The sequence below is a fragment of the Cupressus sempervirens genome, chromosome 3 (genome assembly GCF_028749045.1).
Source record: "Cupressus sempervirens isolate cs-2001-9-10 chromosome 3, ASM2874904v1, whole genome shotgun sequence".
Taxonomy (NCBI): domain Eukaryota; kingdom Viridiplantae; phylum Streptophyta; class Pinopsida; order Cupressales; family Cupressaceae; genus Cupressus; species Cupressus sempervirens.
The window spans coordinates 1,050,416,917-1,050,489,005 of NC_143120.1; the positions used below are offsets into that span (position 1 = coordinate 1,050,416,917).

The window sequence follows — 72,089 nt, forward strand, 5'->3', positions numbered from 1 at the left end:
GAGGAGCTGTCAAAGGAAATGAAAAAGTACGAGAGTCAACTGTCTTATTTTGAGTCGCGACTGTCTGATATCCACATGCTAAAGGAAAAACAATTTGAACTTGATAGGAAACACTGCTCCCTCAAGACTGAAATAGAACAATAGCTGAAATCTTCGGCATCTATTTGTAACAACCCCAACCCAATGTCCCTCTCTGGGGTGGAGAAGTTGGTCCAAACCAACATGGGTGATGAATGGAACAGGCGTGCTTGTGAGCTAAACTTGAGGGTCCATGGTCTCCATATTTCTTTTGAGCCTCTCGAAGTAGGCTACTCCTTCCTTAAAGACTAACTAGATATCACTAAAATTTCACTAGATTGTGCCTGGGTCGATCGGGTATGACAACACCCTCTTTATCTAGTTCCTCTCACTTGTTGACCGTCTTTGGGCTCTTAGGGAAAAGAGGAAGCTCTTCTCTCTCTCTTCCAAGATTTATCTTGATGAGGATCTTATTAGATCGCAAGTGATAGAACTTAAGCAGACTCAGGTTCTTGTTGTGGCTGCCCAGCGGGAGGGTAAATAGGCAGTGACCAAAAACCTCAAGGTGGTGATTCGAGACAATTTTCCTACTGATTGGGAGTCAAGGTTGACCTCTACGACCAACTCCAATAGGTCCTAAAGGCACCATTCCAAGACATGTCCTTGGTGGCAATTTTAAGCAAGGTCAGGTTCTTGTCATGGTTTCCTAACTGTTGAAACCTCATGGTAGTGATTTGAGACACTTTTCTTATAGTTTGGGACTGGAGGTCAGCCTCTAAGGCCTAATGATGTGCAAGTAGCTTTTCCATACTTTCACTATCATGACCTTCTTCTTTTTGCCCTTTTCCCTGGCTTGGGGTTTGATGCATCTCTAACATTGACCTCTCCAGCTCCAAGTGGCCCTTTAGTGCACCTCTTCACCAGTGACACTCCTCCTGATACAGTCGTTGACATCGCAGTGCCCCTAGTCACCCCCATTCATTTTGTGACCTTCTCTTTCTTTCTCTCTTCTTTGTAATAGGTTCCCTTCTCCTTATCGAGGTGGTTCTCGCCCTCTTCTTTGTCTTTTTCTTTTGCTCTTGTTCTTGTCCTAAGCCTTCCTTTTGTGTGTGACTTCTTTGTACCGAGTAAGGATTGTTGATCCTTCTCTCTCTTCTTTTCTTGCTTTCTTGTTTGGTGTGTTTTTGTTTCCCTGGACATCATTTGGTGCTCCTGTTGTTTTACTCTTCTCTGCACTGTTGTATCTTGCAATCCCATAGACCCTTGTTGGTCTCTTATTGGACAATAATATCATTATCTTATCTTATCACTCAAAAGGTGCTTAATGATGATTTCCACTTTTTAGTTTGACATGTGGCCGAAAATGGCTCATAATGTCTTAACGACTCTTTATTTACTTCATCTTCTCACTTTTATATATACCTTATTATGCCAAATTAACTCTGCAGGTTCTCTTAGTTCTCACAAGGCTCACTCACACTATTATACTCACACACTTGCTACCATACTCTCAAGATCTCATATCATTATCTCTTAACGCTCTTGATTTCCTTAAGCCTTTATGGTAATATATGTCTTGTATCTTTGAGCGTATTAGGATTTAACATATCTTGTACCTATTAAATCATTTATCATTATTTATTTATTTCTAATTGTTGTGAAAGTGGAAACACCAAAACAAAGACTTGATTGAGGCAAGTCCCCAAACATCTTTCCTCTATGTATGAAAATATTTTGAAGGAATAAAAATTTTGTTTTCTTAGTCATTGTTTACACCTTGATCTGATTTCTTTATATGTACAAAATATTTTGTTTCTAGGTTTTTAATGAATGCTAGTGTTAAGTTTTTTGCTATTTTCTATTGCACTTTTTATTTCAATTCCTATGAAATGATAATGTTGTGCACACATCCTTGCACATCACATGGGATCCTTGACCAAGATGCTCAAATTTGAGCCATAGTTACTCTACCTTCTATATTTTAAATTTCTATAATCATAAAGTCACTTTCATTATTTTACTTTATTCTTAACAAATTATATTCATTTGAACATTTCAATTAATTAATATAATCCAAGTGCATGCGATGGAATTAACTTTCAAAGAAATATTTTCCTTTGTCACATTTATTTTAAAAATATATACACAAATATATGTTTATATTTATAATTATACACATACACATTATGTATAGATGTAACATATGCATATGTTGTACATGTGATGTTTGTATTTGTATATGCGTACACATTTGTCCATGTATATTACATATGGCTATAGGTATTATACATGTGTGCTTATAAATTAGTTTACACGAATAAATATATATAAACTCTAACCTTATTGTCCCCACTAGTGTGTTGAATTTTGAAGCCATCAAGGGGCTCTACTCTAAAATTTGGTCTTCAAATAAAAAGATCCAAATCTTCTTTGTATGCAACTATTGTTAAATTTGATCTTGTTTAAAGATCGCAAATTAGGTATGACACGGGAAGATCCAACGGGATTAAAACATGAAACAAAGCACTCTTCTCTTGGAAAAGACACATATATTGCATAATGTCCTTTCATATAACTACATACAAGTGTAGCAGCCTATAAGTGTAGAATGTGTTTGTTTTTCATTAAATAATAGTTTTGATTTTATATTTATTAACAAGTATAATACTAACATCAAATAGTATTTTAAAATTTAAAAAACTATAGTCAAACCTTAAAATACTATAACTTTCTTAGACTTTCAAATGTCATGCCCAAAAATTTACAACCCAAAATACTAATATTTTTTTTTCCTTTTTAAAATAAAGTTGATGATATTAAATCTATTACAAAACAAAAAGTCTTTTACCCCTTCTTCTTTTTTTTAATTAGTTAATCAATCTAACTCCTTTGAAACTAAAATCAATGATATTTATAAATTTACATTTGACATTCACACAATTCACTCCAACAAAATTTTACAAATTAAAACACATTAATGAATAGGCTATATCCCTCCTTAGGGTTGACCTTGGCTTCACAAGGAATGGCACAACAAATGACCTAGCACAAGGTTCTCCTTAATATTCCATGGTTATACTTCATGCACACTCATGAAAATGTGAGTAGTTCAATACAAAATAAATATAAAATTAAATATGCATGGTAACAAAATCGTCATACTCGTAAATCACAATAACCATTATAACATAACTAACATGAAGAATCTGCAGATCAATATCACCCAATCAAATCATCGTCTCATCTACATGTCCATATTCATTGACATCCTTAAACCCATATTCCTAAACATAATGCAGCATGATCATTCTCATTTACTCCAAAAGTAAAATCAACTTATATATATTAATGCAGAAATCAAATGAAAAAGGAAGAATTAAATTCCTTTCTATTAATAACCATGTCATGCAAGTCATAAACAATGATTAACAACATCACATAAAATTACCACATAATCTGAATAATTAAAATATCACTTGTCCATAAGTACTCAATGTATCAAAGTAGTATAATCATGGAATCTAAGTCATAAGCTACATATGTAGGCATGTACTAGCATGATCAGTCACACCACATAAAATCATCACTTCAATTGAATAATACAATATAACCTAAAAAGTTCACACTAGAATCACACATAATGTTTTTTCCTTGTCATATTAGAATCCATATGTCTAGTGCATATTCTTCCCATCATACTACCCTTTTCAAGATAATCAACTATAAAACATCCCACTATTTTCTAGAGATAAGGCATAACCCAAAATTCACTTAAGCTAGCTAATCAAGATGCATTGCTAATTATGCCAACCTAAATTCAATGGTTAATCATAACACATAGCATAGATGAGAAGAACTTTACCAACATATCAAATTCACTTATTTACTTTAGTTAAACCCTAGTTTGATTTCATCATAATTAAATCATCTAACTCTATCAAGCATATATGGTTGTAGCCTCAACTACTATTTTCTTTTAATTAGCATTCCTACATAGTCATACCATAGTAAAGCTCTATAACATTTTGTCATGAGTATTCTTATGAAATAAAGCTATGGTTTTATTTAGTACATAAAAGGAGTCTTACATCCTCCTCGCCTTGGTTTTGACTTCCTCCTAGAAGTTGGTCACATTTATGTTTTGTGGGATCTCTAATTCTTATTGGTTATAATTCCATATAGGTCCCTACTCAATAAAGGCAAAGGTTCGAGAATTGGGCATTTCACAAGCTTTTGGGCTAGTTAAAAATGCAATGGAACAAGTTAACTCCAATAAATCTTAAGGTGATGTACTTTTTTATTATTATTTAAAACTAAACAACTATGCAAACTTGAAGTATAATGCTAGAAGTATAAAAGTCTGAATCAATGGTTATAATACTAAACTGGGTATTTAAGCTACCAAAATAAAAGTTTGTTTCTTTTATTTATTTAAGATAATGATTATATCTTGATTACTAACTCTGGTCTCTTAATCTATCTTGCAAATTACTCATAAAGATTAGCTACTAATGTCTTACAAATTTTCTTCTGAGAAGTATATGCTAACTTTCACATCTAAGTTATTCTCAACCATGTCTCTCGCTCCCATGTTTGCTTCTGTCTCTATCGATGACGCCCTTGTAGGGTTTCAACCCATGTCTTCTCCTGTCTGTTCTCTAGCAAACTATGGGGTCGGGGCCCGTTCTCTGGCCAAGGCAGTGAGTAGTCCCTCTGCAGCAGTTACAGGAGTGGCTTCTAATCCTATGGTTCCCGTTGGGGAGGTTCATCAATCCCTTGCTACTCTACCTCGAGGTGTTGTAGGAAGATCTGCTATATCTTATGTCGATGTGGCTGCCTATGAGGCAAGAATTGGGGGTCAAGTTGTGAAGTTGGGGCTCCGAGTTGTTGTGCTTGTTCTGTAAGTAACCCAATTCTGGTTAATCTAGAGTTTGAAATTGTTGATGAAATTTTCACATATGTAGCGAGCTTCTCCTCTACTGAGGCTATTTTTCATTTCAGGGGATTTTGGCCCTCTTCATCAGATCTGCATGCTTGGATATCCAAATATTGGAAACCTATCATCTCAAATTTAGTTCATATTTACCTTGTGGCAAGGGGTTTTTTTATTGTGAGATTTTCTATTGTTGAAGATAGAAATGTCATCTTGCGTCGTGGTTTCTTTTGGGAGGAAAAGTTCCCCTTGATGGCTAAACCTTAGTATAAGGATGTTGTTCTGTCGATTAAATCCTTTAATAAGATACCTTTTTGGGTAATGTTGTCGAATCTTCCCCTTCACTTATGGTTGGATTTAGTCCAGAAGGCTGTGGGGGAGGCCCTCAGGGACTTCTTGTTGGTTGATACCATGTCTTCCAATGTGTATCAAACGACATATGCTCGCATTTTTGTGGAGATTGATGTCTCCAAGGGGCTTCCTAAAATGATTAAGTTGGCCTCTCCAAATGGATCTTGGATTCAGCTTCTTGATTATGAGAGTATTCCCTTTAGATGCAGGAAATGCCATAAGACCAGCCATCTCGTTGCACGATGTTCCTCTAAAAAGGTTAGATCGAAGAAATCACCTTCTTGGTGGTTGGGGGTTTTGGATGATCACTACACAGTTCAAAAAGTTTCCACTATTGGGGATGGTTTGTTAAGCTCTTCTTAGGATTCTTTGGTGGAGGATTTTGTTGTTGTCTCTAATGTTTCAATTGATGTCCCTATGGCAATGACCAAGAATGTTGCAGTAGTCCCTTCTTCAAATGTTGTAATTGTTGATTCAATTGTTGCCCCTCTTGTGACTCTGTCTCTGAATGATGTTGTTGTCCCTTCTACTATTGTGGTCCAGACATTGCATGGTGGTGTTGTTTCTTCTCCTACCGTGAGGGTGTTAGAGGTTGGTTGTAGTGTTGATGACCTTGTGTGGCATAAGGTTGTTGGGAAGGTTGAGGACGGATGGACAACAATAAAAGAAAAAAAAGTCAAACCCTCCAATCCTTTGTTTGATATGTCTTTACGTTCTCAAAAGACAAGACCGAAATGTAAATCTTGAGGCTTGGTTTTGTACAAGGTTTCGAGACCTTTCAAAACATGTTGCTCACCTGTTCTTTTAGAGGTTATCCCTTTTTGTTTGGCTCTTCTAACATTGTTGGCTCATTGTTTCTTTGTAGTTTGTCATGATTCAAGACTTATTGTCTATTTCTTTTCTAACCATGGGGTTTCAAGTACCCTTTCAAAAGTTGTTTTGGTGGCATAAGTGTACTATGTTATCTACGAGGTCACCTTGATCACCTAATTTTGGTTGGTGACATGTTTCAGCCTTGGGATGTTGTATCTTTTATTCGGACTTCATTGAAAAATTTTTGACATGTAAAGGGTTTCAGGTACCCTTCAAAACCTATTTTCCTTAATCAAAAACTTTCACATCTAAGTTCAAATCCAACGAGAAAAAAAATGCATGCATCAATTTTTTCCCTATCTTTTGTTTCCTTCATTGTGTACTCAATTTAATTAGTCATTTGCATAGCCAGTTATTACAATTTAATATATTTGTGATAAAAAATTGGCAATTAGTCCCACCGTTGAATGAACTAACTACTTTCATATTCAATTGTTAAAATTTATTTGTCACGAAATTTGACAATTAATCATGGTATGGACTATAGTACAACTTTAAATATCAAAATTTGATCTATAGTACAAACTCGCGTGGTTTTAAACCTAGTTCGAAACCATTGATGTGATTTTAACATCCAATCCAATCTTTCAATTTCAAATTGAACTGACCCCTTCCAACCAGCTGTTACTGGTCGTTACTTTCCACTTGAACACACAACATTTCAAATTTAGACAGTAAGGAAAAAATCTTAATTCATTTGACATTTCAAGATCCATCTGATATACATAAAACCATCTGTTTACACATTATGCAATTAGAACATCAACTAACAATATTTACATAAATTAAAAATAGATTAGGTATCTTGTAAGAAATTAGTACTGCAAGTACACAAATGAACGAGTTCAAAGAACAGTTCATTAAAAATTCATCTTTTACAGTACAATCTCAAATCTAATAAAATAACACCATGTTATCACTTAACACAATCTACACCAAAATATCTTGAAATCACATTAGTTCTAAATATTAAAACCTTATTATAAATTTTGAAAAACATGTAAAGAGACTTTTAAAAAATGAAATTACATATATACCTGTATTCACGTCTGTAACTTTTATCCCAACCAGCTCCCAGTGTATCTTTGGGGGCTACCAGAAGTACACTAAGCATTAATAATATTAATACTTTCAAAGTACTCGTAACTCTAAGATTGTCTACACATTTGGTAAACAAATTGTAAAATTGGTAAAAGCGGTTTACAATTTATGTGATGATTGTAATGAAATTTAAATTTTTCTATTGGCTTCTTTGGAAGGGGTCCAACTAAACAAAAATGGTACAACAATTTTTTTATATGTAAGAAGAATGGAAAATGCAAATTGGATCATAACATGTACACTGGCCCTCAGTTGAGCATATTCATTTCGTGTGCCAATGTGTGAAATAAATATTACAGAACAAATTAGTATTATATAATAATATCTATACTACTACAATTTTGAGAAAAATGATACTATTTGAACATAAGGTCCTTTATTAAACCTCAATTCGAATCGACATAATGTGCTTGCAAGGTTTACATGTCAGAAATTTTGGCAAGTTCAAGGAAACAATATCAGGATCTTGTGCAGGAAAAGCTTAAAACAAGAGGCAACCTTATATAATATCCCTGCAGTTCATAAGGCAAAACCTGTACTTAATGCCAGTTTCATGTAATCTTTTTGTGAGCACATAAAAATATCAATCAAGACACGGAGATAAGCAAATATGATTTTTTCTGAGAACAATCTTGCTTGTCCAAGTTCTATTTTACAGATAAATTCTAATATCATGAAACTGCTTTTTCACTTCGAGGCATAAGAGCCACAGTTGTAATAGAAGGTACTATAAAACAGCGCTTCAAAATATGCACACCAATCGGACTAATATGCCTCATGCAATTTTCTAAGGAATACCTGCATGACACAAATTTGATGATTTTCCAGAAGAGAATACCTCCACCAATGATACAATAAAATACAAATTATAAGGTACAGAGTGTGAAAACTTTATCAGAGTAGAACGGATCTACAGCTGGGTTTAATTAATTGCTTTTAAAAAACGCAGAAGTCCAGAAGGTGTATTGGGCCATGGATTGATTGGTGTCCTATCTGCATCTTTGCAACTTCTTCACTGCTTGTGTAGGCATAATATACTAGATACTTTGCAACAAAAAAAACTATACAGAGTAAAAATGGCTTTTGGAGATGATTTGCAGTAAGTGGACAACTGAAATAATTTCATCAGAACGCCATAATTGTTTGATTGTGATCCTATGACTTGTGTTCTTGGTGCAACTTGGATCCCAGCATGAGACACCCGGTATCATGAATCACATGCTGGAATATACTACAAATAAGGAACTCCACCTTGTCCTCTCCTGTACAATACCTCTCCAAGCTGTTTGTACAAGCTTATCTGCTCCTCAATAGACAAGTTTCCTAGAATCTGAGCAGTATGAAAGTAAATATTTCATGAGTAGTAAGCATAGCCATCATAGAATATGCCATAAATTAACTACCAAAGTTGTCTGAACATACCTGCTCTAGAATATGCTCAACTGAGTTGTGCTGAGGAATAACAACGGATTGATAATATATATATGCAAAAACAGCCATCACCATCTACAAAAGAAACAAGGATAATCAAGTGTATTATTGCACAAGTAGTGACGCAAATGCCTATATTTCCTCCAAAACTCTACGGAAGATTATGCTTTATAAATTAGTTTTTAAAAAGAGAGCCATATGAATTAAAACTATTACAGAAGACCATTTATGCAATTTGGTGCTCTATATGCTCCCCTTAGAAACACAGAAACTGACTCCATCTATACTGATGGATATCTTGTTGACTAGTGCTAGATAATTTATGGATGGAATTTCCTCTGCAAATCACAAAAAGAGCTGAGATTCTTCTAGGGGTGCATGAGTGATGATCCAAGCAACAAATTTCAAGTGAAAACCCATAACACCAGGTTCTGCTGGAATCCCTCCCACCTCAATCCCCTGATCCCAACACTTTTGCTAAACAGCAAAAATAATGTTTTGAGTTGCAAAAGCTCGAAAAGCAGAGATTTTTCTTGGGGTTTTTCTTTATAAATACCTAATAGTTGAATTTCATTCAAAATTTAGGTTTTCTGAGTCCTTCCTATGATGCTATATTGATCTTTAAAAAAATTAATTTATCTTTAAACATTTATGCTTTGACAAGTGACATTGAATTATTAGGTATTTAGAACTTTGGTTTGCTGAGTCAGTCCTGATTCCAAGTAATGTTATATTGATATAAACCATTTTGATTCGTTTTTTAACATTTATGCTTTGACAAGTGATTTTACATTATTAATTATCAGCTCTGCTCTCGAATATACACATAGTTTTGAATGTTTTATGCAAATTATGGTTATAAATATGGCATGACTGAATACATCCACATCAAACGCAGGGATAGAAATCAGCAAATTGCCAAACCCAAATCTGAACAAGTAACATAGAAGTAACTCTTAGCATACATAAATGACAAGTAAAATCAAGAGGGATGCTGTAATTGACTTATTTCTGTACATAGATAGTTTATTATAATTCTCAAAGTTAAAGATCAAATGAAACTATGAATGCAAGGTTTGCTCAGTTTTTAGCTCAAATAAGTAACTTCAGCACAGGTGTTTACGTGCAAGGAAAAGTTCAAGCGGTTTAAAAACCCCACACACCGGGTGCGCGTACATCCCCAATGCAGGTACATCGTGCACCTGAGTACCCGCACCTGTCAGCGCACCCGAGTAGGACACAGGGACACAGGTGTGTCTGGAGTGCGAGGGTGCGTGCGGAGTGTGCCTAGGGTGTGGCCAACGGTTGCATGGAAAGTTTTTTTTTTTTTCTTAACTTTTTTGCTTCTGTTTTGTATTGTTATTTTAAGCATGGGAACTCTAATTGGGTGTGGGTGTTTTTTTATATGGCCGTGATGCATTATTTCATTTCATTGTTTCATGCTAGTTGGCTCATTGTCATCATGAGAATCTTTATGATATATGATATTCATATTTGATTAATGAATTTTGAACATTTCATCTTTATCATTTGATAAATTGATAGTCAATGGTTGACTTACATAGTACACCATACTATATGATTTATATTTTTCATTTATCATTATCATTGTTATGTTTACAGGTTTTAGTATTTATAATTTTACTAAAGTTCAATGGTCATTGGTAATAGTTATGAAGTTTCAAGTTTGAACTTTGAACTTATGGTTTGTGAATCACATTTCAATTTTCTATATTCAATTATATTTGGTATGTTATATTGAAGTATCATTTCATAATTAGAATTTTCAGTCATAAATGTGTACTATGCAACCTCCCTCCCACCTCACCCCGCCCCCGCCCCACCCCACCAACCCGCATCCCCGTTGTCCCCAAATTGAGGCCCTTTTTTTTCCCGCACCCCAAACTCATCCCGACGTCCCCCCATAGCCCTGCACTCGTGTAACATTAATTAAAAGTCTTTTATTTAGGTGCATAAGTGTAGTCTTTAGTGATTTAGACTTTATCTTCCAACTCATTCTTAGAAGTGCCAAGGATAATTTTGTAAGTATAGCTGATTTTTAGAAAATTAGGTTTTTAGCTGAATTACTATAAAGATAGAAGCAAGATAGAAGAATGTAAAGCTCCAAAAATAATTGACTAAGAAAGTAAAGTTGTAATGTACCAGAAAAACATGGTACAAGTTGATTTCCTAAGTTCTATCAGCTCTATGTAGCAGTTTTCATTATTGTAATTATGATCCTATGTTTCCCGGGGACACATCCCCCACAAAAAAGTCAGCATTTCAGGGACGGGGACGTCCCCGTCTCGGGTACTTCACTGGGGACTTGCATCTGTCCCCAATTTTTTAACACAATTTATTTTTTAAATAAACAAAGATGTCACTTTTGCCATCCCCGTCCCAGAAACTCAGGGGAACATAAATTATCTATGTCTGCTTCTGCATTTGCATTTTTCATTATTGTGTGTTCTATGCAATGTAAGACTGATTTAAAGGTGCAATCATCTATGTATTCTGCATTTACAGTTTTCATTATTGAAGTTATGTTGATGTTAAACCAATATGGTCAGTCCAGTTGCTCATTTCAGACCCATTATTATAATTTCAATTACAAAGCATTTCCATGCTAAAGTTTTCCATATAGGATTTCACCAGGGTAAAATATGGTGTCTATGTGATGGTTTGTTGTTGTCATCTATCTATAGCGACAATATATTGTTTTCATCCATTAGTAAAATATGCATTGAGGAATCAATCATTGGAATACCAAACACAATTACAAACATATTGGTATCAGAGCTTAGTTAAAATTTTGTGTTGAAGAATCACCTATTGGAATATGTAACACAATCACTCCTATCAGAGCTGTGTTTCTTGGGCTGAACCCAGATATATTTCTCTATGTTCGTGTGCTTATACTGCAAGGAAATGGTAAGGTTAAAGAAGAATTGCAGCATTTGCATCATGAGAAATCTATATGTGAAAAAAGAAATTAACAGCTTCAGCAACAAATGATTTCTGGGAAGAGTAACTTCAACACTACCAGAAGAATGGAGGGTTTGGCATGAAAAATGATCCTTGAGAGAGAGTCTGGTGCGGCAAAACATTCCCTATTTCGTGAGTAAGCTTGATGGATTTGATAGATTTGAATTGTAGATAACAGCTCAGAGCAGCAAGCTTAAACTTTCCTTTGAAACCCAAAACTAAATAATAAAATATTTGATGTTAAATTAATGGTCATTTAGGCATATTCAGTTTATTAGATAATTTCTGTTAGTGTAAGAATTTGCCTTAGGGCAAAATGACGCCAAGATCAAGAAGCTCAAAAACTAGCACAAAATAGACCAATAGAGTATGATCAGAATAACAATATGAAATTCAATTGATGTACAAGTACACTAGGAGTGACTGAATATAAAGGCCTCTAGAATGCTTCTAGAATGACTAGAAGTTAGCAAAATGATAAGCCTCACAACTAAGCACATGTCCACCAAGAGTGGATTATCCTCCATTGAGCACAGGAGTTAGTGCGATGATGAGAGGATAAGCCTACATAGGTGTGTCACGTAAAATTATGTTGTAGACACCATGTGCTTAATTAGAGTGCAAACAACTGTGTTGTCTACATGAGAACTCAGTTGATTATGCAAACTCCAGTGTTGTAGACACCATGTGCTAAAATAGAGTTGCTAACTCTTGTGTTGTCATCATAACAACTCATATAAGTACACATACTCCTAAGTGTCTAACCTAAAATAATAAAATAATGTATTTATCCTAAGTAAACTTAAGTGAATAATAATTATTTACACTCACACCCCCCCTTAAGAGCAACTTAGGGGAATGCACTTGAGCTCACAAAAGCTAATGATGAAATGCATAATGGGTCCCGGCTACCAGGCCATGTTAGGTACCCAAGTACAAATGCAATGCTATACATACAATGCAATGCAAAAAAATGCAATCTCTCTGAAAACTGAGAAAGAGGGAAAACCTCATGGGAAAAACCCTCCCCCAAAAAGAGAGATAAGTACAATATAGAAGAGAAGAGTCATGTGACCCCCCCTAGTGAAGAATCCCTCACCCCCAAGAGATCTCGCAAATGAAGATACTTGACCTCCGTGAAGGGCTTTGTGAAGATGTCGGCTATCTGCTGCTCTGTAGGACAATACTACAATGCAATGACCTACTCATGAATTAGCTTTTTGATGTACTACTGCATATGAACCTCAATGTGTTTGGTTCGCTGATGTTGGAGTGGATGTTTTGAGATTTCAATGGCACTTTGATTATCACAATGGATGACTGTGGCTCTAGGTAGATCAAAACTAAACTCCTTCAGAATCTGCTGCAACCAAATAGCTTTTGTTGTCGCATTCATAGCTCCTCGATACTCAGCCTTAGTCGATGAAAGAGCAATAGCGTTCTGCTTTTTACTCTGCCAACAAATGCCAAAACCAAGATGAAACATGTATCCTGAAGTAGACTTGCAAGAATCAAGATCTCCTGCATAGTCTGAGTCTATATAACCCATTAACTGTAGTCCAGTACCAGCTACATAACATATCCCATATGAATGTGTACCCTGGATACAGTGCAAGATTCATTGCTTCAGCCCAAAAGACTTGATCAAGAGACTTGTTTAGTAGCATGCAAGTGGTCATCTCCTTGAGGGTTCGGTTTTTCCTTTTAGCAACACCATTCTGCTACGGCGTGTATGGTACTGAATGCTGAAGGTCAATTCCCTCTTGAGTACAAAAATCTATTAGTCTTGAGTTCACATACTCCCCCCCATTATCTGTTCGAAGAACTTTGATGGCTTTTTCTGACTGCTTTTCCACTTGAGCCTTGAAGCTGAGAAATTTGTCAAACGCCTTCACTCTTATGAGCCATGAAGAAGACCCAAGTAAAGCGAGAGTAGTTATCTATGAAGGTGAGTGCATAACAAGACTTGCCAAATGATGGCATTAGAAATGGGCCTGCCACATCACTATAAACCAATTCAAGAACACATTGTGCTCTCCAAGACTTCCCCTTGTCATACATTTTTTCTGGATGTTTCCAAATGTGAGCAACCTGAACAAACACCTCCTGAAAACTAGACTTGAGGTAGACCATGAACCATTTTCTGCTGCTAAGCTACTAAAGATACCTATAGTTGAGATGTCCAAATCTCTCATGCCACAGTTTGCTTTCTGTATTTGAATGTAGTAACAAGGCTTGTAAATTTGATTTAGGCACAAAGGAAGAGAAAATGTAAAGCCTTGAATCATGATTGGCTTCTCCTATTGCAATCATTGAATCATCCTTGATGCTTCTCACTACCACTGAATCTGGAAGAAATTCAACCTTATTTCCACCTCCATGGTGAGTCATTTGGTAGATTGAAAGAAGGTTGGAGGTAAGATTAGGAACATATAGAACATCCTTGAATGATCCATTGTCCATCTCAACTTCACCTTTTCCTTCAACTTCCACTTTAGTATCATCTCCTACAAAGATGTGAGGTACCTTTGAATGTGTCATGGAAGAAAAATCTCTTTGATGCACCCATATGATGTGTGGCACCTGAGTCAATAATCCATTTTCCCTGACTAACAGTGTTTGTGAGTAAAGCATGCCCTTTGCCCTTAGAATCTGAAAATGAAGATCCTTTCTCTTTATAAGCATTAGGTAGTGGAACATTGTGTTTCTTCATGATGTTCTTCAACTCATCAATCTTCTTGTGATAACAATGTTCATCATGACCCATCTTCTTACAATAGGCACACTTCTTTTCCTAATTAGTGCCCCCTTTTTGTTGGTATTAGGAGAAGACTTGCCTTGTTGATTTGATGTTGGTGTTGTCTTTTCTGTATCCCCTTGTTTGTTGTCTTTCCACTTCTTCTTTTTGCCCTTTCCTTTGTTTGAATTTGACCAGCTGAATTTTTAGAATCCTCATTATTAGCCACCAATGCCTTAGACTTTGAAGACTTGAGAATCCCCATTGTTGTCAACTTAGCTTGTTCATCCTCTAACAGCTAAGCATAATCATCAAAAGTGATTTTCTTATAGGAAGCTCCTAAGGTAGTAGTGGTGTTGAAAGAAGAGACAAATGTGGAGTATTCAGATGGCAACTTATTGTGAATTAGATAAATCAAATTGTCATCTTTAATTGGACTACCACAATCATCAAGTTTTGTTCTCAACTCATTCACTTCAATGATAAAATCCTGAATAGAATCAAAGCTCCTAGGATCTAGCGAGACAAGCTCATCTTCAATCTTGTAGACATCCTCCTCGGTCACTTTACCATATAGGTTTTTAAGAGCATCCCAAGTTTCCTTGGATGTATCATACTTCATGATCTGATAGAGGATCTTGTCTTCAACCCCTAACCTAAGAGTACTTAGGGCTTTCCTATCTGCTCTTTCCCAAGTATCAATTTCACTTTTAGATACTTGATCACCTATTGGTTTAGGAAAGGAACCATCTACATTTTGAGAAACTTCTTCATGCATCAATTCACACCATTTTTTAACTGACCATGTGGCATAGTTATGTGGTGTTAATTTTGGAATCTTAAGATTTCCCATGATGCAAGAAATGAAAGATAACAGCAATAAAAGAGGAACACAACACCAAGAGACACCCCCATTTCACTCAATCAAGAACCCCCCCTCCCCCAATGAAAGATTGTGGCACTTAGTGCATTTACAATGGCCACTTGCCAATTTTGGTCTTAGTGGTCTTCTGATTTTGCTATTTACAACCTCCTTTGGGAATTCAAATCTGGTACAAAGCACTATAGCCTAGATGTACAACAATTTTGAAGTTTTATCCAAGCATTACAATGCAAAAAAGGACCTATTTCTGAAAGTGGTATTTTTGTCCAAACAAGCCTATAATCTGAATGCAGATCTAGAAAATAGATGAAAAATTATTCACTTTCAAAAAAAACGGAACCTAATTTGGAGTTCAGATGAGCTCGTACGGAGCATTTGAAGTTGCAAAATGCAAGATTAGACAAGTACAATCACCAAAAACTGAAATTTCTGACAAATCTGTGCACTAAAACTAGAAAATAATAGCACCACTGAAAAATTCAGGAAATTCTGGACAAAATTAAAAAATATTGCACCTGATTTGGAGTCTGGATGACTGAGATATGGCCTCTCGAAATCGGAGTGTCAAATCAAAACTGAATATGGTGAAGGGTATGATCAGCAAACTACAAGGTTAAATATGACGTCCAAACAGCCGTCACGACAATGCAATCTAGCTTGCTGATGATGGTCAAACGGTCATCAAATTTAATGTCATGAAAAGGTGACATCAGCAAAAAAAAAAAATGCCCTCCCTAGATGATGTGGCAGTGACGTCAGCGTACAGATATGTGCCGTCGCGACAATGCAATCTAGCTTGCTGATGATGGTCAAACGGTCATCAAATTTAATGTCATGAAAAGGTGACATCAGCAAAAAAAAAAATGCCCTCCCTAGATGATGTGGCAGTGACGTCAGCGTACAGATGTGTGACGTGGCACAATACGGACGAGTGGCATTGCAAGGTGACGTGTCCGGCTAAGCTGTCCAAGTACGGACTGACGTGAATCTGTTGTGGCGCTGAGTTGGCACAGAGACGACGTGTTGGAAGGTTCGCATGGCATTCGGAGGGCAAAGGTGTACCGTCAACTGGGTAGAGGTCTCTGCAAACGTGGATCTTGGAGCACGTGGAGCTCTACGTGGCAGGGCCGACACGTAGCGGGTCATTGTATGACCTCGTTGATGTGTTGGGTTGAGCCGTCGACATGGACTGAAGAGTCACCGATCATTGCAAAGGTCAGTGGGAGGGATGCCGGAGTGTGGACGCTAGCAAGAATCCAGTGGCCGGCGAGAAAGCCGTAGACGGAATTTGAATTGCTGGCTTTGGGATTTTTAATCCCACATGGGTGGTGCGAACGGTGTATATGGTGGTTAAAAACCACAACACACAAATGTCACAATAACGTGCAAGCTGCCAAGGTGATGCAAGGTCCGCCAAATTGGTAGCCTTGTCGCCAGTTGTCGGTTGTGGTTCGCCGAGTATATGTGTGGCAGAAAATAATGGAATATTCCGCTGTGCTATTCTGCGGGTGTCGGGATTTGACCACCCGGTTCCTGTAAAAAAATTTCTCTACAAGCCTGATGGCCTAAAAAATAATAGCACCACTGAAAAATTCAGGAAATTCTGGACAAAATTAAAAAATATTGCACCTGATTTGGAGTCTGGATGACTGAGATATGGCCTCTCGAAATCGGAGTGTCAAATCAAAACTGAATATGGTGAAGGGTATGATCAGCAAACTACAAGGTTAAATATGACGTCCAAATAGCCGTCGCGACAGTGCAATCTAGCTTGCTGATGATGGTCAAACGGTCATCAAATTTAATGTCATGAAAAGGTGACATCAGCAAAAAAAAAAATGCCCTCCCTAGATGATGTGGCAGTGACGTCAGCGTACAGATATGTGACGTGGCACAATACGGACAAGTGGCATTGCAAGGTGACGTGTCCGGCTAAGCTGTCCAAGTACGGACTGACGTGAATCTGTTGTGGCGTTGAGTTGGCACAAAGACGACGTGTTGGAAGGTTCGCATGGCATTCGAAGGGCAAAGGTGTACCGTCAACTGGGCAGAGGTCTCTGCAAACGTGGATCTTGGAGCACGTGGAGCTCTACGTGGCAGGGCCGACACGTAGCGGGTCATTGTATGACCTCGTTGATGTGTTGGGTTGAGCCGTCGACATGGACTGAAGAGTCACCGATCATTGCAAAGGTCGGTGGGAGGGATGCCGGAGTGTGGACGCTAGCAAGAATCCAGTGGCCGGCAAGAAAGCCGTAGACGGAATTTGAATTGCTAGCTTTGGGATTTTTAATCCCACATGGGTGGTGCGAACGGTGTATATGGTGGTTAAAAACCACAACACACAAATGTCACAATAACGTGCAAGCTGCCAAGGTGATGCAAGGTCCGCCAAATTGGTAGCCTTGTCGCCAGTTGTCGGTTGTGGTTCGCCGAGTATATGTGTGGCAAAAAATAATGGAATATTCCGCTGTGCTATTCTGCGCGTGTCGGGATTTGACCACCCGGTTCCTGTAAAAAAATTTCTCTACAAGCCTGATGGCCTAAAAAAAAATTTGAAAAATAATAGGAAAATTGCAAATCCGAAAATACAAAATATGCAAATCTGAAAATTCGAAAATATTGCAAAGAAAATAAATACAGATCTGAAAAAATAAATTTGCAGATCTAATAGATCATGCCAAATTCTGCAAATCAGGCCTTCGGGTGCCAATTTGCAAAAAAAATTTACCTCAATTTTGACTATTGCCCAACATAGGCAAATTTATAGTCAAAATTCACCGAATCAGCGCTTTGGATGCAATGGTGAGGTCCGCTTTGGCTCTAGATGCTCCAAATGACTGCAGATTCGCCGGATATGAATCGGTGGCCTTCCAAGAGGTGAAGCAAGAATGGTCTCCAATGGCTATGAAATGACAGTCCTATGGCTCTGATACCATGCAAGAATTTTCCTTAGGGTAAAATGACATCAAGATGAAGAAGCTCAAGAACTAGCACAAAATAAACCAATAGAGTATGATCAGAATAACAATATGAAATTCAATTTATGTACAAGTACACTAGGAGTGTCTGAATATAAAGGCCTCGAGAATGCTTCTACAATGACTAAGAGTTAGCAAAATGATAAGCCTCACAACTAAGCACATGTCCACCAAGAGTGGATTATCCTCCATTGAGCACAAGAGTTAGTGCGATGATGAGAGGATAAGCCTACATAGGTGTGTCATGTAAAATTATGATGTAGACACCATGTGCTAAAATAGAGTTGCTAACTCGTGTTGTCATTATGACAACTCATATGAGTACACATACTCCTTGGTGCCTAATCTAAAATAATAAAATAATGCATTTATCCTAAGCAAACTTAAGTGTAAATAATAATTATTTACACTAACAGTTAGGCTTTTAGAAAGTTTCTATTTTGTTCTCAATTATTCTCTACATATGGAGACGATGTCTCCATTTGTAATCACTGGTTAATGAATAATGAAATATTGTTGCCTGGTATCAGAGTGGACTGGCCGGCTTCTGTAAAATTTGGCGAATTTTTTAATAAAAAATCCAGCCCCTTTTTTCTGGAAGTTTTTGATCAATTTTTTAGTTAAAATATTATTGGAGCAATAAGAGTTTCTCTCTGCAATTTTGAGGGTTTTTGGGTGTCATTTTTTGGTGCATTCTCACCTTTGCAGAATCGTGGAAGTTAATGGGTCGGCAATTCTTAAGGAATTGCTTGCATCTGCAGTATTTTTCTCTGTTTGTCTAGCCGTGTTTCTTGCTGGACACCATTTGAAATCTCTTTTCTGTTTTAGATGGCCCTTGCGAAGGGTTTTTAGGAGTCGCTACAGTTTTTGGTCAATGCTGCATTTTAGAGATGTGTCAAAGTTTTCTTTACCTACAAGATAGCTTTTCTGACATCATTTTGTTTGGAATTGAAGGTTTCCCTTGTTCTTTCTTGCTCGCAACCTGCCATTACATGTTTTTAGACCCATGAAAACACTATGGTCATTTTGTTCTGATTTTTTTGCATGTTGCAATCGAAGGATCTTTTGTGAGCACCATTTTTTAGCCGCAGATTACCATTTCTACACCCGGTGACAGCTGCAGCAGGAGTTTTCATGGCATAGTTTGTGGTCACTCTTTTCGACCTAGGGTTTTAACTTTTATGTGAGCGGATTCAAAAAAATCTTGGTTTCATGGTTGTTTGCCATTAAGGATATTGGGTGGGTTTATAATTCTGTCCCTTAAAAAATTATTGGTTGGTTTTTAGTACTTTTTTCTCCTTCAAAGATTTACTGTTGGGCTTTTAATACTTTTTTCTCCTTCAAAACATTCTGATGGGTTTTATAATTTTTTCTCTTAAACCAATTCAAGGCAGGTCTTAATAATTTTTCCCTTGAAAAAAAAAATCAAGTTGTGTTTTAATAATTTTGTCCCTCTTAAAAATTCTGTTAGGAATTTTCTTTTAAAAAAACATCTGTTGGGGCTTTTCCTTAAAAAATTCTAGGATGGTTTTATAATTTTTTCCACAGAAATTATGTCAGGTGTTTGGATTTCGGAGTTTAAACTTTTTACCCATTTTTGCCAAAATCAGATGCTTTGTAAACTTAAATTTCAAGTTTGGCAGTTTTCTCACAAAAAATGATGGTTTCTTGCAATTTGTTTTCGGTTAAAACTGAACTTGCTGGGGCGAACATCTGCAGATGTTTTTTAGTGATTTTTGACAAAATTGTATCTTAAGTGTTTAGCATGAAAGATCTCCTCAAGATACAATCTAATGTGGCAAAACAACCCCTAATCCGTAAGCTTGATAGATTTGAATTGTAGGTACCCGCTCTGAGCAGCAAGGTTAAACTTCCCTTTGAAAACCAAGACTAAAAAATGAAATATTTAATGTGTTTAGCATGAAAGATCTCCTCAAGATACAATCTAATGTGGCAAAACAACCCCTAATCCGTAAGCTTGATAGATTTGAATTGTAGGTACCAGCTCTCAGCAGCAAGGTTAAACTTCCCTTTGAAAACCAAGACTAAAAAATGAAATATTTAATGTTATATTAATGGTCATTTAGGGATTTTTAGTTTATTAGGTAATTTCTAGATAACATAGAAACTTTCTTGTTAGCCTTTTAGTGTTGGCACAGCAACTATACCCCCAATGAGATCCCTCTCCCCCAGCAGTACATGCTTTTGGTGTAATGGCCAAATCTACATGGTACTAGAGTGCAGGTCATCGTTTTGAGTCCCTCAAGCCCGTAGACTCTTCATCTGCATAAGCTTGGCTAATCGACATGGTATGCAGTGGGTGTGAATCCCACATGGTACTTAGCTGTATCCAGCTTTATCGTGTTGGCGTAGCAACTATATCCCCGATGAGATCCCTCTCCACCACCAGTACGTGCTTTTAGTGTGATGGCAAAATCTACATTAAGAAAGTTTCTATTTTGTTCTGTGTCTTTCTCTATATAAGGAGAAGTTTTCATCTGTAATCACTTGTTTATGAATAATGAAATATTGTAACGCTAAATGGAAGGAAAAGAAAGAGCAGCCTAAGTGCGGACAAAAGAAGCCTCAAGATGCACAAGCAATGTCTATGAATTCTCATTAATGCAGTAAGTCTTCACAAATATGTTTGGTATTGACCATAATGATAGAGGTGTGTGCTAAACTTTGCAAAGGAAACTTTCCTTGTCATGCAAGAAAAATGGCAAGCCTAAAAACCGTGAAAAAGTATCATCATACAAAGAAAAAGAAAAACAATGTTATTTTGAACAATTAAGTGCCAACCATCACCTGACAGTCCATCCGATCAGTAATGCCACCATGACCAGGAATACTATCCCCAAAATCCTGTTAGACAAAGTATTTTAGTAGAACTCTCATGTGACGTGTCTAATGCATATTAGTATAACCAAAAAACACTCTTCCTCATCATGTATAAAGAGGTGTTGGCAGATTATAACTGCCTATTCACATAAGAGCGTAACCTTAATTTTGAATGCTCGTTTAAAACCACTGGCAAAGAAACCTCCAAATGGTGCGATACTTGAGGCAAACAAACCAAATACCAATGCATGCTTTTGTACTGGTAGAACCATCATTTCCTTCCATGGAAACTACATAAACCAAAAGTTTGAGTTATGCCAATGTACAATATCTGTCAGCATTACATAGTGAGCAAGATATAATCAACAATAAATGACTTGCATCTAAATACCTCAACACATCAATGAATGAAAATGTAAATTTCAACCCATGGAGATCACTAAGAATCATATCAACAAAGAAAAAAAGGTTATTTATTGCAGATCTTCAAAATGATATATATCCAAGTGATCATTCCGACTTATCAGCACATATTTTCATTGTTCATAAATCTTGTCTGCTAACCAGAAATCAATTTTGACCAAAAGATTGTTATACACTTCCCATTAACATGTTGATTATTATCTTTTCAAACAAACTATATTCAGACATGGAAAATCTAATCCTGTGTGGCCTTTGTTTAATTAAGTATTAAACAGTGACTCTGCCTTGATGTTGAGTAAATTCTAAGTAAAGAAGTCACTCTCTTATCATTTCAAGTCAAGAAGAAGTTTGTAATAGGGTTCAAACTAATATATATTCAAGGTCTTTGACATGAGCATAGTCTCACTGATCTTGAACGTGGCATTTCATTGCATGTTTTCTTGCAGCCTAAAACACCCATCTATGGAAGTTGTAGGTGACAAATTTGGAACAAATAGCATATTATCATCCCAACTTCAACTTTTTCTATCTATAAACTGAAACAACATAGAGATGAGCTGATTCCTGTATCAAACAAAAGTCTTAATTAGAAAATTCATAAAAGGGAGTAGTTTATATCACCGAGGCACTAGAAGACAAAGTTCAGATGTAGGGACTCATCTCATGAGTGGAAATGATATGATCACATTTGAAATTGATGGTAACAAATCTAAAATTGAATTGAAATGACTCTGAAAGAGTAATGTAAGATCTTGGCTGCCCTGGAATGCCAATTTATCTATTTTGTAAGCATATATAAAATAGGTAGCATTGAAACTTCACTGTCAAAGGCTCTATTGAAAATATACATGTTGCTTCAAAACAATTTAGAGGGCAGTAGCAACTCTACTACACCAAAAAGATCGACATCTTCATTTCGACAAGATGCATTGAAGATTGAAGAACTATGCAGGGATGCCTCCACAGCTTGAATGTGAACTTTCCATACAATACAATCTTGCAGGCCATATTAATAGTGTACAAAATAATGGAAAGAAAGAGAGACAAATGCAGCTCAAACGAGTACCATATACAATTTTCTTTTCCATAATGTGATTTAAAAACATATGAAGCAGAAATCCCTCAAATATATTGTGACATGTTCATCTAAAATATAGAGCCCAAACCAAGTAAGCAAAAAATTGAAGAAAGTCCCAAAAATCATGATTTTCTAAATAAATCAGTGCCCCAAACAATTTAAACCCAGAAAAAATTGTATATTTTTAAACTGGCATTGACCCCTTAAAATTGTTGAAAATCATAATTTTTTTGTGTTTAGATGACAATAAAATTGTTAAAAAATTGCAGAAAACACATCTGATGCTCTCCCACCAAAAATGACTTTAAAAGGTGATTTTCTTTATATATTGCAGTCATGCAACCTATTTCGACCGTGACTGATTTTTAGTACCATTATTAGGAGGTGAAAAGTGAACAGAGGAACATGAAAAAAAGGCATGATTAATGTATTAAACTATTAATGTACAGAATTGCTTGCTGTAAAATATATTGGTCTATGTTTCAAGTTCATTGCAATTGTGGTACCATGATCTTCTTTAATGTTGCAAATACTGGACTTTCATTTGTTTAAGTTTTTCTTCAACTTGATTATTATTTTCATTCCTAAAATCCCGGATGTCTTTTTCACCTTCTTTTTGCCAAACCCATGATTAACACATCAAATTTGTTCCTCTTCTATAGTCTCCAGTTCTTAATCAGTTGGTTGTGTTTCATGAGTCATATTCATAAAAGATACAAGTTTAAGAAAAACAAACTGGCTACACTACCTTCAAAGGGTATTTGAAATCATCTTGTCATATCGTGTACATGTACTAGGGGCACTTACTCACTCCATTGTGATGATTTTCAATTTCTTGACTCTCTATACATGAAGTGCAAATGACAAAATATCACAATTTGTTCCCTTGATGGTAGCTTGTTTCTCATGTTGGTTGTGGTCAAAATGCACACGTAAACAAGTCTCGACTCTTCTTACATCCTTGAAAAAGTAGATTATATCAAAACATCAAATATCATTTAATAATCGAGGAAAGAATCTGTGAAACATTTGTTACATTGGTAAAACTTTGGAAGATATTTTTGTTTGTTGTTGAAATCATTTGTCGTTGCACCAAAAGCTCAAACAGTCAATGCCTGATTCCAAAGTCAGATTTAACCTGACCCATGAGAGCAGGTTAAGCCATGTCACGAATCTCCAAGGAAGTGTTGACTAAGTCAACAATCTCCACCTTAGCACCAGCTGAGCCTTCAGCACCCACTTAAGGGAGACTCAAACCTGTGACCCAAGGCTCTGATAGGTTGGAATCATTTGTTGTTGCACTAAAAGCTTGAACTGTCAATGCCTGATACAAATGCCAGATTTAACCCAACCCTAGGGAGGCGGTTAAGCCATGTCACAAATCTCCAAGGAGGTTTTGACCACCAAGTCAACATGGAAACCATTTTTTCGGTTAGAGAATAACAAAGCAGATAAAATTAATTTATTAATGTCCAACAAAAGACCACCAAAAGGTCTATGGGACTGAAAGCGTACAACCAAAGAAACAGCAGGCTACAAGAACAACAAACGGTGTCCGGGAAAGAGCAAACAGAAAATAAAAGAAACAGAGGGGCTAACAATTGCAGCGGTCAAAATGTTGAAAGCTAAATGGACAATGAAGAGAGAATAAGCATACATAACTAAATCGGCTGCAAAAAATTACCACTATTTCTAAATAATATTATTGATGTGCTGGTTGGTTCATGTTCCCAAGTCCTTTGTACACAAATTTCATCAAAATTATTTGACAGTAAAATTACAACGGTCAAAATGTTGAATGCTAAATGGACAATGGGAGAGAATAAGCTTACATAACTAAATAGGCTGCAAAAATTACCACTATTTCTCAATAATATTATTGATCTGCTGGTTTGTTCATGTTCCCAAGTCCTTCGTAGGCAAATTTCATCAAAATTATTTGACAGTTGATAGTTTATTCCAGAAACCTAAACTTTTTTGCCAATTTAATATAAATGTTCTCCTAAATGTTATTAAAAAAAATATATTTTCTTAGGATTGACCTATTTTTAATATTATATGTACAAAATTTTGAGGAAGTGAAGTAAGTTTCTAATTTCTGTTATCTTTTTCCACCAGGCTTGCGATGGTTGACTTTAGCTGTAATATACAAAACTATCTACCTAACAAAGATGAACATTAAAAAATAAATAATTCAATGTCAAATATTAAAGAAAAGCACAGAAAACTTGGAGCCCTGAGCAACGAGTGGATATGTGAAATTTCAGGTGAGTGAGGAATGAATGGAATGTAGTTTTGCTTTTATCTTGTGCTGTAATTTTTTCAGGTCAGTACACAATATTAATAGAGAACAATAAAGCCTATGAAGAGACTTTCTGAATTACAATGTAAGCAACACCAGCTCTGTTACGCACTCCCAAGCTCTACCCAAAATCTAGTCAAATCAAGTACATCAGCCAAAGAATGATTCACTCAATATTGGATAAAAAATTAAGTTTCCACAAATTGTTGTGTAGCAAGGTTTACACTTCTTCTTCACCTACCGCCTCCAATATCTCATTAAGCAGAAAAAGTCTAGCCTCAGCTGCAACATGTGATAGATCTCCTTCATGTCTTCATGTATCTCAATAGCAACTACAAATCATGTAAGAATTTAAGAATATAATCTACTTCCAAGAGGACCACCACCTTGGAGTTCACCTGGCTTGAAACCTGCACAAAAAGAAACGAGAGACCTATAGCGTGAAGAAAATAAGAATAGCCCCTACTTACATCGCCTATGGCTTCTATGAGTGCTAAGCTTGTTTTAATGGCTTCTATGCCCTTCAAAACCTTCATTGACAAAACAATCAAGCTCAAAAGAGAAATTACTTTGGCAATAATCAATATCCATGAGCCTTTAATAGATTGTTGTCTTCTTGGTATCCTTCTATTTGAGAATGGATAATATCTCTATCACAGCACATTTATCAATGCATAATAAGTAGCCAATGGACTACCTTATATGATGCTTGTACCAATCTGATCTGCTTCCACTCACTTTCCACATGCTTAATACTGAAGAAGTGGCATTAGTCAATATGGTTTACAAGACTCCTTAATATGTGATCACGAATCAAGAGGTTCTACATCTGCAATGACTTGATGATAAATTGAAACACCCTAATGTAATACCTCTTCACTTAGTCGCCTTTTGCTAGCAAATAATCGTTATTTCTCAGCCACGTCAGTGTGACAAACTCAGCAATTGACATATCAAGTAATGTGTAGAGTATTCGTCATAGGTTGATGGAAGAAAATATGGCTCACAAGATTAAGATAAGATAAGTTTATTAATGTCCAACGAAAAACCATGAGGGTCTATGGAACTAAGAAACTTACAAGACAGAAGGCCACCCACTACAAGACACCAAATGGTGTCTGGGAAAGAAAGAAAACAAGAAAAGCCATAAATAAAAGAGATATAAGAAGCGAGAAGCAAACAAATGAGGCAAGGACTAAGAATCCTTCCTCAGTGAAAAGAAGCCAAGCACCGAAGGGTAAGGGCTACAGTGAGCAAGGGCCCAGCGCATCGCTAAGAAGTACTGGGAGGGTGTCGCTAATGAGTATAGCCATTGCAAGGCTTCACAGATCTGGAGTGATTGGTGGTGGTGTCACTGGGAGGCCGCTTAGTTACACGCATCGGAGACGAGGGGGAGAAGAAAGCGGTAATGGGATGAGTGGAAGCCACCCTTTGGGGAAACGGATCTGTAACGTATGGTCGCAAAACTACATAGTCTCTTTGAGGTACAAAGCAAGGCATCTCTAGTCCGTAAAGCTAAAGAAGGCCTCAAGGGAACTACACTCCCTGAATAAGCAATAGAATCGCCCATGAATCTCATAATAGGTGGGACAGTGAAAGATGAAATGGATCTCCATCTCGGCCATGCCCAAAGAACACAAATACACGTGCATTCCTCTCTATCAATGTGGTGATCTATCTAAATACATAGCCGGTGGGGGCCAACCCTAAAGGAGCCAAAAGAGATATGTAAACACCAATGCTGAGACAAGTAGGTAGGGGGCACAATAATACCATCCCAGATGACAAGGAAGTGCTCAGCATAGAAGGCCATCTTCGAGCGCAACCCACCAATAGTGTTACAACATGTTGTACTAATATACTGTCTGTAAATGTCAAGTATGATGTGCTTGTTCAACTCATGTCATAAGAGGAGGTAAGTAGGAGCATCTAGTGAGAACTAGAAGGGGGGGAGGTGGTCAATATTGATCCTAATCGAGCTCAGCAAAGAAGCCTGTGCAAACCAGCAACAGGCCTGAAAGGTCGGGTCAGAGGCCGCCACACTAACCGAAGAACAATAGGCCAAATAAGAGCATCTACGTCGGTCCTCCGCAGAGGCTGCAAAACCACGGAGACAGTGAAGAAACCAGATCAGATCGAAAATGGTGGCCATCCTAAACGGCTGTGCCCCAAACTCCGCCAGAATAATAATGTGGGGGGTGAGCCGATGACATCTGATAATACATCGGAGTAACAGGGTCTAGACACACTCGATGGAGGCCCAATCTGAGTCAAGAAGATAAGTCCCCTAAACCACCAAGCCATAGAGAATCGTCTGTCTAACCAAAGAGTCCAGGAGGGAGAGCTTGGACTGAGTGTTCTAGAAGTGGTGTCTGAAGCACTGTCTCTTGAGCATGGCAAGGGGACCCATACCCTTACTAACTCTTGACTGGATAGCGAGTCTCAAACTGAAGTGAGGTCCAGAGAAATTAAGCCCAAGATACACATAGGATGTGGTGATCTCGATCTTGTGACCCTAGAAGTAAAAGTGTAGATGAGAGGTCTTCAAACAATTGAAGATCATCACCCGAGTCTTACCCAGATTCATAGAGAGTTGTCGCAAGTCACAAAAGGAGGACAAACCATCAAGAAGCCTCTGAAGGTTCTCAGGAGAGGAAGCCAAAAGGATCACGTCAACAGCAAACAAGAGAATGGAAATTAGGACCTACTACAGGTAGCAACCATCTGTAGGGAGTGAGTGGACTCTGAGAAAGGTCTCCAACTCGTCAATGTAGACACCAAACAAGGTGGGGGAAAGAGGCCAACCCTGTTTCACTCCAATAGTTCTCTGAATCGGGGTTGAGAAACCATCTAGCGTCCCGAATCTACCAGTAACACTCGTATAACCTCATAATGGCTCTCAATAGAATCTCTGAAATCCCGATATCTCGTAATCTCTCGAAAAAGGCCGCCCGCAGGACAATATCAAAGGCATTACAAAAGTCCACGAAGCAACAATAGACTTTCGCATAGCAGTGACGAGCCTCCTCAATGATGGCCCATAGAGTCAAATGTGATCCATAGTCTAATTGTAAGCACAAAAACTATCCTGGCCCCTGGCTCTACAATCTCTCCTGTCAAGCTTCATGGAAAGAATAATGTTCAAACCTGTAGCATAGAGCTTGGCAAAGGTGTGCCTAATCATGATAGTTCTATAGTTACCAAGGTCCGACGTTGAGCCGGTCTTGAGGATCGAATAATGATGTGTCTCAACCAAGAATCAAGAAAACCGGCGCAAACAACTCTATTAAAGAGCGCAAGAATAAAGGAAACCAAGACCGAGGCACCGAGCTTAAGGAGCTCATCCAGAAAACCCTCCTCGTCGGCAACCATACTAGAACTCAAGAATCTGATGGCCTCACGAATGACGGACAGGTGAAGAGGTGGCAACTGGCAGGTGGGATGAGGAGAGGAGGTTGGCCGAGGATATCTTAGAGAGTGGAAGCATGGACGGTGAGGAAGTGGAGATCCAGAGTGGGGGGGCAGCGAGGGAACAAGGTATGCCAGAAGAGCTTAGGGTTGCGGGATAGGCTGTCACAAAGGGAGCAACACTGGGAAGAAATGAAAGAACGCTTCTTATAGCCAAGGAATTGACTATAGGAGCAGCGCAAGCTAGTGAAATCATCAAACTGTGACAACAAGGCCGAGCGCAGGTGGCGGTGGAAGTACTTGCAATCATCATCAAACCAGCAGTTCATAGGGCAAGTACTACAACATAACGCCTGGCGGCGGGGGTGATGAGGGATGTAGAGGAGAGCAGACTCCCAGATCGCAGTGGCCAAAAGGTCGAACATGGAGGAGACTTGGTTAGTCACGGAGAAACCACCAAGGGGGAGAAGTCGTCTAAGATGGATGAGGAAAAGGTCACCATCACTCTCGAGGAAGCGGAAGATGACGGGGGTGCGACCAACAGACTGCAGGGGGTAGAAGGAGGGAAGAAGCAAAGGCGGAGGCAGAGGCGAAAGCAGAAGGCAGGGGGAGAAGCGAAGCACGAGGCTGAGAAGAGCATGGTTGACTTAGGGAAGGCGGGTGATGGTGAAACTACAAATGAAGGGAATCAAGGAGGCGCAAGAAAGGGCGTAGTCCACAACACTAGCACCCCCACAATGGGGTCAGCAGGTGAACAACTCAGAACCGTGAAAGCAAGGGAGGCCATTCAGGATCACCAAGTTGGATGACTCACAGAGTTGGAGGAGGTGACAACCATAAATAGACAGTGGCCCCTGAAAGTCCTCTAAGGTGTGTTGAAGCCTCAAACTAGCGGGATCCATCTTAGGAGTACATGTCCAATTAGAAGGGCAGTCGTACATAGGAGTCTGTAGATCCCTGGTCCAGGCATTAAAATCCCCCAGTAGAATGATGTCACCTATGGCCGCGAACTTGGAGATGCACTCGTATAAATCCAAGTAAGGCTCACCGTCACCGGCATCGTGGATGACATACGGAGAGGAAGCAAGTGGAAAGTAACAAACCGCAATAAATATATCCCTCTGGTGCCAACTAGTAGGGCTGATGCAGATCCACAAGAACCTGGCATGGTCGTCAAAGTGGACCAACAAAGTAGCACTGAAGAGACCATCTCTAACTAAACAACCAACTCCACCTAAGCCACGAACACCACCCGAGGCACCAACCTCCTTTCTACAAATCGACAGCCACTGGTACCCAACAAAACCCGAGTGGGGACGTACAGGACTCTCATGTGTCTCAGTGACAACCAAGATATCCGCAAAACCAACAGCATCACAAAAGAGACTCGGTAGGGGACCACAACCAGTCATTATCATTCCAGCAATTGACAAGAAGGGAGTCTAAGTGGGGCCCACCCTTGTCAAACTGCTAGCGAGAACGTCATGAGGCCTTGGAGGCCTGTCTAGATACCCAACCGCTAGGAAGAGAGTCATGAATAACTGCCCTGAGGTTACGTATCACAGCCCACTTACCATAATGCCTAGCCTCAACCACGAGGCTTCTAGAATGTTTTAGCTCTGCCACCTGGGTTCTAGTGAGGTCCTTGTCTAAGTAAATCTTAGTGGGAAAAGGGAATAGTTTCCTCTTCGCCCTAAAGGCCTGCAACCTGTCAAAAAGGGAGAGAAATCGGATACAGAGGATGCCATTAGAACCAACCCAATGCCTATCAAGCGTGATATAAAAGATCCCAAATTGGCCCACAAGAAAAGAGCAACCAGCTGCAAATGGGTCAGCAATGAGGGGAGACCGCAGACACGTAGGTTCAGTTCGTGGGCCCACCTAGCACGCTTATTGTCCATCTTCACTTGGACATATAAACACTAAAGAAATCACTGCACACTCGAATGATGGACACATAAACACTAAAGAAATCACACATAAACAACAATCCACCTTCTATCCTACACTAATCCTAACCTACATAAGATTAACATTCAAAGCTATTTCATGTTCCTAATCCTTCTCTACTAGCATGTTCAATTTTAGAGAGCTAAACACAAATTATATTATTTTATTATTTGACATCAATGTTCGTTCAATACACTTGCATGTATAGGATTCGCATATCCTATTTAATGGGAGGCTTATTCCATCTCCTCTAACCAACCCTCTATTTTTGTGAGTTGCTAAAAACTTAAAACAGCTCAATACTAACAAATATTCATACAACCACCAAAACAAATTACTGTATGCAGCATATGAATGATGAAATATTCCTAACAAGTGCTACATCAGAAACACTTGGTGTGAACACATTGTACATCAGTTTTGGGTACAACGAAGATTAATGTAAATGGCATCCAAATGATATCACTAGCAGCGTTTATTGTTTCAAATGGCATTTGGGAAAGGATCCAAGAAATAACACCACTCCTTGTGCAACATGTCCTACAAATGTCACATATCAGGCAAAATAAGCTCTTCATGTAATTCTTGAAAGTAAGACAAAAAGAAAAGAACCAAGAATAAAATAGGTTTTAATTCTACATATACTAGGAGGAATCACTTGGATGAGGATGATGGTGCAAATGAGTTTTCCAAGGGATCTGAGTCAACACCTTCTACAACTTGTGGCCACACAAGTGGAGGAACATTATTGCTTTCTTTGCAACCTATATTACACAAGGATGATGGACCACTTTGGAGAGTCCATGGACAAGCAAAGAAGGCAATTGTAAACTTACACTACTTGCTAGGTCACCATACTAACAAGGTATAGTGGATGCAATTACAGATTGGAATCTTGGTTCCAAAGTATTACAATAATAGAAAAGCTTATTTTAATAGTTAATGGTTATCTATTTGTAATCTATTGTAAATATTAGAATGTTTCTAATATTTAGTTAGTTGTAGATAACTATTAGTTTTCTATTACAGCTAGAATAGAAAGTTTCTATTCTTTGCAATTGTTTCCTAAGGAAACATCGTCCCATTCATTTGTATATATTGACATCTTGATCTCTATTAATATCAAGCAAATATTTACCAATTACTTCGTAATATGGTATCAAAGCATGATTGCAATTTTTTCGAAAATAATAATTTATTAATTGAAATTTACAGATAATTATTTTCAAAATAAATTTTCCTCACATACCTACTTCACAATCCTATTTTTTGATTCAAGGTTTTTTAGAAGGCAGTTTTGTATATGCATACAGCTGTTGGGGCTTGTCTTACCTGTCAAAACGTGGCATCCATAGCCAAAATCATGGGTCGATTTTTCTTGCTAGCGACCAGCAAAAATCTCAATTTCCTATGGCTCACGTCTAATAATTTTTGCTGCCTTTCAGCGACCTCGTATCGTGTCTGATCTCATTGGCTTACCATTTGCTCACATCTATGATTTCTCTACCTAGTCTTTTAAATGTAAATCACACACCATTTTTGTGGTAATATTCAACTCGCATCGCGTGTTTTTTCTTTGACGTTTGGAGCAGCAAACGCCTACAAAACTTTCATTTTTTCTTCCCAATCCTATTGCGACCTCCACACAGTAGTTGTAGTCCTAAATCCACCTCATTCTTGGTCGGTTTCTACAAAAAATTTGCCCACATCCGCCACTATTTGGAGCTTGTTTTACAGTCAAGTAGGATTTTGCTCGAAACCCTAGTTTTTGAGCTCGAAAAAAAATTTTGATTACGGATTCTTAGTGGGCTTTTTGAGAACTCAACTAGGTTGTCAGATTTTTCTGGGTACCTCAATTTTTGTGCCACAATTTTTTAGCCAATAGATTCGGAAACCAACAACATATTCTTTTGGAGTTTTCAAAGCTCTCTTCTAAGTACCGCTTCAAAGGGTCTTCCATTTTTTTGCCTCCAAGAATGTGCCTTCACAAATTTTCATGCTCTTTCATTGAACAACGTGCTATGGCATCATTGACTAATCTTCTGCTCAAGAGCAATTCAAAATTCAATGGTCGAAATTATGGCACTTGGAAGTAGCAGATAATAGCAATTTTTGAATATCGGAATACCGATCAAATTGATCTGGGTGTTACACAATGTTCGACGGCCTTTGGTACTAATCAGGATACATGGGATTTGAATAATCAAGAGGCGGTGATGCTTTTCAAATTATCTGTAGCTAATGATCAACTCTCTCAAATTCCATCTGGCAAGACAACTGTCGAGATATGGGCACATCTCAAAAATCTTCATGAGACTTCTGACAAAAGCAGATCTTTCTTTTTGAAGAACTCTCTGTTTTCTATTATCATGGATGAGCGAACATTGCTCCAAATTCACCTAAATAGGATTCAGGAGATTCGTGATCAGTTGCTTGCCATTGGTCGCAAGATAGAGAAAGAGGACGCTGTAGTTATCACTCTCCGACGTTTAGCCAAATCCTACGAGCATTTTATCGAGACTCTCAACATCAGGTCTTCTAGTGTTGATCTGAAGTTCACTGATCTCTACACACTTTTGCTTCAGCAAGATCGGTGGAAACAACAATTTGGTAGTAGTTCCAGCTCCACCTCCACAAAGCAAGCCTTTGCTGCCTCAGCAAAAAGATAAAGGCAAGCCTCAGCAGAAGTCCTCTGCTCCAGCTTCAGAAGGCTCCCGAAAGAACATTCAATACAACTATTACCACAAGTTTGGTCACATAAAGGTTGTATGTCGAAATTGCATAGCTGCCCAATCTAAGCAATCAAGTTCACAACCCAAAGCAAACAGTGCAGAGCACACTAAGCAGACGGAATCTACCTTCTACACCTTCATGGCTAAAAGACCTGCATATCATGTGTAGTCGTTCTCGGTACATTGATTCAGATGCCTCTCATCAAAGACCTACGGATCATGTGAAGTCGTCTGCCTAGTAGATTGATTCAGATGCCTCTCGTCATTTCACCCACTGGTTTATTGACTACCAACCTTATTCAGATTTTGTTATTTTTGGTGGTGGAGAAGAGTACACCGTTGTCAACAAAGGCAACATTCAGATTCAATCTGCTGGGAGGAATCTCCTTTTCCTCGATGTGTACTATGTTCCAGGGATGGAACTAAATCTATTCTCAGTTAGTCAGTTACTGCGACATTCTCCACACTTGGATGTCACCTTAAGTTCACGAGTGTACCATCACTGATAGGGTGACTCAGTTTATTGCTACAGTGGGTCTTGAGGATCATGGTCTTTTATGCCTTACTGATTCTAGTGATTCTCAAAACTTGGCTATAGCTGCTCGGCGATCTTCTGTTAGCACACTTTGGCATTAACGATATGGGCACTTAAATGTGTATTCTCTCTCATCTTGCTCGAGAAGAGCTTGTCCTCAGTTTGCCAGAGATTCAAACTCAGTAGCTTGGAGTTTGTGACGCATGCCAGGCTAGGAAGCAACATCGCACACCTTTCACCAATGGAGATTCATGGTGAGCTTCTCAAGTGCTTCAGCTTGTTCATGTCAATATCTGCGGCCCTATGGCCACTCCTTTTGTTCTTGGGTCCAGGTATTTTCTATTGCTTCTTGATGATTTTAGTAGAAAAGTGTGGGTGTATTTTCTTAAAAAGAAATCAGATGCATTTCTTGTATTTCAGATGTTTAAACCTTTAGTTGAAAAAGAGTCTGGAAATTTTATTATTACTCTTAGGACAGACAATGGGGGGAATTTTGTTCTGATGAATTCTCTAGCTTCTTGGATACTCATGGCATCAAACGCCAATTAACCACACCCCACACACCACAAAAGAACAATATAGTTGAACATCAAAATAGAACAATCACCGAAGTGGCTTGATTCATGCTTGAATACAGACATGTTCCGAAGCAGTTCTAGGCAAAAGCAGTTAACACTACAGTTTATCCTTCGAACCGGTCACCCATAGTGGCCGGAAGAGGCTTGGTCTGGTCGCAAGCCTAGAATCAGTCACCTGAAGGTTTTGGGCTCCCTTGCTTTTGTTTGGATCCCTGATGTGTCACGCACCAAGTTAGATGCCAAGAGTCAAAAACTCACACTTGTTGGATATAGTAGTCTTCACAAAGCCTATCGCTTGATTGACAATGAGACATCTCATCTCTTGTACAGTCGTGATGTAGTCTTTGATGAGCAGCGAGGACCATTCATGTTTGTTTCTCTTGTTCCTGATCCAACAAACCAGCCTATGAAGGCTCATGATTTGGGAGTTAGGCTTCCATTAGGTCCACCTAATGAGAGGACTCTAGTAGCTCCTACAGCTCCAGTTATACATGTGATCCCTATATAGACACTTCCAGCTTCTCCTGTAGGATCACCTCAATTTGTAGATGCTTCACCTGAGTTTGATCCAGATTCTTCTGATGAGTAACCTGATCACCAAGCATCTCCTGATACTAATGTTGGTCGTTCTCCTCTCCTGACTAAATGGCAGGTTAAAACACTTGTTGATCTTTGATGATGAGCTCATTAATGGGAGAACTACTTGGAAAAAGAGCAAACCTATAGAGTGTTAATTTTACTCTTAACAAGTCATGGCATTTGAACACCAAAGCCTGTTGAAGAATAACACCTAGGTACTTTCTAATCTTCCACCAGGGAAAAAACTCATTGGCTGCAAATGGCCCCAAATGGGCTTACAAAATCAAATACAAATCTGATGGTACATTGGATTAGTACAAAGCTCGTTAACTTGCAAAGGGTTTTTCTCAGGGTTGGGGCATTGATTATGAGGAGACCTTTGCTCCTACTGCAAAGATGAGCACAATCAGATTAGTCCTAGCTATGGCAGCACAGTTTGGCTGGAAGGTCCATCAGATGGATGTCAAGAGTGCTTTCCTGAATGGTGATCTCCACAAAGAGGTCTATATGACACAAACTCTTGTTTTTAAGGTTGTCAGAAAAGCACATCAAGTTCTCAGATTAGTGAAAGCTCTCTATGGCTTGTAGCAGGCCCCTGAGGCATGGTACATGAAAATTGATAAGTACCTCAATGATCAAGGCTTCCAGCGGAGTTCTTCAAACTCAAATTTGTACATCAAGACTACTAACAATGACATCATCCTTCTGGTTATTTATGTGGATAATTTGATCATCACTAGCAGTTCAGCATCTTTGATTCAGTGAATCAAAGAAAATTTATGGCAATCTTTTGATATGACTGACCTTGGGCTCATGCATTATTGCCTAGGTGTTGAGATTTGGCAACAGTCTTCTAGTATATTCATCTCTCAGTCCAAATATGTCAGGGCTCTGTTAGAAAAATTTAGTACACAAGATTGCATGCCTACATCTACACCCATGGAGAAAGGTCTCAAGTTATCAACTAAATTTGATTCCCCTCTCATAGATGATACTACATACAAGCAACTAGTAGGCAACCTTATCTACCTCTCTGCCACTAGGTCTGATATCAACTTCGCAGTAAGTTATATCTCACGCTTCATGACAGCTTCCAAGGTCCATCATTGGATGCCAGCAGAGCGTATGCTTCGTTATGTGAAGGGCACTTTAGATTATGGACATCTTTACTCTCGAAGTTCTAATCCAAGACTCAATGGGTTCACAAATAAAAAGTCAACTTCTAGATGTGTTCAGTTTGGGATCAAATGTCGTCACATGGACCAGTAAGAAGCAACAAACAATTTCTCTCTCCTCTATAGAGGCTGAATACAGAGGCCCTATTAAGGCAGGATCTGAAGCTATTTGGCTTCATCTGATGCTTGGGGATATGCAGATGTCACTAGCACGACCAACCACTTTGTTTGTTGATAACAAAGGTGTTATCAAGTTAGCACAAAATCTAGTCTTCCATGAACGAACCAGGCATGTAGATGCTCACTATAACTACATACGACAGCTAGTTGAAGACAGGACAATAGATTTGCAGTATGTTCCTACCACAAATCAGACTGCAGACATTCTCACCAAGCCTCTTGGTCCTAATAAGTTTGTCAAATTCAGAGGACAGCTTGGTGTTGTGCATAGATTAACCATTAAGGGGGTATTACAATAACAGAAAAGCTTCTATTATTAGTTAATGGTTTTCTATTTGTAATCTATTGTAAATATTAGAATGTTTCTAAAATTTAGTTAGCTGTAGATAATTGTTAGTTTTCTATTAGCTAGAATAGAAAGTTAGTATTCTTTGTAATCATTTCCTAAGGAGACAACATCTCATTCTTTTGTATATATTGACCTCTTGGTCTCTGTTAATATCATACAAATATTTACCAATTACTTTGTAATACAAAGCCCCATCTTGTGAGACATTGACAGATAGTATGCTCAATTTTGCAGTACAAATTGTTAATGATATCGTTAATGAGCATCAACTAGAGAGGGTTAAGACTATTGGGAGGTTGGTGCCTCCGTCCCCTCTAGGTGAAGGTACCGTTTAACACAAATCGATGGATTTGTGACGTGCACTTAACCGCCTACCGTGGATCCTTGTCTCTGGCTGTTGTAACGTTAATTGACAGCTTAAGCTTTTGGTGTAAAGGCAACGATGATTCCAACAAGTGGTATCAGTCATGCTAAGGGGGGGATTGTTGGGAAGTTAGTGTCTCCGTCCCCTCTAGGCAAGGGTACCATTCAGCATAGACCAATGGATTTGTGACATGTGCTTAACCGCCTCCCATGGATCCTTGTCTCTGGCTATTGTGACGTTAATTGACAGCTCAAGCTTTTGATGTAACGGCAACAATGATTCCAACAAAGACTAGTTGCACAATAATGTCGGATCGAAAAAATAAAAGAAATTGAACCCTTGTCCACTTCCTTGTATCTTGTGATATTCGCACAATGTTTCCGAATTTTGAGAATGCATTAGAGACGATCAAATATGCAACTACTTTGTTCGAGATGTTTGAACTAGTGGCCAAAGATGTAAGAGGGTTAAAGCTAGTTGCACAATAATGTCAACTCGAAAAATAAACGAAATTGAACCCTCATCAACTTCCTTGTATCTTATGATATTGGCACTATGTTTCCAAATTTTGAGAATGCATTAGAGACGATCAAATATGCAACTAAATTGTCCAAGATGTTTGACCTAGTAGCCAAAGATGTAAGTTAAAAATGTCTTGGAATTCTTTAGAATAACTGAGAGGGGGTGAATCAGTTATCCAAGGTCCAGATATACAAATAAAACTTTTCACAATTTAGTGAACCCATATCCATAAATTGTTTTCATCATGCATGCATCCATTAGATCATACAATCACTTAAACTTTGTAGGTTACTTGTCAAATCAACTTTGCAAAAATGTAAGCATGAAATATAACAAATTCAATAACACATTTAACACGATGATTTAACATGGAAACCCAATTTGAGAAAAACCACCAATAACATGCTACTCGAAAAATAAACGAAATTGCACAATAATGTCAACTCGACAAATAAACGAAATTGAACCCTCATCAACTTCCTTGTATCTTATGATATTGGCACTATGTTTCCAATTTTTGAGAATGCATTAGAGACTATCAAATATGCAACTACATTGTCCAAGACGTTTGACCTAGTAGCCAAAGATGTAAGTTAAAAATGTCTTGGAATTCTTTAGAATAACTGAGAGGGGGTGAATCAGTTATCCAAGGTCCAGATATACAAATAAAACTTTTCACAATTTAGTGAACCCATATCCATAAATTGTTTTCATCATGCATGCATCCATTAGATCATACAATCACTTAAACTTTGTAGGTTACTTGTCAAATCAACTTTGCAAAAATGTAAGCATGAAATATAACAGATTCAATAACACATTTAACACGATGATTTAACATGGAAACCCAATTTGAGAAAAACCACCAATAACATGCTACTCGAAAAATAAACGAAATTGCACAATAATGTCAACTCGAAAAATAAACGAAATTGAACCCTCATCAACTTCCTTGTATCTTATGATATTGGCACTATGTTTCCAAATTTTGAGAATGCATTAGAGACGATCAAATATGCAACTACATTGTCCAAGATGTTTGACCTAGTAGCCAAAGATGTAAGTTAAAAATGTCTTGGAATTCTTTAGAATAACTGAGAGGGGGTGAATCAGTTATCCAAGGTCCAGATATACAAATAAAACTTTTCACAGTTTAGTGAACCCATATCCATAAATTGTTTTCATCATGCATGCATCCATTAGATCATACAATCACTTAAACTTTGTAGGTTACTTGTCAAATCAACTTTGCAAAAATGTAAGCATGAAATATAACAGATTCAATAACACATTTAACACGATGATTTAACATGGAAACCCAATTTGAGAAAAACCACCAATAACATGCTACTCATTCTCACTCTTCTGAAGTGATGCCCTATGAAAGGCCAACCATGTTAAAGGTTACAATGCACACTGTTAAATGTGACCTGGTTAGAGGATTTCAATCACCCTATTAGGAGTGAGCCTTGTTAGAGGACTTTAGATCATTCACTTGGAATGTCACTTGGTTAGAGGATCTACAAATGACTGTTAGGTCAACCTTAATCCAAAGGATTTACCCTTGAATGATACAATGATTAGAAAGTAACAGTAAGGCTTGACTTGAAGACAACTTACAACACACTTGCAGATTATAGATCTTTGTTTTAGTCCTCCATTCTACTTGGTTTTCACACACTTCAACTCTGATAGCTTGTTCACCCTTCACGCATCCATACCCTTAAGCCTTCTTGCTTTGCTTGCCAATAGCAATCTCTTCTCTTAAGTCACTGAATGAAGCAACACCCTAGACTCCTTGTCTTCCTTAGGTTCTCGCACATGACAACCTTTGCTTTCGACCAGCCATCTCTGTACATAGAAAATTAGGATCTTTTGTCATTCATCCTCCATCGTCCATTTTAGGGTAAGGTTGGATTAGATAGGATTCAATGAATCTACCCATCTTTTCATTTTATTCCCTTCTAGAAACTTCTCTTTCAATCCTCTTTGAATTCGCCTCAAAATGGCTCATCTTGAATTCTGTACCACTAGCTCATCAAGCTTATCTTCCACATGGTTCACACAATCCAAGAAATCAAACTTGTCGACTCAGATTCATCGAATTCACGATCTTTCTCATAATGTTGACACTCAACATTAACTTGCTTCTGATGCTTGGCACATATTGCATTGCTCAGCATCCACGATCAAATCACTCAGCACAAACTAAAGTTTACTGGTCCTCGGCATTAACTAAACTTTATTCGACATACACTATATCACTCGACATACACTGGAATTTGACTTTGCTCGGCTCCAACTAACTTTGCTCGGTACCTATTGTCCACTCGATCAAGCCTGGTAAACTCAATTCTTCTCTCTTGTTCTTCTAGACTTAATCAGTGTATCCAACCTTTGCAATCTTAAGTAGATTACCAATGCACTATAATATCACTGTCTTAATTGATCCTTGTACTCCTTTTCCATATCATAACTCAACCTTTCCTCTAGGTGCTATTGTTACCTCATTTAATCAAATCCTCTTCATCAATCAAACAAATGATAGTACTCAAATCATCTAAGCAATTGTCTTACCAACAAGTAACAAATTTGACATCAATGACAAAACAATTATTGAAACACATATTCATACTTGTATCAATCTGTTTTCAACAATGTAGTTCAATTTAATCGTAGACAACATTGTCGAGTGTATTGTTTGGAAACTACTGATGGACAAATAACCCTCTGCAATTTTTTACCCGATGTGTAGCACATTGCCTTTGATCTAACCTAGAAGACATTGGTTAAAGAAGCCTTACAAAATTCATCTATAAGCACATGATGGTTTCGTACATGATGTGTTCTTTCACAAAGAGCAATAAGCTAGATCGACTAGTGGTGCCTAATACAATAATCGATTGATATTCAATGTTAAACATAGGAAAGGACTACTCAAATAAGCATCTATGAGAAGATATGCCCATAAAGGAAAAGATTAAGAACTAAAGATAGAATAGAAAGTTACTCAGCTAATTAAACAACTTAAAGAGCATAATAATGTTACTAAAAATTGACATACTTCAAATAAAGTTACATCACCATTATATTAATATTATAATATTACTTTAATACCTTCCCTTAATGATCATTCTACTAACTTGTAATGTCCCCATTTTCTAACCATTGTTTTCAAATGCATTGTTAGCCCTATTCGACATGATCCTGTGGGCTAACCAGGATAGTACAGGGGTCAATGTGAGATTTGGCCAAGGGATTTCCATTTTTGGGCCAGTTGGAGATCAAATTGTTTTAACAAAGTGACTTTTAATAAAAAGGGGAAATTAATAGTCACTTATCTTTGTAAGGTTATATTATTCTCTTATGTGGGAAAAAGGACAAGAAAAAAGGGAAAAGAGAATTAAAATGAAGAGACGGACAAGGGAATATGAAGAGTCAACGGGTTGTGCTTAAAAGGGAAAGAGGGAGCTCATTTGTAACGTGCTTGGTTAGTGATTTTGGATTTCTTCTCTCTTGGAGAGCTTTTGGAAAGCTACAGCTTTCAGTAGGTGAGAGGAAGGAAACCCTCAAACTTGGACAGTGGACAGAAACCCATTGTCAATTGGAGACATCGTGCAAGTGTTTCACATTGTATTCCAAATCTTTTTTGTTGTCCAATCTTGTTGTAGTTACTGTATCTACAATTCGATTTTATTCTGATTTTGCTCAAGATTAGTGTAATATTCATTGTAGAAAACTATATTTTCTACTGTCAATCTGTATTACTGTTGGTTAATTGAAAGAGATTTACATGCAAATCTGTCATTTCAATTTTGGTGTTTCATTTTTGGATAAATTGGGGAAAATATCTGATCTGGGATATTACTATGGTATCAAAGCAGTGTATCCTGCCAGCTTAAAGGGTTAGAATTTGCAGAAATAAAAAATATTTACAGATTTAGTTTTGGGTTTGAATGCTACCTATGAACAGAGAATAAATTTACAGTCAACATATTGCTAAGGATTATTCATGTCGAGAAAGACTATGTGCCACAATATTTCTGCAGATGAAAATGGTTTAAGATTATTGGATCAATTAAAAAAATTGCAACTGAGATCAAGTCCACACATTTCAATACTGGCAGAAGCTTGAAAAAAACTAATAAATATGATTCATCTGAATTATGAAGAATGATAAAGAGGGCCAAATATATTCTTAATATTGCCGTAAATGCTAAATATATAGTTTCCACCAAACTATAGTCGGAGAGATATTTTGTCAGGCCTTATTAAATAAATTGACTATCATAACATAGTTTTAATCATTTAAAAATATTCTAAGTCAGATAAAAGTGGAAGTTACAGATGCTATACTGGAGCAATTAAAATAAAATTTCCAGACCTTTAGAAGAGCATATGAAGATATGAATATCACACATTAATTGAAAAAGACCATCGTTCTACAATAAAAGGTTAAATTGAAAACCTATATCTTGATGCTGTTCAAGTATGAATTTATGAGTTGATAATAGAAGTATATCTTGCATTTATGTATTACCTAATTTACCTCTGTAATCCAAAAATCAAGATTCATACAATCTTAAACATAAACCCCTTCAAACAAGTAATCTTCATTCTTAAAGCAAGCATAACTGTTTGATTTTGGGGGAAGATCCAGTAATAAACTTCACAGCATTTTCAACCATTTGCACTAGGTAAACCCAACAAAGATTTACATTAATAGTTTATTCTGTCTGAATGTGAAGTACCCAAAGAAACGTGAAAATTGTAAGTTGCAAGCATATATTGTTCATAGTAAACTAATTTTAATTTTAAAGGGAGCTTCTTCTTCTAATCTGAAGAGCAATTGTACTGCACATCTTTTCCTACTTTCGTTCACTGGGAGGTGCAAATTAAAACCCTGACATGTAAAAGACCATCTTTCTCTATGGAAAGGCAGACTTGTCTTATTTCTTTGATCACCCAGATGCTATAACCATCCCTATCTATGTTAGACTAAAAAAACATTTAGAGCTATTAACTTCATTAGTGACATGAAAACTTGGAATTGTCAGCTAATATATTCCCTCTCAATTTAGAAGTCAATTGTACCTCTACCTGTCTATTTATACTCTATTTAGCAAGTAGAAAAGCTTCAAGAAAGAAATGATGGGCATGGATGAAGACAAATAGCCAGTAAACCAACAACTCACACAAATTGAGTGATCTTTATGTTGTATGAAACTCATTTGGAAGATAATTACCCCATATACTCTATCATAATAGAAGTAGAACAATATGAAGAATACATGAGAAAAGGAGATGGCACATGACAAAGCATTACCCAAGATGGTAACCAACTTTCAAAAGAGTAGAGCTTTGGCTTGAACATGGGACCAGGATCACATGATAACCATCCAGTCGACAAATCCTGTGTTTTTTCATGAGGGAATTTTTAGGCATTCCATATCATTATACCAGATAGAAAATATAAAAACTTTTACTTTGCAAGAGATGCATGATAGATGAATATTTCAATGCATTAAGGTGACATCACCTTGCGTGGGCATGTCAACCACGGAAAACGTCCCAGTATATTTGCCAGCTAAACAGTACAGTTCAAAGTTAAGCTTACATTAGAGATAAATGAACTTGAATCTCTATTTAAGAAAATTGATAATGTCCTTGATTTAATAAGAACTCTTATCAGGTAAGGCCCTCAAATTCTTATCTCAAAAAATAAAATGCTTGCTTTAGAATTGAGGAGGAGAATAAGTAAAAACTGTAAGGATCATTATCAAGCCATCTACGTGAATCATAAGAAATTTTTTTTAAAAAGCTATCTAAGATCTTTAGCATACGCGGGAGGTATCAGACAAAATATATGTAACATAATAGCGAGGATTGTAGTGACCACCAGAAAAGCAGAAATTATAGTTGTCACAGATGCTCCAATGAATCCCTCCCAAGTCTTCTTTGGAGAAAGTTTAATTAAAGGTGTTCGTCCAAAGAAAAATCCAAAAAAATAAGCAGCAATGTCATTGATGACAATCAATGAAGCTGGCAATAGAAACCTGCAACCAAATAGAATGAGAAGTTAAGAATAAGATCACATCCAATCAGACAATATTGTGTAAAATTTAAATATATATATAGCTAGACACAAACACACAAATCCAGCCAAAAATGGGGCACAATTGCTATAACTGTTGTGGAACACCAATAATAAAGTGTCCCGCATGCTTCTTGCATCAGCAAGGATAGAAAATATGTAATTTTTCATCAATAGGGAGCAAGTGCTAGAAGGTCAGGCACATGCTGCTGTTCCAAACTAAGGACACTTCAGAAGAAAGAAAGAATGAAATTATATCACTGTTGCGATTGATTAAATAAGTCAAAAAGTAAATTTAATATAACCTTAACAGGTATTCCATCTAGCAAAAGTATTGCAGGAGTTTACACGGGAATGTTGTTATAGGAGAAGGAGAACCCTTGAAAAACACAAAAATAGAAGCAAGAATTTGTCCATTCAAAATTATAACATAAGAAGAGCTTCTGTTCAAATAGAGAAACAACAATATGTAATATAGACAGTAAACCAGAAAAGCAATTCCCAATCAGTACATACTGCAATGCTATCAATAAGCAATTCCCAATCAGTACATACTGCAATGCTATCAATCCCTAACTGGTCACCCCTAACTGACTGTCATCTGGAAGATGGCTGAGGTCAAGAGAGAAGAAGGCATCAATGTGCTGTTAATCATAGAGTGAAATTTTACTAAAATCCAAGGGCAAAGAACTATAAGAAGTGGAGAGGTACTAATGCAGTACCGAGTCAAGGACTGAAAGAAGGATAAGCAGCAGACAACTCATGCCAAAGCATTGGACCTCATACAATAATCCAACAGAGAACAACCATGGTAGCAGGACACTGTCAAACCAGTCTATATAGTAATATACACTCATAACCTAGTAGATAAGGCAACTGTCCCCAGGAAGAGTGCGGTCTTCAAGATACCCAAAACCTCGCCGATGTATATCCCAAAGAGGATAGGCAACAAGGTGCAGCCTAGTTTAACCCTGATAGTGCTCCTGATAAAGTCTGAAAACCCGGATAGTGGTCCTGATAAAGTCTGAAAACCCGGAAGGGGTCTTAAAATGGCCCAAAACCACAGGAGGAGAATCTGAACACTAACAGCCCAATAAGAACCCAGTAAAGATTGACACCACACAATCGAACCATAGAGGACAGTAGGCCTAATAAGTGTATCCATGAGTGTCATCTTGGACAGTTTGTCCAGAAAATTACATCAAAAGCATTGCTGTTCGAGGAGAGCCAATGTACCATACCCCTTATTCATCAGACGATGAAGGGCAGGTCTCATGGTAAAGCAGGGCCCAGAAAACTTAATGCTCAGATATGTGCAAGAGGACGTGTATCATCTTAAATTGGAAGCACTTCAATTTAATGAAGGTTTAGCACTCATTTAATGTGATTTCATCATAAATTGCATTAAATTTGCACTCTCCCCCTTCTTCCTATCTGTTTTTATTCCTCCTAGGTGGAATTGGGGTAGGATCTAATGGATCCTCTTTGGTATTCCTATTCCATGGTGCAAAGCTCGAGGTAGGACCTATCCTATTGGTGTCCTTTTTCATCTTCATCTCTTTTCCGCATCGAAACAGGGTTTCCCTCGAGATTTGCGTGGAATTTCCCAAAACCAAAGCCTGTTTTAAGACCCCGGGGGAATCCCAAAGCTTTCGGGGTCATAAGGTCAAGGACGCAGTGCACCATTCATGACACAATGCATCCTTTCCCAAAGACCTATTTTGGGTCCCCTTCTCAGCCCCTGTGCCAAGGTTGACCCGAGGCATTGTTTTGATTACCCAGTCAGCCAGCAAGAGAAAGTTCATCCTGAATCATTTATAAGCGCCTCACTTGCTCCATTTTGAAGCTGGGTGAGGGGTCAGAATCAAGGGATGAAGAGGAGGAAATTGTTAAGAAGAAAGGTAAAAAATAAAACACCTAAGAAGACCCCTACCAAGATTGTAGGGAAGAAAAGAAAAACAAATAAGGGGGATGAGTCAACTAATGAAGAGTATAATGAGGATGGTAAAGAGATGGACACAGATGGGGAGTATCCTAAGACACAGAGCAAGAAGAAAAATATGGCTCCCACTCATAAAATGTCAAAACAGAAGGACAAAATAGAGAGGGCATCATCCCCTCCTAGTCATATTACCCCTACTTCTGAAAACTTTGGTCTGAAAGGGATGATCTTAAAGCTGATTTTGTTCACGAGACAGGGTATAGGAGGACTGTGAGTTTGGAGGATTTAAGAATAAGGGTCTCGCGTCAGAAAATTAATTGGGTGGTTAAAGGAAAGGATGTGAATTTGGATCAAGTTATTAACTAGGTTGATTCTCAGTGATGCTAGCAGGGAGAGCTGAGATGCCAAATTTGGCTGGTATTGCTAAGGACCTAGTTGATGAGGTTAATTTGTCAGATAGTAAAAAGGGCGGTGTTGGAGAGATGGAGTTGGTCACTTCAGGTCTCAAAGCTTTAGAGGATAGGATGTTGGCCTTAGAAGGAAGGACTGATAGAATTGAAGCCATCTTAAAGAGCATTGCAGACCAAAACTTCAAGATTCTCAAAGCTTCAAATGAACAATCAAAATTCTTCTGAGTGGGATGAATAACTCCTCCTTGAATAAGGCTATTTTGCATGTTGCTGATGAAAAAGATTCCCCCACAGATTCGCAGGTTGGACCCGGCGAGAGAACCAAAGTGCATACCAGGAAGGAGTCCCCCACCCCCATCAAATGATGTTAAAGAGCTATAGAAGGCTACTGGGGAAATGGAGAAGCTGGAACTTGAGGCAGTTGAGCTGCAAGTGTCTAAATAGTGTTGTTGTGTTCTCTCGTCTTTTGGTTTTTTGGTTTGTGGGTCTAGTTGGTTGTCTCTGTGTTGTCCACTGTCTAGCTGGCTTTTGTCTTTGCCATGCATGTTCCATGTTTGTTGCTGGTTTTGTATATGGACTATAATGGTTTTTATCTCATGCTTTAAGATGTAAAGTGTTTCAAGGGCCCTTCAAAACCTATTTTCATCTAATCATAAACAAAAATCCTTTCACGTAACTCCCTACCCTACTCTAAGACCTTGTTGTGAAAAAATATAAAACACAAAAGATTATTCTATTTGATTCAATAATCAATTACATTGGCCAACACCTTGTTATATTGAGTCCAGAGTGATGACAAAAGCAATACAAGATAAATAATCTAAAGTCATAAACTAATAATTAAAAACAACTACATAGTTTTCTCATGAGAGATGGGTTCTTGTGAACCACTACTCATGAAACATAGTAAATGAGTTTGACTCAAAAACTACATAATTGAGATTCTTGACAGCAATATCACACTTATAAACTAATCCAAATTAAGTTACTAAAGTAATTTCTTACAAAAGTACTCCTTATCATAATAATTGAATATTATCATAGTAAAAGAAGCCACACAAATTGATGAGGCAAAGGAGAGAACGGTTGGAGTTCCATTGAATGAGATACTCCCTCACATTGGCAATAATGTTGATTCAAAATCTAATTTTGATTTAGCCTTAAGCATATATGAGACAAAGGCATAACAACAAAAGATCTAATTGTCTACATTTTGTCATTTTGGTATTGTAGCCTTTCAACCATTTCATTTTGTTCTATGTCCACATTGATAACAAAAACTCTAAAGAGTAGACATTTGAAATGATATTGGAATATCATCTCAAATGAATTGTCAATTCAAGTTTAATATTTTATAATAGATTTAAATAATAAATATGTGAAATCTCTTATGTTTAAATTTTCCCTACATCTTTTCATTGTCAGCCCATGTTGTCCCCAACAAAATGGCCTCCAAAAAAAGTAGTCTGGAAAACATATCCTTGTATCCCCACCATCCTCATTCCCAAAAGTTAATGAAACATAGGTCCAAGCCCTAAACCTTAATATCTTTTGGTTCACGAATGTCTTTTTAATTTACCAACTTTGAGACAATTAGGGAGCTCTTTGTAAACTTTTTTCACTAAGATTAAGCTTTATAATTTTTATTTTTTGAAATAATTCTAATGCCTGATTTTTGCTTTAGTTTGTAAATTTTGGGAAATTATGTGGTAGAAAGCAATTTTACATGGGACCTATGGCAAAGCTGTTTTTCATTTAAACAAAGTCAAATACAATTTTTATGGCCTTGAATGCTTTGGGGGCATTTGTCACTTCAAATGTACAAGACATGCAACCAATGTCGTACAAATCTCACCCATCAAGCTTTGATGGCTTTTGACTGTTATGCACAAAATTAAACAAATAAGGATCACAACAACATGTTTTAGATTCATCTACACCTTGTACAAAGACATAAACAAGCATTAGCAACATAATGCCTTCTTTGAACCTCATACAACACCTAAAACACATACATTTTTAGAGAGTATAGGATGAAAGAAAAATGTTCATGAGTAGGTCAAAAAGGCCCTCTATTCAAGCCTCCCATTTAATCTTGCTACATCTACTAATCAAGAATGCTAGATGTAATTACAATTGCAGCTAATGAAGTCAAAGGTGCCTCATACAAAGTCACCGGGAGACAGGGAGACTTTGAGGTCTCCGGTACTGGTACTGGTACTGGTACCGGTACGGCAATTTTTCAAATAGGAGACGGGGGTACCTGGAGACGGCAATTTTTTTTTTATAATTTTTTTTTAATGTTTAAAGAGTCTAATACTAAAAGTAAATACAAAATTTGAAAATAGTAATACTGCAAGACTAAAGTAAATAATAATAGTAATGTCACATTAAAAATTAAAATAGACTCATAGAGTCAAAGATTTCAAAACTCACATGATCACAATATTGTATCTCATAGAAATATTTGTTTTTCGAATATTGCATATGATCACCATCATATCAAATTGATAATCGCTGAGATTATCATTACATATTCAAATTTTAAATTCAAAAAAGTATAGTTTGATGCTGAATTGCCGATATGCAAACAAAAATGAACACTTTGTACAATAAACAAAAAACAGAAATATATCTAGTATTAGTATGTTGATGGTACTATCATCTACTCCACAAGGTTGTGATCATCCATCTCAAGGTCTTCAGCTATCATGCTCTCCAAAAAATCATCTCTCCAAAAATATTTTAAATGATTTAATCATTTAAATTGTCGGTGGTCTTAATTTTTGTATTAAAAACATTAAAATGAGAGCTAAAATATATAAAATTATTTAATATTATATTTTACATTTATATTTTACTAGGAGACTTTGGGGAGACTTCACTTTTTGGATTAGGAGACGGGGAGACTTCAGGAGACTTCGTCATGAAGTCTCCAACCTTTTTTGAGGTCTCCGGAGACGCGAAAAGTCTCTGAGACACGTCTCGATCTCCAAGACACGACTTTTAGGGGGGAGACGGGTCTCCCGGTAACCATGCCCTCATATAAGACTCTGAGGAATGAAAAGTTGATGGATGCAATTCAACATTTAAGAAAAATCTGTCTTGAGAATCACAAAGACTCGACTAAGGCAAGGAATATTATCAAGTCAAATGGGTGGACAAATAGAAAAATTACTCTCATCAAATAGGTTGATTCAATAGAGGCTATTTTCATTCTTCAATAAGACGTTTGTTGAGGTAGGGCCATAATATGTCATACAATTTATCACAAGGAAGTGTTGCTAGTTGTGGGGTCATTGTAAGACTTTCGATAGAAGGAATACCAATTTATTTTGGAGCCCACACACAATGCACTATCTCAATTTAACACTAGAAGACATTCACAAATTTTCATAAGTTACAATTGTAGATGTGAGGAGTCAATCCATTGTCAACTTTATCTATAATTCCATAAAAGTGTTCAATATGTTGCATACTTTCATTAATGGTAAGGAGCTTCTTCACCTAAAGGTGACAAGATTTGCTAATAATTTCATCGCATTGTAGTCCTTTTATGCACAAGACATAAACATGAAATGAATATTCATTGCTAATCATGAAAGATGAAAGTTCATATGCTAGTTTTTCAAGTAAAATTAGTGGCTCGCTTTCAACTTCTTCACTCTATTTTTTGAATTATTAAAGATTTTTTATTTTCTGATCAAAAAATTAAAAACCACTTTATATTTTTAGTTTGCCAAGTTAAACCTGAGAAAGCATTTTGCCAATGTGGTATGAACTTTTTGTTCTCACATAACAATTTTGGTAAATCTTCATTGGTTTATTTATACTTGTTTTATTTTATAGTCCTCCAATTGACACTTCATACAATGTTTTTTCATTCAAAAATGTCATCTTGGTGGCTTCTTATTTTTGTGCTTTGTCTCTTTTTCGTTCAGATGTCCTAAAGTAAGTTTTTCTCTATTCAAATTGTTTCAAGAATTTTCACGTACTCTTGTTTAGCATGACCATTGGCATTAAGAAGACGGCCTCGAGAAGGTGCGATGGTTGCCCATAGATACAGATCTATCGATGTACGGGGTTGAAAGAATCAAGAAATTTAAGTATTTATATCTTCTCAACAGTTTTGAATTTCATTTTGCACCAAAAAGATCCCCATGTACCTGTTTGCCTATGTTATCTGTTAGCCACAGACTTCTAGGATTTCTTTTTGGAGTTAATTTACTACAAATACATGCAAACTCCCATTAACGAATGATTCCTTTCAGGTATAGAACCAATAATGGATGCTCATCATCATCAGCCATCTTGACCAAAATAACTATAACTAATCTTAAACTTGGTGCAGTATTTCTTCATTTCTCATTGTCATGTCCAAAAAAATGTTGTTTATGGCCCATAGATAAAGATGGAAACGAAGTAGGATTTAGTTCTCTTCTTTACTATGTAATGTGTTTGTTTCCTATTCATTTCAATGCTTGAGCTTGTGTTGGCATGTGCCAAACCATATCACTGGTGTTGGACCTCTTGGCGGCTAAATTTGTATGTCTTGATTTTTTATAATTGCTTCACACAATTTGGATAAATAAAGTTTCAGATTTTCATTGATTGTTCCTTGTCACAGTGCTAAGTAGGAGGAAAGGGTTGATTTCTAGACATTCGTTATTCGTATCGTTTCATGTCATTGGATAAGTTTATAATACTAAACAGTATAATATTTGAAAGTAAATGTTCATTAAAAAGACAAACCTACTAAGACTAGTAGTGATATCTTTAATAAAACAATCTAAAAAAATGTCAAGAGATATCAATTATAAAATACTTCAGAATTAATTTACTACATCCAATTATTATTACATTTTATTCTATCTGTATTTTTTTTGGGGCACTCACTCAAGCGATTGATTTTATTTTCTAAATTATTTATATCACCAAAACTTATAACTTTAATAAATCATATCTTTATTTTTATGTGGTGTTTATTAAATTATTTTTATAATTATTATTGAAATTTTAACATGTGGATGGTTGTCAAATATAAGCTAAAAAGGTAATTGTTAGCATTAACACACTCACACCATCACACTCCACCCTTTCTGCCATTGTAGAATGCCTCTCAGCATTAATTAATATGAATATTACCAACTTCAAACTACAAAAGGCCCCCACTATCTTCACATTCGTACCTGTCTTGTCAGAGATTGAACTCACTAATTTAGGGATCCAATCAAATCAGTCTATTTGACTATAAGTTATAATTTATATTGCTTCAGTATTCAAGATCAAATTTCTAAATATAAGATTCTTTTTGGTTGTGGGGTTGCAACAACCTAACACATAGACTTGCTCAATCTAATTTATAACTCACCTCCATTTATTCCTCCAAGATGATATCAATCTGACATATAACACTTACAGCCTCAATATGTGGACTTATAAAAGAGCATATTATCATCAATTCTCAAAGCATGGCCTCCACTAAAAAAAATGTCTTATTAAGATGTTTGCGGGATTACACATGAGCCAACATATATGATTTTGGCCTTGATCCTGGGGACAGCCTCAAGCAGGACACATGGAAATCTAGTGGCATTCACATTCAGGTTTCCCATTAGCTGGAACAACATGAGATGATCCAATATTGTTTTATTGATAGTACCAATTTTCCTTTTGATAATATGGATCTCTTCGAGATAGAGGTCCTTTCTTGCCTCTTTATCTAAAAACTGGTGTTAGTTCAAGCCTTATAGGGAACACAAGTATGCATCATACAAATTTATCACCTTTGGAATCTTAGAAGTCTATGAATAAAACTCCCTCTTCCAGTAACCTAAATTTCATTAGTAACCACGACAAAGAAACATGCACACCAAACAACTTCTGCAGTAGATTACAAAAACTTGCATAGAATGCGACAAAAGTTTTACAAGCAACTGACAAAAGGTATGCACTTGATGTTGGTCGGTTAACCTTTAGCTTAGGTCCAATGTGAGATGCAACATAATCAGATCTCATGATATCCTTCTTGATTGTATAACATAAGACACATAATAAATATGCCCATAAGACCTACTGGGCAAGCAAGACTGTAAATCTTTATTTAGGGTTGCACATTCAATGACCTGCACAACATTAGAGTGGTCAAAATCCTGCATCTTCTCATGCAGTACTTCTGATTGAATGATGCTATATATCACTAACTGTGAAATTTAAAAACCTTGAAAAGTGGCAGCCCAAAAGGCCAAGTAACACTAATGCTCAACATAGATCTGTTTCAAGGATCACTTTGTCCACCATTGTAGAGGAGATTCCATGTCCTGATGAATCATAAATCATATCAGCTCAAGCCTCAAGGTTTGTCAACTATAGGATTTATAATCATTTATTCTTATCCACAATAAAGAAATAAATTTCCTCTGCATAAGGGAAGGGCAATAGCATAACCTATTTTATTGCTATTTTTGCCATCAAAATATAATGGTAATTGTGGGAATAACACCTCTCTGAACAGTGCATTTTTGCAACAGACACACATGGATGAAAAATAGCGATACAACTTATACATATACATTGCCCATATCATAAGATTGGGAAGTAATAGCTTAATTTCAATTTCAGTTTGACCGCAGCTGTCATCTTTGAAAAGAGATTCCTTTTTTAATTTTTTCACTCATCCTGGAAAAACAGGGTTTTTAGATAACCTCCAGGCAAGAAATCTCTCCACACTAAACCACAAACACCTAGGGCTTTTTCCAATAGTCCTAGATGATGATTGGTGGGCATAAGGGGATTATGTTGAGCCTATCAGGAGTATGATCAGGTCTGCCAGTACAAATCAGTAATACATGACAAACATATGACATCAAATAGATTTATCTTGTCTATTTAAAATACCCCACACATGACACCATATAGATTTATCTTGTCAGTTTTAGTAGTATACCGTGCAATTTTAATGCTATAATGCATGCCTTTCAAATAAAAAAGGCTACAAAAGATCTTCCCAAGGAAACATTCATAGCTTTTGTCTTGAAAGAGCAGTGAGGTCCTCTCTTGCCTTGATAATTAACAAATAATTAAAGGACTAGAACAGCATTTTGATTAGGTTAAGAGCATTTTTTTCTCTTGCTTTTAACAGATAGGTTTATTATAATCAGCATTAAATTTTATTAGGTTGGGGTGTTATTTATTCATCCTATATATTATTTTTCTTAGTTCATTGCACCAAACATCTCTGAAACAGGGAAAAGGTGTCCTAGCTTTGAGGTATGTTTTTAGTGTACAATATGGCTTCAGGTAGATCTCCAACAGTAACCTGCATACCAAATATGGGCCATAATTTTTCAGGCCATTTTCAGCGACCAGTTACATGCATCCAAGTAATTCTCACCAATTTAAAATGGAGGCTATGAATCAGTATAGCTTAGCCACAGACCATGTGATCTATGGCACCACATTGCAAAGTCCAAACAACTAATTCTAAGGTTTCAAATGCAAAGAACACAAATAGTCACTTTCCAGATAAGACATTACTCTCATTTTACTCTGAAGAATATCTAGTTCAGTTAATATGTACCCTCAAATGTTATGTAATGTAATGTTGCTTCTTGTTAGTGACTTGCAGAAGACTGACCCACTGACAGAAAGAAAAAAGGGTGGCACAGAAACTTACCAGAAAATGCCTTCATAGATATTTGCTACAGTAAAAGATGACTGGGCAAAGACCACAAAGAGAATCATGTGTGTCCATGCATATTGCCCAAACTGATACTTGTACATTTTGCTCTTCAAGGTTAAAATAAACCACACAAAACCTGTAGAGAGCAAAAAAGCAGTTAGCCTGTTGATTTTATGAAAAGAAGCATTCAGTCTTGTCGACCTGATATTTGGGCAATGCTTCATTTCCAGGTAAAAACATACCAAACAAAATAAATACAACAAACACAAAAAGTTATTAGCCTATCACTATACTTAAAACGCAGCTACCAATCATACTATGCACTTGTGCCTAAGTCAAAAAAAATCATAATTTGACAAGCCCTAAACAATCATCAACTTAATCCTTTTAACATGTTAGTTATTTATTATGAATCATTCCAAAATTGTAAAGGAGCTTTTAGGAAAATTTGTATTTTCATGGCCATTCAGGTCATGTAACAACCAAAATGTCCATACTGTTAATAAGTCACTCTCGTTTGATTGTTTTCAGAACGTCTGAGAATGCTCCTAAAGAAAAGAAACCAATCATCTCAGATTATTTAGGAAACCTATTTGTTTATAAAGATGTTTGCATTTAGAAAATCAATATCGATCTTGGAAGTGTTGTTTTTGGTCCAAAAACATGTTTACAGTTATCTAAAGTCTTTTAACATTTTTCCCTAAATAATTTACACCACCAGAAGTGATAAAATCATGAAATTCAGGATTATATAAACTTTACACGTGCTATAGGTACTAATGTGATAAAAACTGATAAAACTTATAAGTTCCACTTGGAAAGATTTTTGCCAAAGTGTATGCAAATGCATATTCAATAATTTGTTCAGGAAAATTTATTTATAGACAAAAGGAAATAAGGTATGAGTCTCTATTGCATTGGCAACAACACATCTATAATTAACCACATGACCAATCCTACTCTATGGCACCAGACTATCATGCATCTTTTATTTTACACCTTGACAAAGCAGGATTGACAAAAGAGTTTACAAATTTACCTGCTATGTACATGAAATAGCATGTGAGCATGTGATACTTGATAAGGTTACTGAAAATTTGTGAGAGAAATTTATCTGAAGATACACTGTTGACAAGTTGCCTGCTGAGAAACCGTCCATACACATAAACCATTGCCGTGAAAAAAAAGTGCCTAAACATAAACAGCCAAACATTTTTGTCAGGACTCGCCAAAAAATCATTGTTAATATTTATCCCAAATTTTAAATAAGTGCAATTGCATATGGCAAATTCACAAATTGTGGCCTTTTACCTTACACCTGTGAAATGCATTCAGAAGTCAAAGACGAGGAAAATAAATTGTCTAATTCTAACAAATTCAATGGAGAATTTCAAAACTGTAATTTGAACTTTCACCAGAGAAGGTTAATTGAAGAGATATTGGCAATTTACCAGTTCAGCAGTCTAAAGCCTGGAAGATCTCGCTCCTCATGAGTAGTCCTGAGCAAATTAAAAAGCTCCTTTGCCATAACAATTTGAATAACAACAATCATTGCCCAGATGTATAAATGGCCCATATAGAGAATAAAAATAAATCCTCCAATCATCCAGACTGAAGACCAGATACGAGTTCGCATAGATTTGTACTTGTTCCGATCATCCACCAGCAAATGGGTTCCATTTGCTTTGGGTGATTCTGCTACCTGTCACAGAGATTCTTAAAACAGTGAGAAAGGCAAGCTCTCTAATATGCAAATCAAATAAATAACATTGACAAGCAAATTAACGATAAACATATTTTAACACAGTTTTGAGGTCTTCCAGTGATACATCTATTCAAGGGCTAATTATCAATAGTTGACAGTATTTCATAGCATCAAAATTAACTTAAATTAAAAATTTGGTCTATGAGCCTTTCTAATACTACATTTCATATATATAGCTGCTGATAGTGTAGCAAGAAAAAGAAAACGGGTATTTATAATCTAAGAAAAAGGAGTCTCAATAATTAATTAAATAACTTCATGAGCATAGATAGATTCAATATGCAGAAGAAATTTAGGGTTTACTCCTATAGACAACTGATAAATCAGAAATAGCTATAAACAACATGAAAGGGTAACAGACATTGCAGAAACCATTAATGCAATCCTCCATGGAAACAGGTGAAATCAAATGTGACTTTATCTTAGAAACAATGGAAATGTTCCCAAGGACAGAGAAATGAATAATACCCAAACTCGTAGATATGGTTTCCACCATTCGCAATCTTGGGCTATCCGTAATTCACACACAAGAATAGTAAATACTCTTTTGCATTTTTATCAAAAGAAATATAATTATCAATAGTTTATGTTTGTTATAAGTAGGATTTTACATTATTATTCTGCACGGCAAGGATTCATTAGTTTGTTTTTCTGAAAGATAAAAATCTTTTCCCCAAATTTTGCTACCATGGAGAATGCTACAGTTGCTTCAGAAACCCATACAACAGCCCAGATTGTGAATACTTAACATTTATCTTACTATATGGCAGCCTTGGTGATTGTCAGTAATTTTTCTGGTAACGATTGTTAGCATTTTTTTATCAACATTTCAGATCACACTCTGTGATCCATCATCAGGATACAGAAAGCTCAAGAAAAGCTCAAGTCTTGGTGGTATATTTGACATGGATATCAGGCTGTATCTCATTTTGGGAAACTCTAACATTGATGAGGGTTGCCTTGTTATGTAGTCAAATATCACTCCGTGGAGTTTGACAATCATACGCATAAATAGCAACAACTAAAAGTGTCCAGCAACACACATATCCATGTTTTAACTTATAATTTATAAGGCAAGTTGATGCAGATGCACCTTTGATTTTAAGTTAGAGCTTAATGGGCAGAAAAATGTGTGTCTTTGTTTGAAATTTTGGTTTCCTTTATGTTCAGAAGCCAAACGGGTAGAAGTGTCTAATGTGCAGGTGCCTAAGAAATTGTTTAAAATGCAAATTCCCTGGAAGAAACTGTTCAAAATGTGGGGTTCTATTATATAAGAAAAAGTAATGTGGGTTGAAAATATTTGAGATGTGGTTGTCCTTATTCTTATTATAGTTCTTCTACCGCCCCACAGAATAAATAAATGCATCCATCTGCTAAAAGAGTTGCAAAGATAGTCTCCACCTACATATGGCAGACATGTCAACATCACTGTGAAAATTTTTAATTAAGGAATCCAATAGAATCCATTGAAATGTGTCATATATCCGAGAAGATTTCAAAGGAGGCGTAATGGGGCATTAAATAACCAACTGAATTCGGCAAAACGGACAAAATATGTGTGAATGTGTGTACCCTAAATCTTCCTGGAGGTCCTCCACAAAAACAGGAGCACTAAGTAAAGTGGAGTCGAAAAAATGTGTTTAAGACATGGCTGCTCTAAATTTCACCAGAATGAATATGAAGGACTATGAGAAGACCAAACGTGTTTGGAATACGGACGCCCTTATTCTGCATCCAAATGCCTCCAACAAGGGGTTCGTGGACCTGTGAACGGTAGACAGCATTCAATAAATAACTGAATCCAGCAAAATGGTGTTTGAAGTCCAAATACCCCCATGCCACGACTTTCAATGGAGTAAATGTGTAAAGAAGTTTGAGGATCCAAATTTTGTGAAGCAACAGTAACGAAGAGTGTTCAAAGCCATAAATTTCAATTAGAGAAAACGTGCACAAACAGTGTGAAACATAATACCCATACTACCAATAGAGCAATCTTGACCGAAAGAAATTAAGATGTGCGTGCCGTTATTCACAATAAGACCAAAACGTGTGTTAAACAAAGCACCTGTTGGTGTTCATCTTCCATTAGGGCAGAAAACACCAAATGCCTTAGATTCATAAACAAGGTTTTAACGGTTGAATAAAGAACGTAAAGACAATAGATATGACAGAAGGACAAATAAAATGAAACATTAAGAACCAACCTCACTCCCTCGCTGTCGTCTATGCCGAGACCGAGCCGAAGGAGAAGATACAGGAACCGCACTGCCATCCCTGTCCTTTTGCATTTTAAATCCCAATAAAATCTTCTCCAAAATTTATCGTTCACGGCAACGAACACAAATACAAAACCCCTCAACAATTCACAATATAACAGTTTCTCCTTCTCACGGATCTAAATACTACAAAATTTGCAGTAAAAAATATCAGAAGAATAGAAATATTGAATGTGCCAATAAAGCCCATTGTTTCTTTGTCACTAAGACAGCATAATAATCCAACGCAAATCCCTCGACATTGCTCAGTAAAATTCCCTGCAAACTTTAATTTTTCACATAAAGAGATTTCAGCAGCATGTACCGAAAGTATTTGCAGAATCTAATATCTGATTTCAAACCAGTTCCCGTCGAATTTTATTTGGAGCCCAAATCAACTTCAAATCTCCCTTAAAACAATTAGGTACTCCAATAATCTTGTCAAGACGACAAACCAAAAGGCGGCTTCCTCGATAAATTTTAAGCAAATGTTTAAGCTTACATCACTGACAAATTAATGTGTCTATCCCGCATATATGCGATTCTATGAATATACCTTCTTGTGATTGCACGTGGATCCTAGCCTGGCATTTTTCAGTTACCATATAAAAATAAACAAACAAAAATAAAGCAAAGCATATGACAGTAAATTTGAAGGAATCGATTCTAAAAAATAAACATGAATAAAACGAAAAGAATAAACTATCTAAATTTAGAAATTTATATTTTATTTTTTCCATTCCCCTCTCATAACCTAGACTGCTTACCAAATTGCTGGATAAATTTAGAATTTTATATTTTATTTTTCCATTCCACTCTAATAACCTAGCTTGGTTACCAAGTTGCTTGATGGTAAAGATATATAGTGGATATCTTTTTTTGACTCTTATGTTATATCATATGATTTAGAAGCATGAGCTTTAGATAGAGATTTTTTGGATTGTTTAATATCAAACTATGAGTTAGAGGTTAAAATTCCTTAGACTATTCATTATGATATCATTATTAGATTATTCAAGATGCTTCTTTGATTTAGAAAACTATTTAGTTGAATCCTAACAGCAATATCACTATTTTTTAGATTATTCAATATGAGACACAAGCTTTAGATTAAAATTTTCTTGAACCATTCAATATGAGTGTACTAACTTTAAGCTTTTAAAAAATCGACTATTTGACATTGGATCACGAGTTTTAGACTTTAAAGTTCCTGAATTGAGGGATGTTATTTCTACTAAAGTTGTCAAGAACATAATATGATCTTATTCTATAAGGTGACAAAAACTTGATCTCTATTTAGGTGAAGGAAAAGGTATATGCAACTAAAAGTTCTTAGTAGTTTTTTTATGTTTTGGCTTTGCTTATCTAGCATATGAAGTATTATTTTTACTTTAAAGTTGATAGGCTTTGTCTGAAAATAACATTTGTTTTCGAAAAAGTTGTAAGACTATTTTTTGATAACTATATTTTTTGGTGATTTTTAAACATAGTAACTAATCATCATTTCTAAAATAAAGAAATAAAAGCAATGTCATGACATCTATCCAAATCTAAATTTTGACAATCTTTTAAAATTATATGGAAACTTTCTTAATATATAACTTTGCATATTATTATATGCTTCCATTAATTTGTTGGAAATGTAAAGGAGTAACTTAGAGGGGAGGGGTGAATCAGTTACCACAAAAACAAATCCAAGTCCCTTAAGATGTCAAAACAAATACTTGTTGTAACTCGGTTAACATTAGAAATATTATTGTCAGTCAACTAACACTGAAAATATTATTGTCACTCGATTAACACTAAAAATATTATTGTCACTCGGTTAACACTAAAGATATTACTGTCACATGATTAACACTAAAAATATTATTGTCTCTTGGTTAACGCTGAAAATATTACTATCACTCGGTTAACACTGAAAATATTACTGTCACTCAGTTAACACTAAACATGCAGATCTTAAGATATTAAATGTGATTATCTTAATTATCTTAGTTGTAAAAACATAAAGGAAATAACATGAACACGTGAGACATCAAGATTTAACATGGAAACCCAATTTGGGAAAACCACCAATTGCAACTAGTTATTGTTTTTCACTCTTCTGAAGTGAGCCATGTTAGGAACCAACCCTATTAAAGGTTACAAAGCACACTGTTAGGTGTGACCCTATTAAAGGATTTAGTTCACCCTGTTAGGAGTGGCCTTATTAGAGGTTTTTAGACACTTCAATTTAGGCCTTGCTCTCTCATCCTAATGATGGATCACGTAGTGTGATTCGAGACGTTGATGGTAAAAATCTCAACACAATCTAATCGAGAAGCTAAGCACCATAATGTCACCTTGTTAGAGGATTTGGCATATAGTTGTTAAGCTAACTCTGTTAGGAGATTTTATTCACTGCTACAATTATTAGAGAGTAACAATGACTTGACCTGATTGTTGATGCAACTGACTTTGTTGATTTTAGATCTCTATTTTGGCTTGATTACTTGATCCTCCTTGATTAGAATGTTTCTTGCAGCTCGGTCAACTCGGATACTTTGTTCTCTTGTAGATATCATTCTAATTCATTTCCTTAAATCATCTTCTTCAATTCCACATGTTCACACACTTCAATCCTCAACTTTACCTTATATGATTTGCCTTGTCAAGTCGACTTAAATACACCTATAATCAAATGATTATCATCCCTCAAGTCGTCTAGCATTAACCAAACTTAATATGTTGTCAATCAGCTAATACATAATTGAGTACTCGGTCAACTTAGAGAAATTCTTTGTTAATTGACCCAACTCGGTCAATACTAACTCTGAACTAACTATCCTTTGATAACTAAGTGAACTTGGTTGACATAGGATCCATGCTAACTTTCCTTTGGTAATCAAGTAAATTCAGTTAACACATGATCTACCTTCAATGCCCAAGTGAGCTCGGTTGATATTGATTGCTTGGTAAGGCTTGACATTTTGTGTAACATCAAAGACAACATACAATTGAATAATTGTTTTCAACATAATTAACTTTGATTATCCAAATTTATATGTACTATTGTTATTTCCTTATGTCTGTTATTTTCTTCTGTGAAGCAGATGGTCGAGCTTGTCATTTGAATATGAACATGAATTGATGGACTTCTTATAGCCATACTCATATCCACTTATGTAAAATGATATACCATGTAAAGCAATATTCAAAGTACCAATGCGAAAGTCATGTGACTATGGAGTAGAAGTGTGAAAAATCTCGAGAACTCTGCTCATACCAACCTAAAGACTTTTTATTTCATCTCTGTTAAAGGAATTAGGGTGGAGACGATTTTGGCAAAAATTCTAGCCAGAACATTATATATTGAGAAGGACGAAGTGTTGAAATAATCCTAGCTACCATTGTCATGTATTTTGTCTTAAAAGCCCCCTTCTACATTTTATATTTGATAGCTACCATTTCCCAGACATCTCAAGCAAAGGCAAAGATCATTTTTGGATTTGACTGGCATTTCAATCTTGGTTTGTTTAATGTAAATAAGCAATCTCATTCATCTTGTGGTTAGAATCAAAAATATTACTATATGTAAGAGCTCTTTAGAAACAAATTTTATTTTAGAGCAATGGAAAACCATATATATTTTTATAGCAAGATATTTTTATTTTAAATGTTCAAGCCTTTTGACATGACTTTATTTAGGTTTGAAGCTTTTACTTTTGCAGGTGTTTGCAATCAAATGGAAAGACATAAACATGTTCTCCAATAATGAATTGGGATTTCAAATTAAAGGGAGGAAGATAGTTTTTGTGTAATGGGGTTAAAAGATGGTTCATCATTCCTTCTCAATCTGGAGTCATTGACTTTTCATCTGTGCATATTATAGTGTTTCTCTCTCGCCCTTTTCTATCTTTACTATTGGTAGCATATTTAATGTATTATTTTTCTTCTAACAATAAGAGTTCATGTAAAATTTGAGAAAATGGAAACTCGAGAATAAAGTCATGATTTTTTTTTATTAATATAAACTATTGTAAAAGCTTTGAAAAGTAATAGTAATTGTATCTCTCTATTATGTTGAATTATCAAGTTTATAAAGAATTCTTCTACAAAATAAAATTTCAAAACCAAATTATGTTTATTTTTTATCATTTTTTTTATTATAGAACATTATTTTTAAAAACATGTCTAATTATGTTAATCAAGATTTTTGATGAAGAAATAAAAACATAAATCAATCTAGATATGTTCAACTCTAACAAATCTAATGGTTTATGTTTCCTATGGGCTCATTGTTGCATGCACAAAAGTATGTGACTGCTAGTTTAATTTATTGTGTATTTTAGTATCATGATATGGTGCACATGGACGCAGGTGCAGGTGCAGGGGCAATTCCAAGTGCAATTGCAGTTCTAGGTGAGAAAGTACAAACAAGAGATGGTACCTGCAAAGGTTCAGATGCAGTTAGAGTTTGTATAGATTCAGTTTTAGGCATGCAAGTAGGTCTAGCCCCTCATTCAGGATTTAAAGATCTAAACCAACCTAGGGTTTCATATTTGGATGCCCTCTCCAGCATTTTCTCTTTGAATCCTGTTGTACAACCGGCTACAAAGGATCACGATTTTTTGCAGTTTCAACATTGCCATTTCCAGCAAACCCATTTGTTCTCAGGTGAAAAATCAATATTTCGAGGGAAAGTGATGGTCCAGCCAGCTAAACCTTTTTTCGTGAATCCTCGATTTCATGATGCCCGTCACCAGGAACCAGGGGATAAACTGCAATTTGGGCATGGTTCGAGATTTGAAAGAGGAGAATCTTCAATGCAGGCCTCACAACAACTCAAGAAACATTCAATGCTAGATGGCTCCAACAACAAGCAGGCCTTAAAATGAATCCAAAAACAATCGGCTCAAAACAAACCCAAGACCAAGCCTTCAAAGTAGGCCACAAATCGTGTTCAGTTCCAGTTGTCACAACACGGCCACAAGGACAAGAAGAAGCAATCAAAGGAAAACCAAACCAATGGATCTAATCGCAAACAATCAATTTTTGACATTTGTCAGGGGTTTCCCTCAGAACCAACACTTCATGCACTGGCTTCTACTTAGGATAAGGATTCGAGTCAGGAACCTCTTCTAGACGGATCTCGTGGTATTGATGGGATCCATAAAGAAATGCAGGATCCCCCTAGGGCCCCCTTCATACCAACCAAGAAACAACAAATATGGAGAAAGAAGCAAGTGGTGGCCGAACCCATTGCAAAAGACATACATGTTGACGTTAGGTTGATGATCACACTTCCTAGTCATATGTTACAAAACTCTATTGGGCTGCTTTGACAAACTGCTTTAATTGATAATTTTTCATCTAACTCTCTACCTTTTTTTACTATTAAAAATTGGGCACTTACGATTTGGCCAGAGTTAAGGGATATCTTCTATATTGACTCAGAATCAAAATGTTTCATAGCTATTTTTGAATCAAAAGCTTCTAGAGATTTGGTGCATAAACAAAAAGGTTGGTTTTGTTGTGGTTCTAGTTTATATACATTGATTTGGATCCCAAATTTCATAATGCAATCTCTCCAAATTCCTTTTCTGCCACATTGGATATCCTTCCCCTCTTAACCTCTTGAGTATAAGGATCCCTAGATTATTGAAATTCTTGCAAACAAATTGGAAATTTTTTTACTACATGATCTTATTCCATATGATCGCCCACATTTGGATGTTAGAGTTTGTTTGTTGCTAGATATATGATAGCCTCTTCCCTCACATTTGATTATAAAATCTCAATGGGGTTCATGGGACCAGCTAATCATAATTCAAAATGAGCAAACAGTTCAAAAGATTCAAGATAAATTAGGTCATTTCAATACTCAATGTCAAGATTCAACCAATGAGGTTCAAGAAGTATGTCCAGACTTCAGCATTGATCCTAATTTATGTGCCCATAATGCCAATATGGGCCACTACAATACTCAATGTCAAGATTCAACCAATGAGGTGTTAGGATAAACCATGGACAGAAATAAAAAACTACATGCAAATATAACCAATAACAGAAAAATAATAGATCACGCAAAAATGAACACAAGGCACCAAGATTTAATGTGGTTCACCCAATCCCTGGGCTATGTCCACCAAATAGCAAGTTTGATCTTATTACAATCTAGTGATTACAACCTGATTACAGTCTGTAATCCCTTACAGCTCAATACTACCACAAGAAGCAATTTTGCATCACAACATAATGAAAAATACCTAACCCTAAACCCTTTTATACAAGTATTTTATCCGTTTTAGGGTTACAACATGTCGGCCATATGTCAGCCATAATATGTCGGCTACAACGTCGACCACGATGATCAATCACCATAATCTAACATGAGGTTCATGAAGATAATGCTCCTTCAGGTCTAATACTTGATAAGGTTCTTATGGCTTCTTCTCAGTGTGCTCACACTCTAGTTGGCAACCAGTGCATGGCTTTTTCTACTGCATCCAAACTATCTAGTTTTCTGCAATTGGTCTTGCCATATATACAAGTATTGCTTGCGAAAAAGAAAAAAATTCATGATCTACTGGCATTAAAGTCTTCTAAGCACGATCCGGATCTGGATAACTCGAGCCACCTACTCTCAGATTTTCCAGGAGTCTATTTCAATGCTAAGGAGCCCTTCAAAAAGTATTATGATGATTTGAAAACTCTTCAAATTATAGATCAAATTGCTTCTACAATTGATAATAATATAGTATTTGGTATTGCTGAGGAAGAAGGATTTAATATTGGAAACCAGGAAAATAGTGACCTAGATGTATTACTCAAAGAATTTCAGTAGTGGAACAGCCAAATCGACCAGCGAATTGCGCCCAACTGCATGATTGTTGAAGATATCGAAACTTCAAAACAAGGGGACAAAATGGATTTAATATTGGATTCAAGCTTTGATTTGGATCCACTAGGCATTGAAAAGAGCATCTTTCAACATGTGGCAAACAATTTAGATTTTCATTTTGAAGAGAAAAGTTTGAGGGAATCTGAGATTGACAAGGATCAAATTGAACATAACTCTCAAAACTCCCCAAACAATATGGAGGATTCTAACTTCTCACAAGTTGCTGATCAGTCGAAGTTTCACTCTCAAGAGATCGCTTTGCAAGAACTTGAGGTTTGCAAGGACCAACCTGAATCTGGTCTTCAAAAAAACTTGTTAGAATTTGATATTCAACACACTTTCTCCATTGTTTAGTCCCCTTCGCTTCATTCTCAAACCTCTAAGACATCCAAATCTAGAGGGCGCCCAAAGGGTTCAAAGACCAGGAATGAGATTGCCTTAGGTATTCATACCACACTAGATGACAACTTTGTTAACAAGAGAATGACGAGGAGAATAGCCTATTAACCTTGTCAACAATGACAATTGTATCATGGAATGTTAGAGGCATAAATGCCTTTGACAAAAGAGGTAGGATTCATAAGTTCTCAAAATCCTCAAAAGTAGACATTGTTTTGTTACAAGAGACAAAATTATCACAAGAAACATTTTAGAAATCAATGGCCAAATGGCCAAGGTGGTCCTTAGTGCACTCTCCTAGCATTGGTGCCTTGGGGGACCTTGCGAAACCCATTAACAATTCAGGGTCACCTTATTCAACAACAAACTGGCAAATGCTACAGGTGCTTGATTTTGATACTTCTTTCACTTTGTTCAATGTTTATGGTTCTACTTCCATCCAAGACAAATTGAAAACATGGGATCAATTAGCAATGTTAATTCAATCTCAAGAATCCCACCAAGTCATCCTTGGGGGTGATTTTAATGCGATCTTGAATCAAAATGATAAAATTGGTGGTATTTTCCCACTCATTAAAACCATTCAAGATTTCGTTCAATTTGTTGAGAATAATGATTTAATGGATATTTGACCATCTAATGGCAAGTTTACATGGACAAATAGGAGATCTGGTTTTGCACAAATTGTAGTCAAATTGGACAGATTTTTACTTTCTCATGACTAGAAATTAGGTAATTTTTGCTTTCAATCAGAGATTCTATTTGCACCAGAATCTGACCATTTTCCAATATCCATAAACATTGATCAATCTGCATCTATAGATGATAATCAACATAAGTTATCATTTAAATTTGCAAGCATGTGGTTGCACCACCCACATTTTCTTTCACTTTTAAAACAATGGTGGATCAGTGCTCCTTTTGCTCCAGGATCTAGAATGCATCAATTTGCTAGTAAATTGAAACATGTCAAGGAGCAAATAAAAATTTGGAACATACAAGTTTTCAAGAACATCTTCAAATAGAAAGAGATTGTTAAGCTACAATTGGAGGAGATCCATTGCTCCATTATCAAGATTGGGATGGAGAGTGATACTTATGTTAAGCAAAAGGAGCTTCAGAATGAATGGGAGGAATTGTATAACAAGGAGGAAGACTATTGGAGACAAAAGTCTAGGGAAGTTTGATTACAACAAGGAGACAAAAACACAAAATTATTTCATGCTTCTACTCAGCAGAAAAGGGCAGCTAAATCAATTTTTCAAATTTCAGAGGTAGATACAGGCAATACTCTAACCAATGCTTTACAGATCAAAGATGAAGGTGTAAAGTTCTTTAAAAATCTTCTTGCATCAACAGAGCACCCTTCACCCTCACCTTCACAAGTTGAGGATTTCATTCAGCATGTCCCCACATTGATCTCCCCCATAAAGAACTCCAAGCTCTTAGCCCCTTTTACCATTCAAGAAATTTGGGAGGTAGTATTCTCCTTCCCCCCAAACAAAGCTCTGAGTCTAGATGGCTTCATGACATTATTCTTTCAGAGTTGTTGGGATTTTATTGGGTGGGACCTTCTAGCAGCTATGGAGGAATCTAGAAAGTTAAAATCTATGTTAAAATACTTCAATTCTACAAATATAGCAATCATTCCTAAAACTAAGGAGCCCAAAACTTTTGTAGATTTTCGCCCAATTTCACTTGGTAATTTGATATACAAAATCATTACCAAAGCCATATATATGAGACTTCAAAAAATTCTTCCATCCATTATTTCCATTGAACAAGGTGGTTTTGTTCCTGGTAGAGAAACAATGGAGGGGGTAATGGTAGCTCATGAAGTTCTTCACTCCATTAATAGTAATCAGTCTGCCAATTTTGTTATTAAGCTAGATATGCAAAAGGCTTATGACAGAGTGTGTTGGAACTTCCTCCTTCAAGTCCTTAAAAAAATGGGTTTTGATAAGAAATGGTGTAAGTGGATTAAAGCTTGCATTTCGGGGGCTTGGTTCTCAATCATTATTAATGGGTTAGCATTTGGTTTCTTTTCCTCCACGCAAGGCCTCCAACAGGGTGACCCTCTCTCACCAGCCTTATTTATCATCATGGTTGAAGCCTTTAGTAGGATTATCAAACACCATCATCTATTTGATAAGTGGAAAGGGGAAAAAATTGAGGGCACAACAATTTCAGTCACGCATTCTCTATTTGTTGATGACACATTGCTATTTGGTGCCTCATTAGTCTTTGAGGCTGTGTAGATCAAGAAAATTTTATTGCAATATCCAGAAGTTTCTAGGCAGAAAATTAATTTTCAAAAATAAAAAATCTTCTTATTTAACACAAACAAAGTCATCTCAGACAAGATTGTGCATATTTTGGGGTTTTTTGAGGATTTTCTACCCTCCACTTATCTTGGGATTCCTTTTTTTATGGGATCAAATAAGAAAAGTTTTTGGGATGGAGTCTACCAAAGAATTACGAGCAAAATTGCCTCCTAGAAAGTTAGATGGTTGTCATTATCTAGTAGAATATTGCTCATCAAGTCTGTTCTTTCTACAATACCAAATTATTATATAGTTGTCATGCAAGCACCGTCTTCTATTGTATCACAAATTTAAAAGCTTATCAAGGGTTTTCTATGGTCGAGAAATTTGACAAATGAAAAGAAAATCCCACTTATTTCTCTCCAAGATACGGCATTTCCTCCTACTTTAGGAGGAGCGGGAATTCATGATTTGACAACAAGGAACAAAGCTTTTGGTGGTAAGTTGGTTTGGCAGATGTTTACTAAACCACAATCAGTTTGGTGTCAAATTATGCAACAGAAGTATCTAGATAATAATGAGCCACATAGAATATTCTTTATGTTGGATCCTCCTAAGGGATCAGTCATTTGGGATTTCATGATTGCATCGAAAGACATTGTGCTTAATTATATTTCTTAGGAATTAAATTTTGGGGACAAGATCAACTTCTGGGGTGATTCGTGGAATGGACATCCTCCATTAAACTCAATACCAAACATACAAAATATTGTATTAGTTATAGAGGTAGAATGGGGTAACCTTGTTATTCACTTTATGGATGCAATTTGCATCTTTTCAAGGAAAGTAACATGGAAAGATCCTAACCAACTCCCCTTAGATTATTAATGCAAAAAGCAACTTCAATCTATCTTCTTAGATAGACAGGCTTATGTGTCAAAGGTTGAGGATCGATTAATGTGGATTTTGGCTAAAAATGGAAACTATTCAATCAAGGAAGGATACAAACTTCTCCAGCAAGTTGAGTCGACAAAAACCCCTTCTCAAGCATTCATGTTCTGCTCGAATAAAGTAGTGTTACCTAAGGCTGGGTGTTTCGCATGGCTAGCAATTAAGCATAGAATTCTAACAAGTGATAGATTGGCTAGGTTAAGTATTGCTTCTCCTTTTAGATGTGTTTTATGTGGTGAGGAGGATGAATCAATTGACCACTTGTTTGTAAATTATAAATTTTCATACCAATGCTGGGTGTTTATATTAAACAAATTAAACTATTTTACTCCAGTACAAAATAACATTTGGGATGTCTTTCAGGCGTGGCCAATCCCTTATCCCAATAAGGATCTGGAAATGTACACCTACATTAGTAATTTGGGCTATCTGGTGGGAAAGAAATAAAAGGATTTTTAGAAAAGAAGTTTCACCCTTTGAGAAAGTGCTCCAAATCATTGAAAATTCGAACTCAGAAGTTACTAATGCAAGTGTCAATAGATGCAGGTTCAATCCAGTTATCACTCCCTGGGATGGAAGTATCATTCGGGAGTGGAAATTAATTTTCCTCCCATTTGGAACTGGCATTTCCAAGTTGCAAACTCCTATAGATAGATCTACAGTCAAATGGCATCCCCCTACAATTAGCTTTGTCAAACTCAACTTTGATGGAGCATCTAGAGGTAATCTAGGACAATCAGGTCCGGATGCTTGCATTAGAGACTACATTGGTAAAGTCCTAGCAATTATAACGGCTCCCCTCCCTATAGGAACTAACACTATGACTGAGGTTCATTCATTGCTTTCAAGACTAATCCTTGCAAAGAAAGGGAACTTCCATCAGGTGTAGATTGAAGGTGACTCTCAAGTTATAATCTCTACTTGCATTAAGAGACATTCATCTTCTTGGAAACTCAAATATGTGCTCCAGCAAATTTGGAATATTATTGATCAATTTTAGGAGGTCAGAGTTTCACACACATATAGAGAGGGTAATAGAATGGCGGATTATCTCTCCAACTTAGGATGTAATGGGATTAAAACTTTTACAGTAAACCCCTCTGCATTCATGGAGCATTATAGAGATTTTCAGAATATAATGGCCGCTAACTTATAGAAGTAGAGTATATTGTTTATGATGAGCTATTTCTTTTAATAGTGCCAAGTGAATTTAGGTGCCAAATGTGCCTCATGTGTCGAGTGTTACATATGTGTCAAGTCACTTCATATGCCGAGCAAGCCAATATGATAAATGTGTTGAGCAAGCTAGCATACTTCATGTGTTGAGTACCAAGCTAGAATTCTTATATGTGTCAAGTTGCTTCAAGTGCAGAATGTGCTTCATGAGCCGAGTGATCAATATGCACCGAGTCATAGTTGATGCCTTCTAAGCCAATGACCTTAGGTGTCGAATGCCATATGACACGTGTTGAGGAAGCTAGCATACCTCATGTGCCGAATACAATGTATGTGTCGAGCCAGCATTAATATAGGTGTCGAGTTACTTCTAATGCCGAGCTAGAATTCTTATAGGTGTCGAGTTGCTTCAGGTTGAACATGATTCATGTGCCGAGTGATCAATATGCATAGAGTCACAATTGATGTCGACCAAGCTAGTGACCTCAGGTGTTGAATGCCATATGTGTCATGTGTGTCAGTATCCTTCATGTGTCATACAAACTAATATGTTATATGTGCCGAGCAAACCAGAATAATACATGAGTTATCTTATAGCTATCGAGCTGAGCCAAAATTCTTATAGGTGTCGAGTTACCTTTGGTGGCAAGTTAGAAGCTGAGATACTTCAAGTGACGAGCGTGCTTTATGTGCCGAGTGATCAATATGTGCTGAGTCATAGTTGATGTCATGCAAGCTAGTGACTTCAGATGCCGAATGGGTTACATGTTCTGCGTGATCTATTCGTGTCGAATTGCAGATGATGTCGAGCAAGAAAAAATGTCATATGTGTCGAGTATGCTATAGTGGACATTCTGACATCATTTGATGGTCACTGAGCATTATCCAAATTGAGCATTGAACATTTATTGATGCTTACATAAATCAGGCTCCCATGTGCGAGATTAAGGTAAAATCGTGCTAAATCTTCATCATTGAGCAGAATTTTGTTGGCTGATGTCAATTGAGTACGATTTTATTTCAGTTTGGTCATGTGGCACTTTGTACTAGGCAAAATTAAATTCAACATATATAGTTGCAAATCAATTTTCTCATTCTTCAATTTTGGGGGTTTGTACTTTGCCCTTCTCAAATTGCAACTGGTTTCTGATTTAATGGTGCCCTCTTTATTACACACATGAGTGCAAGTACACTTCCTATGTATGTATGTTGAGGGATTTAGTTAAATGTGTAGAATGGATTTCAATTAAATTCGTTTATCCAGCTTGTTGTGTTTACCATTCAAATTGCTTTCAAAATGTCATCTCCTCAAGAAGCATGCGTGAAATGCGATTCTTGTCATCAGTTCCATCACAACATACTGCCAAAAAAAATTAGAATCAAGCTTCATCTGGCATTGGATGAAGATGCAATTTCTCACCCTCTTGAAGATGAGGTTCTGGACAATATGTTTATTATGCATTCCTATAACATCCGGCGTGCAATTCGAACCATAATTGGGGAGGATCTTTTTTCTGCATCTACAAGGAATGTTTTATTCCCTTCAACTTTGGTTTCCATTTTTTCTATCTAATGCCATGGATCTTCTTCAATCTTCATCGAGACTAGAAATTATTGCCATCAAGGTGGTTCAGCCATAATTTTGGGCTGATAATAAATTGAAATGTGCAATGCAAAACTATGATTTATGGTTCGATAATTCCTTGGTTGGTGACATATTTTCAAGAACCATGCTCATGAATAACCATGAGGCCATGATGACTTTTGAAGCGTTGTAGAAAACCTTTGAGAAGCACAATACTCAGTTCCTGATCAAGACCCTACAATTCATGGCACGTGCTCTAGGTTACTAGTTGACTGAGGAGGTGAAGAAAGTTGCTTTTGCTTTGATTGACATTTTGGGGATTCCAATTTCTGATGCTCAAGCAAAAGATGCCCAAGTGAAGACACCTTTGGCTACCCCAACTCATTCGGTCAATGAACTTGGTGCTTGGCCATTCTTAGTTTTCAAAGATCTTGGTCTTGGTCACCATGTCTCAGCAGAAACTACTCGGCCTCTGCATCCAGATGTCACTAAACCAAGTGTTTGGGGGGTGCCATCATCCACTGGTTTTTCTGTTGGCACTTCAAATGTTGCTACTAAGGGCCCAAATTTGTGTTGGGACATTGCTCCCTTATCATGTCCAAATTTTGGATGGGGATTCTCTATAATGGGTGCTTCCAATGAGGATATGGATGAAAGATAGCACAGTGGTATCTTTCTATCTTTTTGGTTTTTTTTTCTCCACACTATATATATATATATATGTATATATATAGTGGCTCCTCCACTTTTGCCAAAAAAAATAAAAAATTATAGTGTATTTAGTTTTCTCTTATTTAATTTTTTTTATCCTCTTTCAATTTGATTATTATGAAATTTATTATTTGTGAGTAATATGTTTTAAAAATGTGTGGTATTGTCTGTAAGTATTAAAGTTTGATATCCATGTTGTTTGAATTATCATATTCATCTCTTTTAATGTCCTAGCAACCAAAATATATGTTCCATAAACTTTTCTAAAAGGAATTTTTTATTAGAATGGTAAATAATAGATGAAGAAGGCTACAAGACAAAGTACAGGGATTAAAAAGCTAGATATGCGAGTGGAACCAGCATAGACATAGTAATTGTATTATAGTGATATTAGAGTGTGAATTATTAAAATCTTTAAGGACTAATGTAAAAGAAGGGGCATTGATTTAAAATCCTTAAAAAAACCTAAGTCCCTCATTATGTTTTGTGAACATACTTCATAAGGCCTCAACTAAAAATGCTACTTTACTAGAAAGACTAGTTTTTTCATAACCTCTTAAGACTTAAGTGCTAATCAGGATTGTGTAGTGACTTGTCAAAGACTTTCTTGGTGGTCTAGGATCAAAATCAACATCCATGCAATAGACATCAAAAGGTGGGAAGC

The 72,089-nt window shown here is 36.6% G+C and overlaps 1 protein-coding gene across 1 annotated transcript; it reads right to left on the reverse strand.

The window, feature by feature from the left end:
• Positions 1-7,877: 7,877 nt before the first annotated feature.
• Positions 7,878-57,961, reverse strand: LOC149570341 (phosphatidate cytidylyltransferase 1-like). Its single transcript, XM_089822978.1, has 11 exons — positions 57,403-57,961; positions 54,885-55,135; positions 54,473-54,624; positions 53,428-53,569; positions 43,206-43,362; positions 42,846-42,893; positions 42,633-42,719; positions 21,293-21,421; positions 21,099-21,155; positions 8,699-8,782; positions 7,878-8,606 (listed from the first exon to the last, which is right to left on the reverse strand). The coding sequence occupies exons 1-11, from the start codon at positions 57,484-57,486 to the stop codon at positions 8,508-8,510; spliced, it is 1,290 nt and encodes a 429-aa protein (XP_089679104.1). The 5' UTR covers positions 57,487-57,961; the 3' UTR covers positions 7,878-8,507.
• Positions 57,962-72,089: the final 14,128 nt, after the last annotated feature.

Excerpts from the sequence above, each read along its gene's own strand:
- LOC149570341 (XM_089822978.1), bottom strand. The coding sequence starts at position 57,486 with ATGCAAAAGGACAGGGATGGCAGTGCGGTTCCTGTATCTTCTCCTTCG. Across the intron at positions 54,625-54,884 it reads GGCTTTAGACTGCTGAACTG|GCACTTTTTTTTCACGGCAA; the intron begins GTAAATTGCCAA and ends GTTTATGTTTAG. Across the intron at positions 21,156-21,292 it reads AACGAGCATTCAAAATTAAG|GATTTTGGGGATAGTATTCC; the intron begins GTTACGCTCTTA and ends TTTGTCTAACAG.